The sequence below is a fragment of the Nelumbo lutea genome, chromosome 3 (genome assembly GCF_056320005.1).
Source record: "Nelumbo lutea isolate HS-2025 chromosome 3, American lotus-T2T, whole genome shotgun sequence".
Taxonomy (NCBI): Eukaryota; Viridiplantae; Streptophyta; class Magnoliopsida; order Proteales; family Nelumbonaceae; genus Nelumbo; species Nelumbo lutea.
Genome location: NC_142686.1, coordinates 52,728,177 through 52,793,405, shown reverse-complemented (window position 1 = coordinate 52,793,405; position 65,229 = coordinate 52,728,177). Strand labels below are relative to the sequence as shown.

Below are 65,229 nucleotides of genomic sequence, written 5' to 3'. Positions count from 1 at the left end.
AATAAGAAATTTAACTATAAAAATATTAATTAATAGCTTTAATAATATTATTAGATCATTTATGAGTTGAGACCTTAATAAACGCTAAAAAATAATAATTAAAAATCCAAAAAATTCTGAAAAATCTAAACATAATTAAAATACTAAAAATAAATAAAAAATATTAAAAATTAATAATATTTTATATTAATAAGGGTATTTACTAAAAATCTGAAATTATTGAAAATTAGTTGTATTTTTTATTAATTATGGTATTTATTTAGTTATTTAATTTATTTTTATTGAAAGAAAATGCAAATTATTTTTGTAGTGACTAATACGCAAAAATAAACAATGAAAATACTCATATGCAAAAATTACTAAATAATAATGAAAAAGCACCAAAAATTAATTAAAATTTCAAAAATTCTGAAAAACTTAAAGCTTAATTAAAATACTAAAAATAATTAAAAAAATAAAGTTAATTATATTTTATTACAAAAAATACTGAATAATAATGAAAAAATAATGCATTTTAATTATTAATATTAATATAATTAACAATAATTATTTTTAAATAGTTGAAAATTACATTTAATTACCAAAAAGTTATATTTAATTATCAGAAAATTAAATTTAATTATTTTTATCCAAGAAATTAGCAATATTTCTAAAAATATGAGAATTTCCAGAAATTACTGCATTTTAAATAAATACAATAATTTAATAATTACAATATTTTAATAGATAATAATATTTTAATAATTAATAAAAGGTAACAAATTGTTATCAGGGATATGCACCATGCCCACATATATCAGGGATAATTAAATTCAAAGTCTAATTAGGTATCAAACTTTTGGGGTCCAATGATGGTTTTGGTGGATAAGGCCCAAGCTAAACAACCCCTAATAAGTTCAACTTGGAAGTTATATGCCTATATGGTAAATATTATTATTTAATATTTAAATAACAAAGTTGGAGTTTATAGTTTATTATTTATAAAGCCCGAAGTTGGAGTCCGAGCTCGAAGCCCGATCTGTACACAAAATGTCTTATTTTAGGTTTACTTTTATAAACTAATATTACATTAATTTAGTAATAATTTTAATAAATTAATAAACTAATTTATATTTTCTAGTAGTAAATTGATATTTATTAATAATTTAAGAAGAATATATAATATATATTATTTATTATATATAAGTATTTTTTTTATATATGTAATAGTATCTGGCCAGGCTCAGGCTTAGGCCGGGCTTATTTGAGAAAGCTTGACATTGAGGAGTGGTTGCCTTGCCCTAAACCCGCATGACACTAGGGATGGGGCGGGGATGGGGTATAGTGCTATGGGGCAGGGATAGGGATTGGGTGCTGCGCCTTGAACCCACCCCATTGTCATTCCTATATAATTGTTTAATTATTAGTGAAATTAATAAAAATACTAGTTTTTATAATTATTTTTATTTATTTAAAGTTAATCAACATTTTATTCAAAAATAATAGGGAGAATGATGGTTCAGCCCAATGCACAGTTGGGGTAGATGCCAGCTCGGAATGGATGCCAATTCACGGGCGGCCATTGGTGCATAGGGAGGGGGTAATTGATATTTTGAAATGTTGTAGATCTAAAGTGGAAATCAGAATTCTGCAGTGGGCTTATCCGTACTTTTTCAAAAATAATACAAATAATAACAATTACAAAATTTACTACAAATTATTAATAGAACTAAATTTATTAAAAATATCTATTCATTTAAATTAATAATAATTATTCTGTAAATCAACATTAAATGAAAAATATAATTATTAAAATTTTAGATATTAATAATAATTTTGAATACTTTTAGTTAATTAACAATACATTTCGATTATTAATTTAATATTAATTAAAAATAAATGAAATTTATTAAATCTTTCAAAATTCCATGCATCATACGGGTCCCCGCTAGTATAATTCTTGGTCAATTGCTTCGTATTTGAAACGATATCGCATCACGTCAAAAACTCGCAACCCACATTTCACTGCCAATAAGAGATAACTTGATCGGGCCGGGGTGATCAAAGCCCCAAAATGAAATTAAGCCGGTCGTTCTACAAGTAGTCTACGTCATGAAATCAAATGTTATTGAATTTTGTAAATAGACAATGAGGAATCCTAGCAAAAATAATACATATGGTAACTTTGTGGTGGGCCCTATTAGAATTCAAGATCCAAGATAAAAGTTTGGACGTCTTTTTATGAATCCCACCGTAGGGAACAGGGATGCAATTGGGCCCGAATTTGGATTGGGATTTTTAGGTGCCAACCTCGTTATTGCTCACCACTTCGGATAAGAGTTATTAATGTTGTTAGAAAAAATAATGTATTATATTATATTATACCAATGTATTATAATATAATGTATTATATTATATTATACCGAAAAATAATGTATTATATTATATTATACCAAAGTAAATTGAAATACAGTCCCCATGGTGGCAAAGGTGAGTGATTCAATACAAAAAAAGAAAAAAAAAGTAAGGTGCCAATCAGATGGTTGGTAAGGTTTTTTGCTCGTTGTAGCGAAGACTCGAGATTAAATCCCGCCTTTACCTGGGTTGGGGGGTTATGGGTTGAGAATTGTGTAACCCTTGAAAAGAAATAAAAAAAAAAAAAACCCTTACCCATAACCAATGATCAAAATATCGATATAATATACTACATATCGATACTTGGTGACAATAATATTTGATCCCAAGGCTCTTTACAACAACCAGCAGAAACCTTACCAACTAAGCCAATTGGGTCGAGGTTGGTGTTGAAATGTAGGGGTGCAAATGTTTATATTGCACTTTTTATAATTTTTTATGAAAACACATAAAATACTTGTATTTTTTTGTTTTTTCTTTATACAAACTGTTATATTTTTTAAAATTTGAATAAATTAAATCAGATCGGATCATATTTGGATATCCAACATTATTAATGGATTCGAATTTGAATGTGTTTGTGTGAACGGATAATAGGATCAGATCAGATCTGATGTTTGTACTATCGGATTGGATTTAGATATATCCTGATTCAAATCCAATCCGATCTGTTGCATTTCTATTGAAATGTATGAACCCAACTTAATTTTGGGTTGGGTTACATTTGAGGCCTTTGGCAGTCCAAACCCAACCTAAATTGGTGCTTTTGTGTTTTTATATTTTGATGTTAATATTACATAAATATGCATACATATGTATTTATAAAAGCAAAAAATTCAAGTTTGAAGGTAGAATATTTCTAATTTGATATAAGTATAGAATAATGCTAAAATTATAAAACGTGATTTCACTTAATAATAAATCTAAGAAATAAGAACGTTTAACAAACTGAAGTGAAGAGACTCAGCCAACCCGAGTTGAGAAGGGTTGACCTCAATCATCCTAACTTCACCCAACTTAATATAGAGCATTGAATTAAGGAAATTGCAAAAGTGCTCGTTGATTGATTGTTAACATCAAAGAGTATCAGGAAACCAATTTTAAGACTGATACACTATAATGAAGAAATTAAGATACTTAGGTTAGGGATCTCTCTCTCAAATTGAGGATGCATGGTAACAATTATTTAGTCAAAAAGCTTGTTTTTTTACTATCAAAGTTTTACCCTTTATGCTTTTTGTTTTTCTAATATATATCCTATCGATTGAAATTAAATCGGTCAAATACTGTCAAAGTTTTTTCAATGATAAAAATGAGAGTGCAAGTATTATATTGGTTGTATCTTGATTTTACTTTCCATCTTTACCTTCAACAAATTTATTATATATATTAAATGAAGGTTTTCAAGCTACAACCCCCACAATTCAGGCACACAACCTTTTCAAATTTAAACACATTGCATTTTTTGAGAAGTTGGTGTTAAAGTCCACAACCTATTACCACTATTCAGACAAGTGGCTTTCTCATTTTCAAGAAAACTAGACGCGTGACAATTCCAATAAATTCCTACTAAAGCCCATAGCCCACTACTAGGTTACTGCTCCCCACCATTCAGACACATTGCCTTTTCATTTTTATGGAAAATTAGACACGTGGCATTTTCTGAGAAGTTGCTGCTAAAGTCCACAACCCACTACCACCATTTTCAATCTATTCCTAAAAAATGCAGAAAAAATAAAAGTGATTATCCACAACCACTTCTACCTACATTCTATCATTCTTAGTTAATCATTTACCCTCTGCGTATCATACCAAAAGAAACTATCCATATTCTAATGATTATTGAAAAGTTATTTTTGAAATAAATATTTCTTGAAACTTTAATAATTATTTAAAATATTAATAAATATAAATTTAATTTTATTGATTCCCCGTACTTAGTACAAGGTCATTCACTATTTATCATTGAGAGAAATATACCAAAAATTGTATATGTATATTATCATAAATGGACATGTACATTATCATTGATTTTACATCTTTACGGCTCCAGTGTTTGATCTATCATAAATGGACATGTACGTTATCATGTGCTGACCTTATTGTCACTTATTATTTTCATTAAACTCATTGCAACAATCCATAAATTTCTCAATTACACACATGACACATAAGGGCTGCTACATGGTGGTCGAAAATCCCATAAAACCAATAACTTTTTCATTATTAATGTTTTTGCTGAAATCCTATATCAACTACTTTATAAATTCAACCTGATATTTACAATAAAAATTATAAATTCATGAACTTCATTGACGATTAACACAAAGCATGTGGAATCATCTAAATACCAAAAATTGAAAAGGATACAAAAGACACCTCTTATTGAATTAATATCAAGTTTAATTAGATAATAAGAATCCCAATTGTGGGATTAATATTAATTTAGGGATTGATCAATATTATTTAAATTAAACTCATTGCAACAGTCCATATATTCTCAATTACACACATAAAACATAAGGACTGTTAAATAGTGGTTGGAGATCCCATAACCAATAATTTTATCATTATTTATGCTTTTGCTGAAATCCTATATCAACTACTCTATAAATTCACCCTGATATTAAGAATAAAAACTATAAATTCATGAACTTCACCTAGATTAACGTAATACATGTGGAATCATCTAAATACCAAAACTTGAACAGGACACAAAAAGGCACCACTTATTGAATTAATATTAATTTTAATTAAATAATAAGAATCTTAATTATGGAATTAATATTAATTTAGGGCTTCATTGGATAATTTTTTTTGGGTGAAACATAAAAGTAAAACTTGAGCTATGGTAACAGTTGTTTTGCCAAAAAGCCTGAATTGTAGTTTCCCTTTTTAACCTTTATGTTTTTTGTTTTCCCATATTTATCCTATCAATTAAAATTAAATGGGTCGAACACTATCAAAGTGTTTCCAATGATAAAAATGAGAGTGCCAACTACTAACATGGTTGTATTTTGATTTTACTTTCCATATTTACCCTCAACAATTTTTGTTTTCCAGTGTTTTTTACAGCTCCGGTGTTTGATTTATCATAAATGGCCACGTACATTATACTGTCGTGACCCTATTGCCATTTATTATTTTCATTAAACCCAATGCAATGGTCCATAAATTCTCAATTACATCAAAGTGTTTCCAATGATAAAAATGAGAGTGCCAACTACTAACATGGTTGTATTTTGATTTTTACCCTCAACAATTTTTGTTTTCTAGTGCTTTTTATGGCTCCAGTGTTTGATTTATCATAAATGGCCACGTACATTATCTTATGGTGACCCTAATACCATTTATTATTTTCATTAAACCCATTCCAACGGTCCATAAATTCTCATTTACATACATGACACATAAGGACTGCTAAATGGTGGTTGGAGATCTCATAACCAATAACTTTATCATTGTTTATGTTTTTTGCTGAAATCCTATATCAACTACTCTATAAATTCACCCTAATATTTAGAATAAAAATTATAAATTCATGAACTTCACCTGTGATTAACATAATACATGTGGAATTATCTAAATACCAAAACTTGAAAAGGATACAAATGACACCTTTTATTGAATTAATATTAATTTTAATTAGATAATAAGAATCCCAAATGTAGGATTAATATTAATTTAGGGCTTGACTGGATAAGCTTTTTTTTGGGTAAAACATAGGAGTAAAACTTTAACTATGGATGAAACATAGTAGTAAAGACTCAATAAGAAGGATTCAACTATTATATATAGCCATGTTATGGTTGTGCTATCTTAATCACCTCGATTTGGTCAAATCTAAGAACCATTCTCTTGACAGCCTCTACATGACTACATCAACTATATATGCGATTAGGGCATATATAAGAATTATGAATAAAAACAAAATGTGAACCCAACATTACAAAGGTAGATATGCAAATTGCAAATTAGGGCACGCATAAGAATTACAAACCGGACCAAGCATGTGAGTATAACAGATGAAGATAGGTGCACAAGTGCAAATTGGCTTGGGTTTGTGAATCACACAAAATGCTAAACCACGTTTTTGTCATGTAGGTTGTGTTTATTTGCGATACAAACGCAAATATGTACTCTACATAAATACTTTTTTTCGGTTCATAAATGCAAAATTGTTCACATTTGTTAACCCATTCTGTTCTCTTCATGTTTGTTTCCAATCGATGTAAAAGGCTGTATGGTGGTCTCTCTCTCGCTGGACCAATGGAATAAAGTAAGCCTTTAACATTGAGATCCAAAAAGTACAAGTTTATATCCATCAATGGGCACAGTAATGCACTCTCCTTACGATATAAAAATGTTAGAAAATAGCTTACAAATGCTCACAAATCTGAACAGGGGTACATATATACCCCAATTCAATGTTTGTATCGCAAACAAATGCAACCGTAGTGAAAAGTACAAATTAAAGTCAATACAAAAAAAATCATGAAACATAGTTGAGAATGCAGATACAAACAAATGAGAAAGTAATAGCAAAGAAATAATTACAGATTGTCAAACATCAAGCAAAACCACTTATTGGTAACTTGGCCAGAAAACTTGTGCTAAGCTATCATAACTATTTAATGACTTACCTTAAAAACTTCTATAACAAAAAAAAAAGACAAATAAGGAAAGTTTCTTCTCTAATAAGATTTGAGATCAATATATAAAGCGGGGATTCCATTCTATTCAACTCACTCTTAGGTTTCTACCAAAACACACAAAACAAAAAGGAAAGAAAAGAAAATAAAAAAAAGAAAACTTTATCACTCTTTGGAGAACTTCATTACTTAATCCACTCAATTTGTCTAAGATCTTCAGACTTAGGTTTCAAAGACCACAACCGCTACTTCAATAACCTACACATTGTATCAATTATTAAGGTTATATATACAGTGCCCAAATCAAATGTGAAAATATTATATTCACCAAAAAAGTCAAAACATTTATTGTATAGTTTCTCTAGAAGTGTAAAACAGGCCATGCCGGGCCAGCACGGCATGGCCTACTTATGGCCTGCACTTTCATGGCACAACCAACTTGCGGCCCACGCAAAGTGTGTGTCATGCCATGTCGGCTTGCAGGCCATCATGGGTCATGCTGCCCCCTCCCCAAGGATAATTTGGGGGGTTGGCCTGGCCCGGCCCACGGCCCAAGCCCACGTCGTGCCGTGGGCCTGGGCCATGCCATGCTAAGCCACAGGTTGAGCCTTAGGCGTGGGCTGAATCGAGCCAGATTAGTTTTTTTTTTTTGTTTTTTACATTTTTTTATTTCTTTGCTAAGTAAAACTAAAATATTTAACTTTCCTTTGGGAACTATTTGAAAAAAATAATAAATCTAACAAAGAAATGAGAAAAAAACATACTTAACCAAATAAGAAGTCAAAGAGACAGACTCAAAGTGAATAACAAATTGGAAGAAAAAATAGGAATTTTATTTCATTTAAATTTGAATGATACAAAGCATACAAATTGGAAAATAGAAAAGGGAATAAATTAATAAAATATAATATAGTTACAAATTGGAAATAAAAAATTACATTATTAAAAAAATATCAAATAAATTAAATAAAATTAAAACAAAATTTACAATAATTCGAAAAAATGTTATACAACTATTGAGTATACAAAAAATATTGACTTCAACATTTTCTCCTATTATTCTTGACTTTGATCATTTGCTTCAGATGAAAGTGTGAAACATCAGGTGTAGTGTCATGGTAAAGGATAGGGCTATTTATAGGAATTGAAAATAATCCAATTACCCAAAATACCCTAAAAACTAGTTGTTTTATAGTTGTTGGGAGGAGTATTTTGGTCATTGTAAAGTTATTTATCATTTTACCCAAAATGCCCCCCAAACTAGTTGTTATATAGTTGTTGGGGGGCATTTGTATCATTCTTTCTCCCCCCAAAACCAAAATACATAAATACCCCCTATATAGTTGTTTATAGTTGTTGGAGAGTATTTCTGTAACCCCCTCCCCCCCCCCCCCCCCAAAAAAAAAAAAAAAGTGGCACAACACACACAATCATGTTGTTCCATACTATCCCATGGATCTGGAACCCTGAGCCCAATACAACCTGGACCACATGTTGGGCCTGGCACAACACGACCTAATTTACACCTCTAAGTGTCTCCATCTTGTGACCAACACCATTTTTAAACCATTGATTAAAAGTCCCCATTTCTTTTTCTTTTTCATTTATATTTTTTCTTACATTTTATGGGGCTACACAATGGGTAGCCCATCCCCCATTCCCTTAACCCTCCTAACCCTGGTGGCAGTGGGATTTGATCATAAAGTGAAACAATTGAGAAGGTATAGGATGCCAATGCCGATAGAGCTTGGGTTAGGTTGTGACTACTAAAGACTTAAATCCAATTCCTTCCCAAGTTGGGGTCAAGACCATATTTTCATCTCAAATTATCATACTTGATTTGCACTAATAAATTTAATTATATTTTTAACTATTGATTTTTGCATTTATTTTCATATGTGCATGTCCAGGCTTCTCCAGTAGTACTAGGAAAAATCAAGGATATGTTTTAATAGTTTATGTGAGTTAGGCTATGTTTGGTTGCAATACAAATTTATTTGCACTAATACAAATGCAAGGGAGTGCAAATGTAAAAAATGCAAATTCTTGTTTAATTTTGTTTTCGATTTTGCCATGATTTTCAAAACTAGACCAGAAAAACCGGGAACCAATCAGGTTCCGTTTTACCCTAGGACCGCTATTTCCCCCAAAATATTGATTTGGTCAACAAACTGCTGACCCAGCCACCCAGGTGGTTGAACCGTTCAACGATTTGGCTGGTTTTTATTTTTTTGTCAGAACGGGCCGTCCGTTCAATTCGAATGGTCAAACTGTTCAACCTGAGAACCAAACCCCTAACCGGTTCATTGTCCAGGTCGATTTTAAAAACCTTGGATTTTACTTTATTTTGCTTCATGCCTTAATTTACTTCATTTATACTGCAATCAAACAAAATAAACTAAAATTTGAAACAAAAATACGTCAGAATTTACACTCAAATCATTTGCACTGCCATGGTTTTGCATCAGTGCAAATTTATTTGCATTACAACCAAACATAACCTTATGGATTATTGGGATGTAGTGAGGAAGCATTGGAATATGGCAGAATAATAAAAATTAGAGTTAAATTAAGAAAAATATCAATTTAGATGATTAATTTATTAATTTATTTCTTTTTTATTTTTTAATTGATATTAATATTATTAAGTGTCATAAAAAAAGCAAAGATGAAAGCATCAATACACTCAATATTTAAAAATGGAATATTGAAGGAATTTTTGTATTGATCCACTATGGATTAAGGTGACATACCAAGGATTATCGACGAATGAGTCCATGTTTATAGCTCTGCAATGGAAATCAGAAATCTGCATTGGGTATGTCCATACTTCTCCAAACTTTAGTCTGTTAAATGTCTTCTGATTTCCGTACTCAATTTTTTCAAGGAAATCACAGAGATATGGTGTTTGATTTGAAAGAAAAGATTGTAAAAGGAGGGGAAACTTGTACCGACCTTTCCCTTCCTATCCTTTTCTCAATCAATCATACCTTTGTACTTTTCTTTCAAAAATACAGCCTACAAACTTAACCAATCATAACTTGAATTTGAATGAATACCCATTGATTGGTTATTTCGGACAGGTTGCAAGGGTTAACAAATTGGCAAAGATCTAGTAAGATGAACCCATTTCAAGCAAGGTTCAAAGTATTAAACTATCAATAAACATTTTCATTGGCAAAGATCCAGTACGATGACTGCATCTCAAGCAAGGTTCAAAGTATGGTACTCACTTTAGCACAAGTAAATTGTACCATATTCTATTTTATTATAATTACTCAGGTAAATTGCTGAAAAGTTTCCTGAAGTTTCTAACCATTGCTTAAACCTCCCCTGAAGTTTAATAATTACAATCACCTCGCCTGAACTTTCTCACAGTTGCAAATAGGCTCCTTTATGTCCTCTATATGTCCTCTAGATCCCTAAGTCCCTTTAAATAATGCATAACAAGGTTAACAAAATTGATATATCGTACAATACACACTGCTACATCATGATATTTGAATTCGATCTAAGAGTGGGCATGGAGTATGGTTTGGGGACCATGGAGTGTAAAAATAACAGACCCCTTTCATGAGCACTTAGAACAAAGCTTGCAACTTGCTGCATCCAAGATTCAACCAGAGTCCTACAGAAGTGGCCAGTGATGGTGCCTTACATTTTTTGTACTGTGTACAATTATATCCGTATCAAAGAAATGGAGGGCTAAGGTTATCAAAACAATTTTATCTTTCTACATTGGTATGGGTTAGAAAAAATAAATGCGTTTGTCTCCATTCTCGGAACTCAAATTAAAGCGTCAGGCAGGAGAGAGACAGTCCTCCCACATGGGTGGTTAATTGGTTATCTCAAGCTCAAATCAGGATCATCTTCATCATCGAGGTCATGCTCATTAGATGGCCTGATTCTCTTCCCATCTCTTGGCGCTGTTCTTCCCTTCTTCGGTTTTCCCCTGGTACAAGAATTTGAATTAGGCTTAGTGACTGTTCGATAATGGCTGGACTGGTTGAACTGAATGACTTACTATTGTCTTCTAGTAAATCAGTCATTAAATAGATTGTGAGCTCTTTAATGGATGAATGAAATATTGGGTTGATTATCATTCCCTGAAATAGTTTATTGTAGTTTATCCACTAAAAGACAAAGCAATAAAACAATTAATTCAGCCACTTCAGCCATTATCAAACAGCCTAATAGACATACAATGATACAATACTATGCAAATGTGCAGACATTAAAACATCAGTGGTCCATGCACGCGGACTGCCAGTACCCCAAAACCCCAACCCTAATGTAGATAGGATCTGATATTCTGATCACAGCCACCTTACCAGAAGGCCAGTTAGCACCTTCATTTGCAAAATATCCTTTTACTGATCCTTGTCAGCAAACATTATTTGCTATGGGCCAGTAAAGTTCTACTTGGGTGGATTGATAGGCAGATTGAAGGCAGTAAAAATAAAATCTCTTGTAATATCAGAATCCGTTGTAGTACGGGTACAGGGACTTCATAATTTTCCACATTCCCATTTTCATGAATAAGATCATCAAGAGTCCCAACTATGATTGGAGTAGAAATCTATCTAATTAGATGATTTCTAACCATCTGATTGGGGCATCATTTGTATTTTGTATTACTTTTAACTGTCCATTTAAATGCAGTAATGAAAGGGTTAGAACATCCTATATAAGCTGATCTTCTAAGTATGACCCATGTGATTAGGGATGCAAATTGAACTGGATTTGGTCCAATCCGGTCCAGTCCAATGTGAGTCCATTACAAATAGACCTGGTCCAATCCAGTCCAATGAATATTTTGGACCATTTTGGACCGGTCCAGAGACTGTTCAATCTGTTCAAATTCCTGTTAATTTAGATTGGTCTCAACTCAAACCTGGTCCATTGACACCTAGTTCTAATCTTCTATCAATGGACCAGAAATTGGCTCAATCCAATATGTCATATTGGTCAGTCCAATCCGTCCAATTGGATTTTGATTTGGACGGAGTCCAACCCAAAACCGGTCCATTGACACCCCTACATGTGATGGTGGGTTGCAATGCTCCAAACATGTGATAAGTGGTATGTTATGGAGCCCTAAACCCATAAACAGGGAAGTCAACGGTGTAGGTAACTTGTCCTGCATTGGGACAGGTTTGGTATTACAACGTACAAGTCTAATCAGTTTTGAGGTTCTGGTTCAGGCTTGGGCCTTGAAATGCCAATCCATCATGGGTTCTGGTCAGGTTTGTCATATAATTCCATTGTAGATTGCAATGCTTTAAGCATGTCAAGTCTTTTTACATAACATCAAGTGTTCTTTGATAATTTCTTTCATATTATTTTTTATTTGTTCTATTTTTGTCAATATTTTTCATCAGTTCTCTTGTGAGGCTTTGCTATGCTTCATGCCCTGGCTCACTCTATTCACAGGGTGGAGTGGGTTCCAGGGTGAGGTATGGTCAAGTTAGGTCAGGTTTGAATAAAGCACAACTAATACCAAACCCAACCTATTGACATTAGAGAGTGGGGATTAGCCAGGCCAAACTGGGCTAAGCACAGCACAGAGGATCTCAGTTAGGCTTGACTAGGTCTACCTTTTAAGCCTTTCAGGTTGCAAATACAGGCCTGGCCTGCTTCAGCCTAAACTGGGCAATCGAGTGTAACAGGTTTGGCCAAGAAGTGAAAACCCTAAAAGCTTTTAAAAGTCATGACTCGAACACAAGGCCTAAAACTTAGATTAACTACTCTCAGCTACAAAACTGTACTTAGTTTTTGACCAATTGTTATATTGACAGTATATAATAAATATGTAAATATAGATATATGCTTATAAACAGAAATATGTGTTACGAATAATTACATTCCTTATTTACTATTGTATATATCATGTCTTGCTATAGGTCATAAATGTATTATCAAGAGATATGTGCCTACTATATGTTTAAGTACATTAATATTATGTATTTATGTATGTATTATATGTTCATGTAGCCTTATCTACATACATATCTGGTACAAGGACAGAAAACCGGTTAAGTATACATATATTCTACTCTATAATCTTATTTTTATACATAAGCTTTACAAATATATACCACATGTGTTGTGCATCTAATATACAAAGAACAGGCTTAATCTGGGTCAGGCCAGAATCAGGCACAACCAGGCTAGACCTTAAGCTGAATCCCAGCCCATTCCAGAAACATGGACAGGTATCTAGGCCCAAGTCTGGCCCTAAAGTCCCTGGCCAGGATCAAACCAGGCCGGACTAGAAATTGCCATTCCTTGAGATGCTATATACAGGTTTTGAGTCCCCAGATCCTAGCTTTAGCCTTAAACAAGGAAAAGGTAAAGAGAACTCACTGTCCATTAGCTGATATGCCTCCCTTGGACCGACCATGGCCAAAATCAGATCTTCCATCTATCCAACACAAAAAAGGGCACAAAAATATATTTAAATTCTTTGACCAAAAAACAGCTATTCATATGTCTGCTAATATAGGCTCACCGTCTCTGCCAGATAAATGTTCTTCAACCTGGAAATTGACAAAATATGGTGTTCAGGTACAGCTTGAATAACTTAAAAAAGGAAAAATCTAATGGAACTATGGAAGAGATTAGGGAAGTTAGTTAAACTTTGCACAATCACATATAAAGTAACTTCTAAGCCCCACAGTCCAACAGTCCCAAATGAATTGGAACTGTCAGGGTATTGGCTCTCACCTGACAGTTCAAGCTCTAAGAGAGACCATTCAAAAGGACAAACCCAATGTCATTGTTATAATTGAAACAAGAAATAAGCTATCAGAAGTTTGAAAAAAAGTTCAAGCTTATGAAGGATTGGAGCTGGTGGGGAACAGACCCAATAGGACTGGCTGGGGGCCTGGCTTTAGTTTGGACTTTGGAATCAAACATTCTGCTCTCAATAATGCACCTTCGTATATGGACAAATTGTTTGACTCTACTACTTTCAGATGGCCAAGAAAAAGGGGGAAAGTATTATGGAGATGCACGAGGGCAGCAGTGATATGGACATTATGGGAGGAAAAGAATCGAAGAATCTTTGAGAAGAGGAGAATTAAAGAATCATTGATAGAAGGTATTATGGTGAAGGTGATTCATTGGGTAAAATCATTTGAGTTATCCACAGACTTCACCTTTGACGATATAAGAAGGGAGTGGGGAACAATTGCAGCTACATCATCTTCAAAAAGGAAAGTATCTAGAACCTGGGACCCACCTGAGAATGGCTTCTTGAAACTCAACTTTGATGGCAGTAGCTTTGGAAATCCAGGTCCCTCTGGAATAGGAGTTATAAGGAATGAAGTGGGGCTATCTTAGGTCTGTTTTCAGGGCCTATTGGGGAAGGGGACTCTACAACAGCAGAGTTAATGGCAGTGCTGTATGGGTTGCAAAAAGCTGGGGATCTAGGGGTAAGAAAGTTGATAGTGGAAGGAGATTCAAAAGTGATACTAAGCTGGTTGAACCAGACTGAAAAGACTCCCTGGTACTTCAGAAATGAAGTCAAAAAGCTGAGGAGAAATGCAGGGGATATACAGCTAGTGTTCCATTGGACCCCAAGGTCAGCCAACAGTTTGGCAGATCAACTAGCAAAGCAAGGGATTAACAGAGATCGGTACCTCTGGGCGGCTTTGTAAAGCTGAAAGGAAAATTTTCTTCATGTTTTTTGTTGTTTTCTGTTAAGATGTTTGGGGTAGCCAAGGCTACCTATAATCTGTATTGATTTTCTATTATTAATAAAATTCCCTGTTGCTGATAAAAAAAAACAAAATTGCACCTTCATATATGGGGAACCTGAGGCTGACAGAAGGAAAAGAACTGCTATTTTCAGTAAGTGGAAGCAGCTGACGGCAAAAAAAAAATGCGAATCTGTAAGTGTATAGGGGATTTGAACCTTATTTTTAGTCAAATTGATAAAAAGAGGAAGGAAGATTACTAGGAAAGAAATCATTCAAAACAATGAAGTAATTAATGATCTGGGATACAGACAGTTCACTTTCACTTGGACAAATGATAGATTTGGCTGTGAAAATGTAGAAGAAAGACTGGTTAGAGTTCTTTGCAGCAAGGAGTGGAAAATGGTGTTCCTGAAGCAACTGCTTATCACATAAATAGTCATGGTCAAGGTTTTAAAGGCTAAAGGCATAGTTGAGGCATAATGGCCCAAAAAGGAGAGGCAAATCCTCAAGGCATTGCAAGGCATAAGCCTAAAAAAAAAAAAAAAAGGAAAAAACTAATTAAAGCTTATAAATGATAAAAAGTAACATATAACATACCAAGTTAGAATCATAGAAGGTACAAATATCTGTGAAATAGAAGTTTACAAGCAATAAGTAATAGCTTTTAAGCATTAAATAATATAATAACTGATCAACTAACAATTATAAACATATGCTTTATATTTCAAAATGCAAAGTTCTCAAACTCTTCAAAGACCAATTTAGATGAAAGGAAACATATGAAGATTCATCCATATAATTGATATTAGATTTATGGTCATCTGATAGTTTATACGAAAGGAAACAACTTAATTGATTTTCTCTATGCAAAAAAAAAAATGATAAAAAGACAATAAATCCATTAGGAAAAGAAATGAGAAAAACAACAAATTTGGAGTGTTAGATTTAGAATAATAAGAAAAAAGCCCACTTGATTTATCCAATAAAATTTGATTTTTCCTATTGGTTTTTCATTTTTACTCTTTTTATTTGGTCCGTAATTATTGGAGTGCTTCTTCCATATATTCTGAACTTTAAAAATGCATAAAATACATATATATTTTTTGCAGTAAACCACTAAATAATCATTGATACTTGAGGCTTACCCCTTTTATGCCTCAAACTACACTACACACCTTGAGGCCTTGAGGCTTATGCCTCATTTTGACAAAGGCTTAAGCCTTGAAGCAAAATCTGTACGTCTCACACCTCAAGGCTTAAGCTTTTTAAAACAATGGCCATGGATCACAACATCTCCCCATTCTTATTAATACAAGCCCCAAGCTTAGGAAAGGTGATGTGGACAACATTAATTTTTCAGATACTTGGGGCAGATTGAAGGGAGAAGAAAGCTTAACCCAAATTAGCAAGAAAGCTGAAGCAATTAGGAATGCTATGATCGTTTGGAATAGACAGGTTTTCAGCAACATTTAATTTTCAGATTAGGGAGCTCAAAGAGAAAGATGGGAGCAAACAGCAGTTATGATGATAATAAAATTAAGGATCTTGAATGTAAATTGGACTTGCTTCTCAAGAGAGAAGAAATCAATTGGGCTCAAAAATCTAGAGTTCAATGGCCAAAATGAGGGGACTGGAATACTAGTTTTTCCCATGCTTCCACTGTCCATAGAAGTAGAAATAGAGCCAATAAGATTGAGCAGAGATTGGCAGGCTGGAAGAGGAAGCATCTATCATTAGCAGCAATGTCTTCCGGCACTCTAACCCAAGCCAATTCTGGGAAATTTGATCACCTCACTCCTTAGGTGGCAAAGAAGCCTTTGATTGATATATTATGCCTCAATTTTCATCATCATCCAAGCCTTATCCCATCTAACTACCTATATCTAAAGGAGACCCCTTGAAAGTAACACCAAACAACTTGGTCGCTCCTAACATAAAAGCATTTGCTTATGGTTGTATTTTGAACTCAGCATGTACAACCTTGGGCAAAGATCACGTAATTTTCCTGCTCCACACTATTCTTCTTCCCAAAATCTTACCCTTACTCCATTTCCCACTTTAAAGTTCAAACTTTGTGAACTCAACAAATGACTGTTGAAAGGACATGATTCCTCACATACCCCATATAATGTGGTCACTACAATACCATAGAGCTAATGCATTCATTATCTTGCACCAAACAAAATGGTATCTTCTTTTAGAAAGATATTGAATAACATAGGTAAGAAGAACAAGTTCTATATAAAAGCTTCAATGAATTAACTGAACCATTACCTAAAAGGTCAAGTAATTTTATATTACAAATACATCGAGAGTAAGATGATGCACAAGCATACAAGCTCCACAAGAAACTATAATAACCCAATGTACGTTCATTTATCATCTTACACCAAACAAAATCATGCCATCCTTGACAAAGATATTGAGTAACAATAGGTAAAAATAAGAAAATCTGGAGCAGTTGTTACAACTAAATAAGCCAAAGGCAGGAGGATACATACTGCTGGTGAGGTAACCGAAGACAAAGAGAACAGTCTGTCCTCAGCTTGGAACTTCCTAGATCGCTTTAGGCTGCAGGCACAGGATTTCACCATTGATGATTGATAATTGTAGTAACCAAACTAATTAGTAAGAGCAAGATAACAAAATAATAAAATCCATAACTTCGACCATGTGGTTGAAACCTATAAAAATGGCAACATCTTTTTTATCAATTATAAAAAATGGTAACATTGAATACAAGTATCCTACAAGTGCTTGGATGCATACTTGCTGAAGATGTCAAGTGAGAAGAATTGTGTGACGAAATATTTATAGGAAACCATATTGCAGAATACGGAGCAGATAGGTATCAACGACCTCAACTTCAAATTTCCTTCCAATATTACATAAATATATATTAATCTACAAAATTAGCTTAATTCTTTAAGTCATAAAACAATCTCTTAATTGTACATTTACACATATATAATCAATGCATTCTAATAGTATTATTATATTCAAATCAATTATGCAATAATCTTCCAGAATGTTTGGCTCCACTTGAAATGAAAACACCCCTAAATTTGATTTGTGTGTTAAGAAAGTGGGTGTAGAAAAAGAGATAACAAGTTTAGGACCCAGATTTCATCAACTGCTTTCCGAAAGTGTAGTGTTAGTGTATTACTAGAACTTGGCAATTTATTTCTCTTTTCTTAGAGTCTGCATTCTCACCTATGTCCCCTATCTTCTGCTTGTCATCACCAGACATTTTAAGTCCTTACAAGAGTAGGTAATTCCATTTACAACTTTTTTCCCCAAAGTGGCTACTATTAGCCTAGTATGAAAGTTATATTAAAGTGTATATTGTAAAAAGGGTAGGATAGTCCTTTTATCTTCCTTTATTTGTAGACAGGGGCATATATGTAATTTCCCCCTTTCTCTTCTAAGTAATTCAAAGATGGGTCGACTGGTTGAGAGGTCGATTGACTCACTACCATTTGAACCCTATTTCCTTCCCTATAGTTTCTCTTCTTCTTCCTCTTCTCTATTTCTCTAATTGAAGCATATTCCACCTTCCTTTTTCATTTTTTGTCTATTAATCTAAGAGGTTTGTGAAAACACATGGTATTAGAGCACTAGTAGTCGACAGATTCATCCCTAACATCCTGCTCCATCGTTTTCATCTCAAGCTCATTCCGTACATTGAAGGAAGGGAAGAGGACCCAAGAGGGCTGATTATTTCTTAGGAAAGGAGACTTTAATGCCTCAAGCGGTTTCAGTTTTTGTGTTGTGGGTGGTTTTCTAGATGCCCTCTACTCAGCAATTCAAAGAGAGGTTGAGTTCTTCAGGTGAGGTATTGCAGTTCTTTTTGTTTGTGTGTGTGGTTTGGTTGACATGTGTGGTGTGGTTATAACCTAGTTGGAGGTAAGTGATAGTGGTGATTGCTTCAGCAAGTGATAAGCTACATTTCTTGTGATTCTTTCAACTAGAAATCAGTGTGGAGACAATTAAGTGTGATTATTTGATTAAAACACTTCTTTTACCTAGTTTTCAATTTTCTGTTAGTAACTAAAGGAACCTTTGTCTCATGGCCACCTCTACTAGTAGTTCCTGATCAGCTATGGTGAAACAATCTGATTTGATGAATGTTCAATTAGCCATTGTTAGGTACAATGGTACTATCTATATACCATTGGTTAAATCTGTTGAAGTTTCTCTGATTGGGAGAGGGAAACTAAAGTACATCACTAAAGACAAGCCCAAGGTAGGATCTGAAGGGTATGGTGAATGGGTGCAAGAGAATGCACAGATTATGACCTCCTTATGAAATAGCATGGAAAATCACATTAGTATCAATCTTATGTTCTTGGACATGCAAAGGAAATTTGGGAGCATGCAAGGCAACATAGTTGTCAAGCCTGTCTAGGCATTGCCTAGGGGACTAGATGCTTTTCAAAGAGTGCCTCGCCCAAACGCCAAGAAAATATATGTTAGGCACATGCTTAGGGGACTGAAACAAATATATAATATTTATTAAATAAAAATAGATATAAAATATATAATATTTTATTGATTGGTTTTAGTTTTTATAATAGAACCTGTTGCATGTTATCATGTTTTTGTTGTGAGGAAAGTAAAAACAAAATAATCTTTTAGGGTTTCACTTTGACAAAGAATCAAACCGAGGAAGATGAGAGAACAACAGCCCCCCTCCTCCTCCTTATTGGACTAAAAGTCTAAAACAGGGGTTCTGCCCCCTTCTTTTGTTCTTAAATTTATTGCGTGTTTTCAGCTTTTCTTTCTCTCATTATTGGTGTCTGAAACAGGGCTCTGCCCCTTCTTTTATTCTTCATATTCTTCTTTATTTTAGTATTTTTTCACCAACTTTTCTGGGTCTAGAACAGGAGCTCCGTCCCCTTCTTTTGTTCTTAATTTCTCGCATTTTTTCAGCTTTTTTTGTTCTCAGCATTGGTGTCTGAAACAGGGGCTAAGGCCCTTCTTTTCTTCTTCATATTTCTTCTATTTTTTTAATATCTTTTCACCATCTTTACTGGGTCTAGAGCAGGGGCTCTGCCCCTACTTTCCTTCTTCATTTTCTTCTTTTATTTTAGTACTTTTTCTCATCAAGCAACAAGAAACACAAGCACAAAAGTAAGTGCAGACTACATAAAACCAAAAAAACAAGTTCAGAAGGGGTAGAAATCCATCGGCTTCTTATTTTTAAATTCCATCGCCTAGGCGATGGCTGGGCACCCGCCTAGGCACCTGGGCGCCCCATGGTTGCTCAGCCTCGCCTTGGCACCTTGAAAACTATGCAAGGCAATTGTATTCAGGGAAAGATGATGTAGCTCGAATCTATCAGTTGTATCAAGATTACTTTGCTCTCCAACAAGGTAATAAAAATGTAGAGGGCTATTATGCAGCCGTGAAAAAGTCTAAGAAATGAATTAAATGCATATCAACCACTTGCAACTGATTTGAAGACACAACAGGAATGAAGAGCATTTAGATGTGGTGAGATTTTTATCTGGCTTGAGGTCAGAATTTGAACTAGTTTGAGCCCAGATTTTGGGTAGTAGTGACCTGCCATCCTTATCTGAAGTATTTCTCATGTTAGAGGAGATGGATTTAGAGGTGGTAGAGATGGCAGCAATGTGAGAGGTGGTGGCAGGAATTGTAGTGGTAGTCATATACAAGTTCGATAGTGAACTCATTATGGTGTAGTGGTGGTCATATGCAAGTCTGACAGTGAACTCATTATGGTGTAGTGGTGGTCATATGCAAGTCTGACAGTGAACTCATTATGGTGTAGTGGTGGTCATATGCAAGTCTGACAGTGAACTCATTATGGCTGTGGAGGGCACATAGCCAATTTTTGCTATGACTTATATATGGACCCCATCAACTTGGGCTAATCATGCCATAGTTGGATAGCAGCTTTATGATAGTATTCCCCATGACTATCGATAAAAAAATAGCATTCCCACTGTAGAGAAGATGGAGGGTAGTTATGTAATTTTATCATTCTTTCTTGTATTTTAGTAGGTGCATACATTAGTGTACAGCTTCTTTAATTCTTTCGTAAGGACAAATTTGTCCATTCATATTTCTTTAATATAAATACTCTCTTTTTGGGTTGGTTCGATCAGATTGACAACCCTAACAGATCTAGAGTATTGTTCTTCCTCTTGTCTCTTCACTTTCTCACAAACTAACACCCACAACGAAGATTTCTGGTTCAGGAGGTAGTAAGAATAACAAACTTATTTCCACCACTCGTGAAAAAGGGAAATTTCATTACTCATCTTCATCCAGTGCTACCACCACACTTGTCAAATCAGGTATAGCTTGTCCTGTTTCCACTTCTAAGTCTAGTCCTTGGATAATTGACTCTGGAGCTTTAGATCACATGACTGGGTCTTCGGATTTATTCATGTTTGTCTCCTTCCTCTACATCTTAGACAGTTACCTTAGCTAATGGTACTTCTTCATCCATAGTTGATTCTAGTAATGTGTCTCTTAGTTCTAATATTACTTTAAATTCAGTCTTATGTCCCTAAGTTTCCTTTTAGTCTCTTATTTGTAAGCAAACTTACACAATCTCTGAACTATTCAGTGACATTCTATCCTTCTTATTGTGTCTTTTAGGCATGGTTCAAAGTATCGATAGAGGCATATCAGTACTAGAAACCATGCACGTTTATATATATATATATATATATATATTGTTTTTCTTTCAAATGTTGGTTTTTGGGGATGTTAACACTTGTAAACAGGTGTATCGGGACCCCAAAGATACGATACACCCAATAGTATCATATCGAAATTTTGCTCCTTTCTTTTAGGATATCAAGATAGAGAAGATGATTGGTAGAAGTCATTGTAAAGAGACTGGGCCGAATGGGTCCTAGTATATTCTCTTGTAATATTTTTTTCTATTTTCCTGTTAGCTAATGGGCCTCTCTTAATGGGCCTGTTATTTCTTTTTTGTTTGATCTCTTTATGTTACTGCCTAGCTGGCCGCCGACTTAAGGGCGTACTTGTAATTATTTTAACATTAATTTTTAGTAAAAAGGATTAGAGAAGAAAGGGAAGGATTATTCGAACCTTTCTTCTTCTTCCTCCTTTTTCTCTCTAATTTTTCAAGTTTACACCTATTTTTGAGGACTGGTTTACATCTGTCATGAAATTGGAGGATTGTACAGCTTAGATGACAATGGTCCACAAATTGCAAATTGCTCTTAATTCATCTCTTACTCCTCATCAATGGCATTGTTGTTTGGGACATCCTTCTCTCTGTATTTTGAAGAAGTTAGTTCCTTTCCTTCCTCAGAGTCAATTTCTCAGTTAAAATGTGAATCATGTCAACTCAGAAAACATCAGAGTACCTTTTGTTCCCAGAGAAGATAAAATAGTCATGAATCCTTGTGATCTTGTTCATTTAGATGTATAAGGTCCAAGTCGTGTATCATCCTACAATGGATTTAGATATTTTGTAACCTTCATTAATGATTTCTCAAGAATGACGTGAATTTATTTAATGAAAGATTGTTCAGAGTTATTTTCTATATTTCTCTCATTTCATGCTAAAGTAAGAAATCAAATTTGATCTATGCGTTAGGGTATTTCATTTTGACAATGCTAAAGAGTATTTCTGTTGAGATTCAACAATTTCATATGATTTTCTTGTTTATAATCATTAGTTAGTGTTATTGGGCCCAAGGCCCATTAGTTTATGTTGCTTTTTAGGAATTGTTTTTATGTTATAAACAGTATCCACCCCATTAAGAAAACACCAAGTATAAAAAATCGAAAGCGCCCCCTTCCTAGGTCAAAAATAAAGAGTCCTACTACAAATCTGCAATCAAGACTCCTCCTCCAGTACTTCCTGATTTTGATGATCAACCCAATATCTACACAAAGGGTTCTAGATCCACCAAAAAATCCAAGATTTGGACACTTTTGAAATCTTCAATCAGCTCTCTAACTCACCATGCAATCGGCTGATCTAGGGTTGCATGATGGAAGGCTCCAAAAATCCCAAAAGTTGCTCTGATACCAAGTAGGAAAAGAGAAAACAATAATCTGATTTGATAACAAAAGAAGAAAGAAAGAAAGAGTTAATAGTGAGAAGAGAAGAAGAGATGGGGAAAAGCCAATAATGATCTGGCCACCCCACTCATTATCTTATACTCATAAAAAATATTGATTACAAAGAGTAAATATGCCCTTAATGGGGTGGCTACTATTCATAACATAAAAACAACTCCAAAAAAAACAAAACTAATGGGCCTTGGGCCCAATAACACTAACTAATGATTATAAACAAGAAAATCACAAGGAATTGCTGAATCTCAACAACTTCCACGGTAGTTTTAATCTTACTTTGATACACATAGCGTTATACACTAGTCTTCTTGTCCGCATACCCCCAGCAAAATGGCATGGCTGAAAGAAGAACAAACACATAATTGAGACTGCTTGTTCCCTCTTGATTCAGATGTTAGTTATATTGAAGTGATCTTGTTCTTATTGCTTCTCATAAAGTGCATGCCCGCTTCCATACTTGATGGACAATCTGCTTTCTCTCTTTTATTTCTTCATGTTTCTCCCTTCACTGTTCAGCCTCGGGTGTTAGGGTGTGTTTGTTTTATCCACAAGTTAGGTCCCGGTCATGATAATCTTGATGTCTGGGCTATCAAACGTCTCCTCCTTGGTTACTCCCGCACTTAAAAAGGGTATAAATGCTATGATCCTATTCTTATTAAGGCCTTTGTTGCTCCTAATGTCACTTTTTTTGAAAGTTTATCCTTTTTTCTATGGATAGGAACCCTCGGCTTCTATTCCTCTCCCATCAACCTCTGGAGACATATTTATTCCACTACCAACTCTCAAGGATCCAATTAGGCCATTAATTCATAGAGTGTACTCAAGACGTGAAAAAGAGCCTACTTCAATGCCACCAATAGCTCCTTCTTCGGCTTCCAATCTCCCACTAATGCTTCCACCATCGACAAATCCACCTCAGTCAAATTGTTATCTTCTCATCGTTGTTCATAAAGGTAAGCACAAATGTACTTCTTATCCTGTCTCATGATATGTGTCTTTTGCTCACCTATCTCCTTCCTATCAGCACTTTGTTTCTCTTCTCTTTTTGGTTTCTATTCCTCGTTCTATCTATGTTGAAGTCATTTTTTTATTCAAATAATCTGTAATAAGTGGGCTAGCTAGTCTACTAGAAAAATCATTAAAATTATAAAAAAGTATCCTGTGTGGGAGTTCTCTCTCTTTAAGTGGGGAGTTCCCTCTCTTTAAGTGGGAGGGACAGGTGTCCTTCACCTAGGAGGAGTGGGTAGTTACATAACCACCCCACTCCCTATTTAAGCTCCTTAAGAGGAAGCTAGAACACAGACACATAGAGAGACTCTTCGGAGAAATTTTCACAAGAGATTCTTAAGGAAAGCAAAGATAAGGAGAGAAGAAAAGAGAAGTGCTCAAGGGAAGGCAAGGAAGGAAAAGTCTCACTAATACAAGTAGAGAAAAGGAAAGTCCTCTCTGTGAATACTTCCTATTTATGTCTGCTATGTATCCTTCTTTCTCTCCCTTTTGTTATTACTTTTGAGAAAGGAAAAAGAGGGAAATAAACCATCTACAACCAGGTGCCTCTACTTGGTTGATTATGGTCCCTCTTTCAAGACAAAGTTAGGGAGTAAACTATCGACAGTCTAAATCTCAAAGGCTGATTATGGTTCCCATCAAATGAAAATGAAGAGTGGAGGGATGAAAATCGTCTACAATCAAATATTCAATTTGATTGACTACGGTTCCCTTTTTGTATGCAAAATTCCAAGGAGTAAGGCTGTCTACAATCAGAATTTCATCTGATTGACTACAACTTATTATGAAAAAAGGAGTGAGAAGCAAATTTTCTTCGTATTAAATAAAAGGGAAATGTATTGCTGTATAGTTCTCAATTGTGTTTTCTATTTCTTTCTTCTCATTCTTGTACATCTGATGTAAAAGAAAAGCAAATGAAAAGTTCTTTTTTAAGTATCCTATTATTCTTTTCTTTTGTTCTATGTGTTCATTTCTCCAAGTCAGAATCAAAAGGTGTTCTCTACTTTCTTGTGGGGATGTAATTAAGGGGAACAATATGGGCCTTACCCAAAATAATAAAAACTCAATCACTTGATTGAGTGAATTATGTTGCATGAGAATTTATTAAAATTTTCACACCAACAATCTAAGAAGTCCTTGTTTCTCCTGATTAGAAGAAGTCTATGGCTGAAGAATTTTGTGCTCTTTCAATCAAATCACAATTCACACATGGGACCTTACTTTTCATCCTTCTGGAAAAGTAAGGAAAAAATGTATATGAAACAACCTCCTGGGTATGTTGCTCAGGGGAAGCAGGGAAGGTGTGTAGATTGAGGAAGGCGATATATGGATTGAAGCAATCAATGAAGGCTTACTTTGGCCATTTCAATATTGTGGTGCAGGAATTTGGCCTAAAGAAGTGTAGTATTGGTCATTCTATTTTTCGCGGAGATACTTCTTCTGGAAAGATCATACTAGTAGTATATGTGAATGATATTGTTCTCACTGGTGATGATGTACAAGGAATTAGTGAGCTGAAATAGTTTTTACAACAACATTTTCAGACCAAAGACCTTGGTCCTCTTAAGCATTTTATGGGAATTGAAATAGCCAGAAAAAGTGGGGAATCTCTCTATCTTAGCGCAAATATGTTTTTGGATTTACTAGATGAGATAGGGCTGTTAGGATACAAGCTATTTGAAACTCCTATGAACCCTAATGTGAAGATTACTGATACTCAAGGAGAACCATCAAGTAGGGGTTAGCATTTGGTTTATTCGGTTCCAAATTTTAGAAAAACCGAAATTTTCGGTTCGGTTTTCGGTTATTTCAGTTAAAACTGAATTTTAATAATATATATTATAACATATAATATTATAAATTATAAAACATATATTATGAAATCAAATTTCAGTATATTATATATTAATATATAAATATATAATAATATTATATATTATATGTTACATATTATATATTATATATTACATATTATATATTACATATAATAATAAAAAGTTTGGTTAATTCGGTTAACTGAAATTCTAATTCTAAAAACCGAAACCGAAAACCGGTAATCATGACAGCCGTCGCCAAAGAGGGGCAGACATGTAATTTACCTTTTTTATTACACAAAGCATAAATACTAGTGGGAGTCTTCAGAGACCTCACGACCTGATCTTCTCACTGTTCTACTTGCTGAAATCAATCTCTCATGTGACTGATACACATCAAACATCTAATCTGAAGTATTCTTAAATCAACAACTTGTTATCAGAGCCAACTAGCCAAGTTTAAATCCAGCTTACTTTCTCATGCAATCATAGACCAGCTGATTGCATGACATAATCAGAGGGCTGGTTTGACAACTTTTGGAGATCGACTACATCTGCCCAGGAGTCTGCCTTGGAGAACAGCCCAGAAATTGACGAACAGACTAGAGATTTTGGTAAGGGTTTTCAGGTTTTGGTTGTGTACCTGATAGATTATACTTTTTCCAGTTTTTCTGGATTCATTAGTGATCCTAAAAGAGATCAACAGCAGCAGTTATGACACTTCAATAAACAAATGAGGATTGCCACATTATTGCTTTATTTTCAGGACCAGCAGGGATGGGCGACTCAGTCAATACAGAGCTCCAAGCAGTACTACAAGGGTTACAGATGGCTAGAAGCCTAGAAATTCGAATATTAACAAATTGCTTATTGAAGGGGATTCTAAGATCATAGTGAGGTGGCTGAAAAGCCCAAGTACTGTAAGAGGGACTTTAGGGAGGCTATCAAAAGGTTTAAATGGCTGTCTACCAATATGGAAATCCAGATTCAGTGGAAAAGGAGGTTGACAAATGGGTTAGCAGACTACTTTGATAAACAAGGGGTGAATAGGATTCTCTGAGGCTGCACCATGTGCTTATTCAAAAAAAGGGCCCAACAGATTCAGGCCCATAATAAAGGAACAATAAGCCACCCATAGCAAAGAATAAATAAAGACTCATTCCGATTCCTTCCTTCCTACAAGTTATTTCGCAGCTATGGAAACTAAAGTACTAAAATAAGCTTATAATGAAATTATCAATAACCTTTTGAAGTTGTCCATCAAAACATATTGATTAAAATGCACATATATCAAAATCCACCCTTTAATTGGAAACTTGAGAATAACATAAACTCATGTATGGATATAAAAAGTGTAAAGACATTATTCTTGTCACAAAAAAGAGAAATTCTAAGCCACATACTTGGTTGTGCTCTTTGATGAAGCTAGAAACCCTTCAAAACCTTTCAACACATTCCCACATTGGTTTGAATCATGCAAATAGCTTGTCTCTAACTCGTAGACCTAGAAAAATAGAAAGAGATTAGGCTCTAAAAAAGAAGAAAAAAAAAGAAATAAAATAAAAAGGGGGTTACATCTTTGATTTGGATTAGACCATAGTTGGTAAATACATTTACAGCATACATACAATACAGGAAATGTTCATGTCAAGAATAAAAATGACAGGCAAAAAAAATCGGTCAAATAAACATACTATGGTTAAAGGTCAATCAAATACATATAAGTTTTATTTAAAATTTTCAAAATTAAAAAAGGGCATATTATATAATATGTAATGTCAGTGGAAATGTTGGTCATCCAAATATAGGAAACATGTCAGAAATGTCGGAAACATGGAAGGAGATGGAGATGGAGAAGAGGTTCATGGAAGCTGCACGTTGAAGGTTGAAGCTAAGGAGTTCCTCTTTGAAGAAATAATGATCAGGGGTGTGCTGAACTTGAAGATTAGGGAAGAAAAGAAGGCAGCTGTGTCTCTCTCCTTCATCTTCTCGTTGCCCAGGTATGAATGTCATTTACAATTTTGGTACTGACTTGTGTATTGAGCCTGCTATAGATACCCTAGCGTCCTTGTTTGAGGAGGTGGTGTTAAATATAAGGGCAGAGTTGAAGGAAAAAGTGAGGAGTTAAAAGAAAAGGCTAGATCCGAATTTAGAACAGGTTTGGAATAGGAGGTGGAAAGAATTGGGGGTTGATTTGGATGGACTTTGAGGAGCTTAGTCGGGAGGAATGTTATCTAGAAGAGAATACCAGAGAGGTTAGAGAGGAGATAGATGCTATAGTAGAAAATGAGGGTACAAGCCGGTATTGACTCAAGTATGTGGCAAGAGTGGTAAAAAGGCTACTCACGATGAAAGAGAGGGAGATAAGAAGTTATATCATAGGAAAATTGAGAAAAAGAAAAGAAAGAACTAAGGTGGGAAGATTAATTTCTGACATTGAGGGGGACATAGAATTCAATAGAAGGGGAGATAGGAGGAAGAGCTCTAAATAAGGAGAGGAGATTGGCGAAAGAAGGGTTTTGAGAAGTAATGATGAAAATTATCAGCTGGAATGTACAAGGTTTGGGGAGTGCAAGAAAAAGAAGTGTGTTAAAGGACCTACTTAGGAGAGAAAAACCAGACATTGTGCTACTGAAAGAGACAAAATTGGCAAAGGTAGATGAGAGGTGGATCAGAAGTTTTTGGAGATCCCGTGGGGTAAGGTGGTCCTCGGCTCCATCCTGGGGAGCTTCAGGGGGAATTGTGACAGTTTGCAAGAATAAGGTTTTAGAACCTGTTGAGGAATTCATAGGAAGATTCGCTGTCTCTATCAAATTCAGGAATGTGGAAGATGATTTTACTTGGTTGTTAACTAATGTGTATGGCCCTAATTCCTATAGAGGAATGAAATGTGGGAGTTGTTTGCAATCAAAAGTTTATGGGACAGCCCTTGATGGCTGGGAGAGGACTTTAATGTAATAAGATTCTCAGATGAAACTAATAACTCCCGATAGTCAATTACAACAAGCATGAGAAAGTTTAATGACTTCGTAGATGCTTATGAGTTAAAGAAAATCCCACTTTTTCAAACTATCACTTGCTCTAACCTCCAAGAAATCCGTTGTGCTCAAAGCTGGATAGGTTCCTTTCCAACCTAGCTTGGGAGAATCATTGGGGTAATCCGGTTTCTAGAGCTTTGCCTAGGGCAATTTCTGACCATTATCCAATCAGGATAGGCATGGAATCTTTGTAAGTGATCCTAGACCTTTTAGATTTGAAAACATGTGGTTAACACACCCGAGGTTCAACGATAAAGTGAAGGAGTGGTGGAATGAGTTAAGGGGCATAAAATGGAAGGGGGTGAAATTCCATAAGAAACTACAAAGATTAAGGTCAAAACTGAAGGAATGGAATAGAGACAATTTTGGAAGAATAGAGGAACAAAAGTTGAACCTAATCACTAAGATAGAAGAGTTAGATGAGAAGGAATCCCAAGGATTATTGACTAAACAAGATAAAGAGTAGAGGAGACTAAAAAAGGATCTGGAAGATGTGCTACTAAGAGAGGATATTTATTGGAGGCAGAAATCAAGGCATTAGTGGATTAAGGAAGGTGGTGGGAACACCAGATTCTTCCATGATGTGGCAAGTGGACAACAAAGGAAAATTTTTGTAGCCAAATTAGAACTAGAAGGGTAGATAATTACTAATCAAGAGGAAATGGCTAGTACCTTTGTCAAATCATTTCAAATTCCTTTATGGAAGACCTGTAAATGAGAGACTACCTTTGGAAGGGATGGAGTGGCCAAATTTGGGGGAGGAAAAAGTTTGCTAGTTGAAGAGAAACTTTGAAGAAGAGATTAAAAGGGCAATGTTTTTGATGGATAGATCCAAGGCACTGGTCCATATGGGCTTATATTGGCCTTCTATCAAGATTGTTGGGAGATCCTAAAAGATTATCTTTGTGAGGTGTTTTAGGAATTTGTTGATAATCATATAGTAAGCCTAGGAGTCAATGCTAACTTTTTGGCCCTAATTTCTAAGAGGGTTGATGCTATTCACCCTAAGGACTTTAGACCAATTATCTTGGTGACTAATATCTACAAAATTGTAGCTAAGGTACCATCCTTGAGGATCAAAGAAGTGCTCCCTTCCTTAATCAATAAAGCCCAAGGGGCCTTTGTACAAGGAAGACAAATTATAGGCCAGATCCTAGTAGCCAATGAGTGTCTAAAGGAAATGAGATCTAAAAAGAAAGGTTTTGTCTATAAGCTACACTTGGAAAAGGCCTATGATTTGGTGGACTGGAAACTCCTATCCCAAGTTTTGAGAAATTGTGGATTTGGAGAAAGATTATGTAAATGGAATTATGGTTGTGTAAGCTCTAGTCACTTCTCTATCTTGGTCAATGGAGTGGTTAAGGATTTCTTTCCAGCTCGTAGGGATGTGAGACAGGGGGATTCTCTTTCCCTATTCCTCTTCACTTTATCAGTTGATGTCCTATCGAATGATCTCAAAGGCTGATAGGGAGAGATTAGTAAATGGGAGGGAAATAGGTAGGGATAGAGTATCAATTACCCATCTTCAATTCACAGATGATTTACTAATTCTTTGTGAAGGGGGAGACCATGAGAAGGTGAGAAATCTTAAGATGTTGGTGAAAATATTTGAAAGAAAATCCAATTTAAGAGTAAACCTTGAAAAGAGTACTCAGAGTGTTCTATATCTTTCTGGCCAATGACCTACTTGGGACTTCCTTTAGGGTCAAACCCTAGGGAGAGTAGTTTTTGGTGTCCAGTTGTAGAGAAACTTGAAAAGAGATTGGCAACATGGAAGAAGAAGTACATCTCCTTGGGGGTAAGAATCACATTGATTAAAGCCACCCTTGCTAACTTACCAACCTATTTTTTTTCCTATCTTTAGGATTCCTTCTAGGAAGGCCATTTGTTAAAGTGGGAGGTGGTGTATAAAAGCAAAGAAGAGGGAGGGTTGGATAATAGGAAATGTAATGCAAAAGAATATGGCTTTATTGGGAAAGTGGTTATGGAGATGGCCATTAGAGAGAGAGAGAGAGAGAGACTATGGCATGAGATGGTAAGAAGTATTCTTTATAGATAAAAACTCAATTGATTTCATTAGAAGCAATGATAAATAGTCCATTACAAGCATCCCAATATGAGGTGCGAGGTGCAACCTCACTCATTAATACAAAAACATCATAAAGTTACAAGTGGGCCCAGTACAACTGATCCCTAGTTACTCCTTGTATAGCTAGAGAATCAACAAAAGCATTTGCCTCCCTTCCCACCCATTGTATAGTTACATCCATCTGCTGAGTTATCCATTTGAATTTCTTCATTTCATTTCTGTAAGCCCAAATCACTGAACCTGGGTTTTTTAGCCAACCCACCACCACCTTGAGTCCCCTTCTATCACCAAATTTTCCAATCCTAACTCTCTTGCAATCTGTACGCCTTGTAGGGCTGCGTACGATTCTTTCTTTAAGGAGTCTCCATTCCCCACTGGTCCTGAGAAGAGTGCTCTTAAATTTCCTTCCTTGTCTCTGATGACCCCTCCTATTCCAACTAGGCCTGGGTTGCCTTGACCACTCCCATCAAAGTTTAGTTTCAGAAATCCTTCAATGGGAGGAGTTCAAGCCAACCTTGCCTTAACCTTTTGCATTGAGGTAAAAGCCACTAAAGGCCAATTCCTCCAAATACCATCAAATGTGAAATTTTTGAATAGTTCCAACGTCTGTAGCCAGTGTATAACCCTAGTCATTACACACTCCACAATTTGTCATTTGCTCCTTTCTTTCTCTTGGAAGATTCTAGCATCTCTCTCTCCCCACAAGGTCCACACCACTATTGCTCTAGTGTACCTCCACATTACTCTTCCCCTCTTCTTCGGTAAAGTAAAGGTAGATGGGTCAAGCAGCATTTTTATCTCCGTTGGCATATTCCACCTGCACCAAAACGAAGAGAAAAACCAATCCCATATATCTATAGCAAATGAACAGGAAATTAATAAATGGTAACAAGATTCACCATCAGATTTGCATAGAGTGCACCAATTCGAGGAAATACACAAAAAAAGGCCTCTTCTTTTGCAAATAATCCAGAGTATTAATTTTCCCAAGAGCCACTTCCCAACAGAAGGCATGAAATTTAGGGGGAATCAGCGGGAACCACACTTCTTTCCAAGGAAAGGACAGAGAAGAAGGGGACTGACAAAGAGCTTTAAAAAAGGAGGCACAAGAAAAGGAACCTTTGGAGTTTGGGAACCAAATTCTTCCATCTGGACAAGAAAGCTCTAAGCAAACACTATCAAGACGAAGGACAAGCTCTGACAGACAAGTTGCTTCCTCATCCCTCAAATCCCAATTAAGACTCAAAGGCAATGAAGGAAGAACCAAAAAATTTGAAATGGCCTTATTTTTAAACAATGAAATAGAATACAAAGAAGGAAACACCTCCTTTAAAGGCCAGTCACCAAGCCAAGTGTCTTCCCAGAACCGAATTAAATTCCCTGAGCCAACATCATACCTTATGTACCTGTAAGAAGTATTCATGGTCATTCAAAGAACAGGTGGGATGTTGGAGTATCTCGGTGGGCAACTTTGGCAACACCTTGCAAGGCAATTCATAGTATTCTTCCTCAAATTTGCAACTTTCTTAGGTATAATGTGTGCGATGGTAATTCAATCCTTTTTGGGAAGATAATTGGGTTGGAGAGTCTCCTCTGAAGGACATATTTCCATCCTTAATCACTATCTCTCAGTATAAAAGTGAGCCTGCGTCAAAATGTTGTTACCCTCTTGAATCTCCTTTGGCACCTATCTGGAATTTTGGATTCCGTGGAGGTTTAAGGGATAAGGAGGTTAAGAGTCTAACCAACCTTTTGAGCCTTCTTGAAAAAGTCTATCTAGATCCCTCTGAACCAGACAAAAGGATTTGGACACCTCTGCCTTCGGGTCACTTTTCTTGGGCTTCCTTCTTTAAGACTCTGTTGTTCTTCATCCCAACAGGTTTTCCCTTTTAAGGAGGTTTGTTGTAGGCCAGTTCCCCCTAAGGTGTTGAAATTCAGCTGAGAAGTGTACTATGGGAAGTAAACTCCCTGGATAATCTACAAAAGAGAAGACCTTTCCCTTGCATCTCACCCAACTGGTGTACTCTTTGCAGGTCCCATGGTAAGGATTGTTACCATTTACCAATCTCCTGCTCTTTTACTGCAGAATTGTGGGATTGGCTCTTCTTGATCTTTGGGTGCAGGTGGAATAGGCCAGAAGAGGTAGGCATGCTCTTTGATCCTTCCTTCTTTACTTGGCACCATCGAAGAGGAAGAATTATGTGGAGGTGTGCAAGAGCAGCTTTGTTATGGACAGTGTAGGAAGAAAGGAATGCCAGGATTTTCCAAGAGGAGAGCGCCAACAAGAGTTAACGGAGTGTATTTTGTATAGATCTATCGTGTGGCTGAAAGCCCTAGACTTATTTCATCAATCTTCCTTTAATGATCTCTGGAAGAATTGGGCAGCAGTGGCAAGTTGCTCCTTTGTGAAGAAGAAGGTGTGTTTGAGTTGGGAACCACCTCTTGAAGGCTTCTTGGAACTGAATTTGATGGCAGCGGCCAAGGTAATCCAAGTCCATCAGGAATGGAAGGGGTTCTAAGGAATGAAAGTGGAAATGTGACTCTCTTATACTCTGGCCCTTTAGGTGTGGGGGACTCCACTAGGACAGAACTACTAGCTGCTCTTCAAGGAGTACAACTTGCAGTACAGTCAGGACTCAGGAGTGCAACATCTACCAATAGAAGGAAACTCCAAGGTGGTTGTGGGGTGGCTGCAGAACCCAGAATCTGTGACTTGGTGCTTTAAAAATGAACTTAAGAAGTTTAAGTGGCTGACAAGGAACCTGTATATTAGAATACAATGGGTGGAGAGATAAGCTAACTCCATGGCTGATAGTCTAGCCAAGCAAATAGGAAACACTTGTATTGGGCATATTTGTAATCTGATGTTGATTTGATTGCTTGGAGAGGTAACAGCCCGTGCTTCTCCATGGGATATTTGTATCCGTCATTATCCTTATTTTAATAAAATTCTCATCATTTATCAAAAAAATCTATACATATACGTAAAAACATAAGTATATTTTTTAATATTTTAAATATATACTTAAAATTCCTAAGTTTGGGTCCCATACCTTTCAAAATCCAAATTATTCACATATTATACGTTTCCCCCAAATCATTCATGTCTATTTCTGTATCTTTGAAAAAACACAATTCGGGACATTTTCCTCAGAAAAATCAATACACTTATAGTATATGTTTTTATCAGTGATGTTGAAATATCATTATTAACTTGTAAAAGTAATAAGTGATATTTTTTTTGATAAATAAGTAATAATAAGTGATATTTAGTTATTTAAAATACTGAATGTGCCCCTACACCTCAATATCCTTTTGAGTTACCCCTCATCTAGCCCAAGATGGGTTCTTTTCTTTTATTTAATTACATATATCAGTCTAATTTTCTCTCTGTGTTCCCCAATACAAGTTACCCATACTAGTACCTTGTATTGCAAGTCGATATGTCATTCTATTTGTTGATCTGTGTGTCGAGGTGAATATCAATCTCAGCTCTCTTGCTAGTTGCCTGACCTCTCTCATAGTGTGCCAAAACTGCAATGGTGCTGGAGTGTTGTGCTTGAGCCATCTAATTATTACTTTTGACTCCCCTTCCACTATCATATATCATAGTTAAGTGTCTTTCTTATTCTCAAGCCCTAGAGTACCACATAGAGTTCTGCTTGGATCAAGTTTCCAATGCAAATAGGTTCCAATTAGAGCACCACAATTGCACTTTCATGATCTCTAAACACAAAAACCAATACCCAAAAAAACTTTGGGATTGTCCAAACTACACCCATCAAAGTTCAATTTGATATAGGCTGTAGGTGGTGGGGATCAAAGATGCGTAGTAGTACTTCTAGTTGAAGACAAGGCTGCAATAAACTGTAATCCCCTTAAGATATCATCCACCGAGAATTGTTCAAATAATGCTTTTAACCCAATGAGACAACTTCACTAAATATTTTCAATCAATGCATCTTTAGTTTGAGCCTTGTCCATAAAAATTCTCACATTCCTTTCTACCCAAATTGCTAATCGAATGGCAACCCTTGTGCATCTCCAAAGTATATTCCATATTTTCTTGGATAAGGAAAATTATGGTTCCTCAAACATGCTTTTCATATCCCTAGGAGATTTCCACCTGAACCCAAAAGGCAAGAGAAAAACTCCCAAATGCTAGAGACATAGGAACAGAATATTAGTAGGTCAAGTGTAGTTTCATTACCTGCCATGCCTAAAAGGCAATCACATGGGGACAAACACTAGTTTGGCATTCACTTATGAAAGATCTCTCAAGTATTAGCCCTTTGATTTATAACTTCCCAATAGGAAGCCCTTCTCTTAGGAGGGTATGGTCCTTCCCAAATTGCATTAGCCAGAAAAGCCCTTGACGGAGAAATCAAATGTAAGATGGCTTGGAAGAAAGAAGAATATGTTTGAGACAGAAGCAGTCTCACATCTCACAATCCCTTAAACACATGTCCAATACCAACCTTGAGGCACCCAAAAAGACAAATTGGGAAACAAATTTATTTTTATTCAAGGATAATACATAAATACTAGGAAACCTCTCTTTCAGTGGCAAGTTCCCCACCAATCTAGGATAATACATAAGTTTATTTCCCGAGGTACATCATATCAACTAAAGGCAAGGAAAACATTGAAAAAAACAAAACAAAACAAAACAAAACAAAAAAAAAAAAACTGAAACTGACTTCTAAAGTGATGTTAAAGAGGCCCTAGGATCCATGCTTGCATCCCAACCATTCCAAATCAGGGTAAACCCATCTAGTTTGTCGTGAGGATTATTAAATTGTTATTTTATAGTTGCTGTTAGTAGGTTGTCCTCTTAAGATGATGTCAGTTAGTTATTTTCTTTCCTTCTTATTAGTTTGTTTCTAGGGAGTGCCGCCAAACTTGTAATTTCCATTCTTTTTATATTAAGTTAATATAAATAATGAACTAGCGGCAGCCATAAGTAGGTTTTTCTTTTTCTCTCAATCATATCTTCCTCTTCTTCTCTCTCTCTCTCTCGTCTCTCTCTCTCTCCATGAATGATTACATGGTATCAAAGCTAGATTCTGGGCTATAAAAGAATTTCGGTCTCTCCTATTTGAACCTGCTTCGTCCTCTTTTCCTTCTTTGATTTCTTGGACATGGAAGACAGAGAAACCCTAGCAGACTACTTGCGGCTCTTCCTTTGGGTTCTTCCTTGGTCGTAATATCAAGGAAACCCTGGTCGAAGAAGGGCAATGTAGAAAGAGACACCCCTTCTTTTTTGTTCGATGCTATGAAGTCAGTTTCTGGATGGCACCTTCGCACAGGTGTTGGATAAGGTATGTGTTCTTGCTTTTTTGTTTTTGGCCAATGGTGTGAAGGCCTTATTCCTTGGTTCTATACATTCGTTTGGATGCTAGATTGTTAGACTGTATGGGCTGTAGTCGGACTGATAGTATACTATTCTAACGTCTGCCTTGTCTGGTGTTGGATTGTTTATCGGACTGGTTTAAGACTGAACCATCACAGAGTTGATTTCAGCAAGTTTTTGTTGTCTTTTCCACACCCCAGAAGTAAATTTCTTGAGGGTTGGTATTCTGTTTGTGGTTGTTGTGTAGTTGTGTGGGATTTGGACTGATTTCAGCAGTAATTTATGGCAAACTATGATTCAACCTCATCGAGGGTTACACCGCCCCGCAGCACAGCTGGGATGGGAGGTGAAAACATGATGTTTCCTATGCCTATTACCCCTCTAAATAGTCTAAACTACCTGGAGTGGGCTAAAAGTGTAAAACTTTATGTAACGGCAAGGGGAAAAGCTGGTTACATAAATGGAAGGGTGAAAGAACCCAAGAGTGAGACAACTGAACATGATAGGTGGGATCAAGAAAACAGTATGGTGATGTCTTGGCCCCTTGCAGCCATGGAACCTTATGTGAGCAAACACCGCTAGTGAGATCTGGGAATAGGCCAAAACTACCCATTCTGAGCAAAGGCATTATGCCAAGGTTTACCAATTGCAAGCTGAATCCTCAACCTCTAAACAGGGAAATCATAGTTTGTCCTCCTATTATTCAGCCCTTACTTCCATATGGAAAGAATTGGATCATTATCAGGCTATAGAGTGGAAACACGATGATGATGCTAAGGCCTACAAGAATCTGGTTTCTCAGCAGCGTGTGTTTGCCTTCTTGTTGGGACTGAACCCTATCTATGAACTTTTGAGAGTTCAGATCCTAAGAAGTAAAGAGTTGTCGTCGGTTCACGAGGTATACTCCCTTGTTCAATCGAAAGAAAGTAGGCAGAGTGTGATGGTTACAGTTGAGGGGGAGCAACGAGTTGCTTTGGCTGCGATGAGTAATAACAACATGGGGAAGAAAAGTGACACCAAGAAGGCTGATGATAAAGACAAGTTGTTTTGTAACCACTGTCGGCGCTCATGGCATACACATGACACATGTTGGGACATTCACGGGAAACCCAAGTGGGCAGTGAAGAACCAAGAACAAGGTAAAGGGCAAGGTCAAAAGAAGATGAACACAGCACATAATGCAGCACATGTGGCAACCCAAGATACTCAAGTTTCCGGTACTACCCAAGCCCACCTTACTAATTCTGACCCCAAGGAAGATATAATGTATTCCTTCAGAGACCACTTGGAGTCTTATGGTAGGGCTTTGTGACAGATGGATAGCTCAGTCACTGGTACTCCTACTTCATTTGCATCTACATCAGGTAATACGCCTTCTGCATTCCATGTCACTCCCACTGGTTCCCCTTGGATCACTGACTCAGGGGCCTCTAACCACATGACCGGTAAGCCGAACTTGCTTCAAACTTATAACCTTTTGTTAGGAAGGGATAAAGTGAGGCTTGCAGATGACTCATTCTCCTCCATTGCAGGCCAAGGATCAATATCTCTTCCCCATGGCCTTAACCTGAATTGTATATTGCATGTCCCTCAACTTCCTATAAATTGGCTTTCAATTGGTAGTATCACAAGCTCTTTAAACTACAATGTAACCTTTTTTCTTGACTCATGTGTTTTTCAGGACCTAACTTTTGGGAGGATGATTGGTAGAGGGAGCCTAGTGGATGGTCTCTACATTCTCGACAACAAAGCTGGTCTCTCGGTGTCATCCTCAAATTCACATAGCCAGTCAAATAAGAGTCAAATTTTTTTGTGGCATAGTCGGTTAGGTCATGTTTCTTTTGAAATAGTAAAGTCTTTGTTACCGGTTTTATTTAAGTCATGTTCAGTGTCAGAGTTCCAGTGTCAAACGTGTCAGTTGAGCAAACAATGTAGAACAACTTTTCACTCAAATAATAAAAGATCAAGTGATCCTTTTCATGTTGTGTATTATGATGTATGGGGGCCTACTACTGTAATCTCTGAGGGCGGATATAAGTACTTTATCACATTGATCGATGACTACTCTCACTATACATGGGTATTCCCTATGTGTAGTAGAGATAAAGTTCCAAAGATTGTGAAAGACTTCCAGAGGATGGTATTTACGCAGTTCCATGTTGAAATACAGATCTTCCAATTCGACAATGCAAAAGAATACTTCCATGGTGAGCTCAATGAGTTCATTGCCTCCCACAGATCTATTCATAGGAGCTCATGCGCCAGAACACCACAATAAAATGGTGTTGCAGAAAGAAAAAACAGACACCTCCTTGAGGTAGCTCGCGGGATGATGTTACACATGAATGTTCCAAAAAGGTTTTGGATGGATGCTATACTTGTAGTTGCTTATGTCATCAATCGCATGCCCTCCAAAGTGATGAACTACATGGCCCCCCATCAATTGGTGTTTCCTCAGTCCCCTTTATTTTCTATTCCCATGAGAGTTTTTGGTTGTCGTGCCTTTGTCCGTGATTTGTCTCCGTCTCGAGTTAAGTTAGACCCTCGGTCCATTCCTTGTATCTTTCTGGGGTATCCCTCCTCTCAAGAAGGGTATCGGTGCTTTGATCCCGTTAGTCATAAGTTCTTTGTGTCTATGGATGTGTCCTTCTTTGAGTCTGAGCCATTCTTCCCTACTTCTCCTCAAGGGAGAGTAGTAGTGTGGAAGAGGAGAAGTAGGTTCAGGTCCGCCAAGTCTCTCTTCCTTCTATTCCGGACCCTACTCCTTTTCGTGTCTTCCAACGTACACGTCGTAGAGATCAGCAATGTGATAGAGATGTGGAGCAGCCAAACATTGAGCAACCGATGCCGTTAGACTCCTAGGAGGTAAGTCCAATCCCTGTTGCACCTATTGATACCCCTACTTCTACTGTGGATGACCTTGACATTCCTATTGCTCAAAGAAAGGGAGTCAGGTCATGCACTACCAAACACCCCATTGCCCAGTTTGTCTCTTATGATCACATTTCCCCCTCATACCGAGCCTTTCTATCTGCAGTTGATTGCATCCCTATTCCCATAAATGTTGCAGAAGCCTTAAAATGCCCCGAATGGACAAATGCCATGAAGGAGGAGATCAATGCTCTTCATAAAAATCAAACCTGGGAATTGGTGGATCTTCCAAAGGGGAAAGACCCCGTGGGGTGTAAGTGGGTCTTTACAGTTAAACACAAGGCAGACGGAACAATTGAAAGGTACAAAGCAAGATTAGTAGCGAAAGGGTACACTCAAGTGTACGTGGTTGACTATGATGAGACTTTTTCTCCAGTAGCTAAGATGAACTCAATTAGGGTTCTCCTGTCATTAGCTGCTAATTTTGACTAGGAACTGCATCAACTATACATAAAGAATGCTTTTTCGAATGGTGACTTAGAGGAGGAAATATACATGGTTCAACCCCTGGATTCTGTGCCAAGGGAAGTGAAAATAAGGTGTGCAAACTGAGAAAGTCTCTTTATGGTTTAAAACAATCTCCCAAAGCTTGGTTCAGTAAGTTTCACATGACAGTTCAGCAGATGGGCTTCAAACAATGTCAATCTGATCATACACTCTTTGTGAAGAGATGTCAGGAATAGGTTGTTGTATTGATAGTGTATGTGGATGATATCATCATTACAAGAAGTTAGAGTTCAAAAATACAAAAACTGAAACAATTCCTTGCATCTAAATTTGAAGTGAAAGATTTAGGTCCCCTGAAGTATTTCCTTGGAATTGAAGTCGCCCGCTCTGAAAAGGGTATCTTCATTTCTCAAAGGAAATATACCTTTGATCTATTACAGGACACAGGCAAATTAGGTGCAAGGCCAGCAGATACTCCCATGGATGTTGACCACAAGTTGGGTGACTGTGATGGTGAACCACTGAAAGATGTGAAACAGTTTCAAAGGTTAGTGGGAAAGCTGATTTATTTGTCCATGACCCGTCCAGACATTGCCTATTCAGTTGGGGTTCTAAGACAATTCATGCACTCTCCTAAGAAACCACACATGGAGGCAGTAGAGAGAGTTCTTAGATACTTGAAAAAGTATCCCGAAACAGGTCTACTATTCAGTAAACATAATCACCTAAAGGCGGAAGTCTTTACAGATGCTGATTGGGCAGGTGTTGTGGATGACAGAAAGTCCACGAGTGGGTATTGCACATTTGTGGGAGGAAACCTAGTGACCTGGAAAAGCAAGAAACAAAGTGTGGTAGCAAGGTCAAGTGCTGAAGCTGAATATAGAGCTATGGCACATGGGGTGGCTGAAGTCCTTTGGCTAAAGAATCTTCTAGGGGAGCTTGGAGTTGTTGTTCATAATCCTATGTCTCTTTACTGTGACAACAAGGCAGCCATAAACATCGCCAACAACCCTGTCCTACATGAGAGAACCAAGCACATTGAGGTGGACAAACACTTCATAAGGGAGAAATTGGGAAAAAGGGAAATCTGCATCCCTTATGTCAACTCCAAGGAACAACTCGCTGATGTCCTCACAAAAGGACTTCCATACTCGCGGCACAATGAGTTATGTGACAAGCTGGGCATGATAGACATATTCAGCCCAACTTGAGGGGGAGTGTTGTGAGGATTATTTAATTGTTATTTTATAGTTGTTGTTAGTGGGTTGTCCTCTTAAGATGTTGTCAGTTAGTTATTTTCTTTCTTTCTTATTAGTTTGTTTCTAGGGAGTGCCGCCAGGGGCATACTTGTAATTTCCATTCTATTTATATTAAGTTAATAAAAATAATGAACTGGCAGTAGCCAAAAGTAGGTTTTTCTTTTTCTCTCAATTGTATCTTCCTCTTCTTCTCTTTCTCTCTCTCGTCTCTCTCTCTCCATGAATGATTACATAGTTCATAGGCCCTTTCTTATTTCATCAACATCAGAAGGCTTCTCCATATCTCACACAAGACTACTCTCTAAGATTACCCAACCCAAGCCCTCAATATGAATTCAATGGGATAGAGTTCCATACAACTTTTTGAAAAAGGTAACAATCTCTTTTGTAATTCTTTCTATGTGTTTAATCTTTTTATTCCTCCCATTAGCTAGTGAATGAAACAAAAAATAGAGTTTCCATGCCCTTCTTTGATCCACTTGCACCAGGAATTTGTCTCCAATCTATCTTTCCAACTCAAAATTACACCTAGCACTTTTTTTCATTGATGTCTACTATCTTTGTCTCTCTTAGACATTTCTCTCCTTTCCTCTAACTTATCCAATTCTCAATTTGGTTCAAGATTGATTTCTTTCTCTCTAACTGCCTAAAGACTTCTTTATTTCATGATTGTAATTTTCCCTTTAACATTTGTAGTATCTTTCAAAATTTGAAACCCTTTCATCTTGCAACCACCTTTCCCTCCCGCCAAGGCCTAACATCTGTTTTGAAAGATGGATGGGTTAGCCAAATGTTTTTAATGCAAACAAGGGGTTGGACCACCACTAAGAAAGAAATGATGGATTAGAATGAGATAGTGATCAAATATTGGCATGGCAGGGGCAGAAGACATGGCAGGAATCCTTGGCTGCAAGGTGGGCAAGCTCCCAACAACTTATCTACCTTTGGGGGCTAAATGCACCTCAAAATCTTTATGGAATCTTGTTGTGGAGCATTTGGACAAGAGACTAGCTCGATGGAATTCCAAACATCTATATCTATGGGAGCCAAAACCACACTTCTGAAAAGTACATTATCCCAACTCCGAACCTATTCCATGTCCTAGTTTAGATTGCCATCAAAAATAGCGGAGAAGCTGGAAAGAGAGCAAAGGGATTTCCTATGGAATATGGAGAGGCTAGAAAAAGAAGAAGAAAATACACTTGGTAAATTGGGATCAAGTGTGCCAACTCATGGAATCTGGGGGGCATAGGAACTAAAAGTCACAAATTGGTAAATGCAGCATTAATTGGAAAATAGTTCTGGAGGTTTAGCACCCAACATCAAGGGCTCTGGAGACAGATCACGGCTGAGAAATTCAGAACAAGAAATTTTAGCTACCAGGTATTAGTGATGAGCCTTATGGCTGTTCCATTTCGAGGGGTCTTGGTAAGTTTCACTGAAATTTCCTTCAAGGAGTCGTGTAGAAAATAAGTTCAGGTGTCAGAGCAAGTTTCTGGAGGGATGTTTGGTGTGGTTAAAGGGTTCCCTTTTCTATTGTTTGTGCTAGCAATCAACAGAGATACCAAGGTGTCAGATTATTGGAAGTCACAAAAAGTAGCCTGTTGCCTAATCTTTAGAAATTAGAAGGCATTTAAAAATTTGGAAATAGAAAATCTGGATGCTTTGATGGAGACCCTCAATGGCATAAACCTACAGCCTACTTAAAATGATAAAAGAGTTCAAAGGTGGGAAAGGTCAGGAGAATTTTCTGTTAAATCTCTTTTCAACCAGCTGAAAAGTAACCCAGAGTCAGATTTTACACAAAAAGAGACTTTGCTTCCCCATGTTCCCTCCAAAGCAGCCTTCTTATTATGGTTGGCAGTATTAGGGAAGTGTCTTACCAAGGACAGCCAGACAGTTTCCAGAGGAGGGGTTTATCATTACAAGCACTCAGCTGTGTGCTCTCACTGTGGGGCAGAGAGGGAGACTGCAGATCACTTATTTGTACTACATTGTAAAGCTTCTTGGGAAGTGTATGACCATTTATGCAGGCTCATAAATATAAGCTAGTGCTAGCCACACTCTCTTAGAGAACACCTGAAGGGTTGAAGCCTTGGAGGCTGGGGGTCTAGGCAAAAAAGGAAGGTAGGTTTGGAGAACTATTCCAGCAGCTGCAACCTTGTGGTAAGAGAGAGATCTGAGAATTTTTTTAGCAGCTCAGGTGAAGAGCTAGTTAGAAAGGTGATGGGTTAAGTGGTAAATCCACTTTGACCCAACATTATCAGCTAGTTAATCTCAGTAGGGTTTCATTTTGCATTCAGATTGAGGCTAACCAACACCAAACCCAACCCATTGACATTGTGGTATTAAATGATTGTAAACATAGCATTTGCTAACAATAGAAGTACTAATCGTTGGATGGGTCAAGTCATGTTCAACAGTTCTATCTAACTAGTAAAGTAGGGTTGGAGTAACAATGGATCAAGTTCAAGTTGAGCCAAACTTAATCCATTAGAATCCCTAGTTAAACCATGTAAAATTAGCTTGAAGCATGAGAAAATCTCTTAAAGCACATATGTAGATAAGAGTTTTCCTATACTTATGGTGATTGTTTGCATCAGCCTTTTGTAAAATAGATCATGTTGAAATCCCCTCAACACCATGGTCCATCCTAGAGTCTCCTTATCAACAAATTGTCTGTAGAGTGCAGGCTGTTGATGTTTTAGACAAATTGTGTAGTATATAGTGGTAGTTTTTTATTATTTACCATTTAGATTGGAAGTGGGGACCACAGCACTCTTGTTGGGTCCTTTTTGAGCAGTTATTTTAATTGTTTTATGTTGTTTTATGTGTTAACCGCCCTATAAGGGCATATTGGTCTTTGTACTCTTTATTATTTTAGACTATAAATAATAGTGAAGAGGGCGGCCAGCATTATTGCTCTCTTTTCTCTCTCAAATCTCCTCTTCCTTTTCTCCTTTCTTCTCTTCTTCTACAAGAAGTATACTTGTCTTTTTTATAAATGAGAGTAATTTTATTGAAATAAATATCAGAAATACAAGCAGCCTAGGAAGAGGCACAAGATGTTACCTCCCCCAAGGACTGAATCATAAACACTAAACATGCCCAAACCTGAGATACAAATTACAAAGTAGCCCAAAACAGATCACCCCTTCACACCCCTTGCTTGGCCGGAGAATCGGCCATTACATTTGCTGATCTGCTAACCCACTGGAACCTAACAGTCATATTTCTTGTCATCCATTTAACTTTCTTTAACAGATCCCTGTAGCCCCAACAAACTGTGTCTGGGCTATTCAGCCAGCCCACTACTACCTTGGAATCTCCTTCTACTAACAAATTGTTCACTCCTAATTGACTAGCCATCTGTATACCTTGTACCGCTGCTAGTAGCTCTGCCCTTACAGAATCACCTTCACCCACTGGTCCTGAGAAAAGAGACAACATATTGCTGTCTTTATCTCTCAGAATCCCTCCAATTCTGGATGGCCCTGGGTTACCTTGGAAGCTGCCATCAAAGTTCAATTTTACCACTCCATCCGGTGGGAGTTTCCATTCAACTTGTAATTTGTTCTTAGTGGAGACTGTAGAAGCCACTGCTTCCCAATTTCTCCTTAAGTCATCAAAGGAGAAATCTGCCAACAGTTGTGAAGATTTCAGCCATGAAATTGTCTTTGTCAATATACATTCCTTGACTTCAGCAAGACTTCTTTCCTTTTCTTGAAATATTCTAGAATTTCTCTCCTCCCATAAAATCCACAAGGTGGCAGCTCTGATACATTTCCACATTATCTTCCCCCCTTTTGTCAATCTCCCAAGAGCATTTGGAGTGAACAGCAGCTTTACTTCAGAGGACAAGTTCCACCTTCACCCAAATAAAGAAACAACCCAATTCCAAATATTGGCAGCAAAGGAGCATAATATCAGCAAACGGTTACAGTCCTCACCCTTCACTTTACACATAAAGCACCAATTTGGGGACAAACACAAAAAAGGTTTCTTCTTTTGCAAGTTTTCCACAGTACTGATCTTACCATAATAGGCTTCCCAACAGAACACTTCTACTTTGGGGGGTATTGGCCTTGACCAAACCTCTTTAACAGGGAAGATCTGAGATGAAGGGTTAGAGCAAAGGGCTTTAAAGAAAGATGTTCAAGTGAAAGAACAAACCGGGTTTACAGCCCAGATAATTTTGTCCAGGTTAGTGGGGTCGAGGCACACCGAATCTAGAAGCAACAACAGCTCTGAGACACAATGAAATTCTTCATCCCTTAACCCTCTCCGAAACCAAAAATCCCAATTTAAAGCCAAAGGACAAACCGGGGGGGGAGGAACCAAGAAATGGGTTTCTTTTTAAAGAGGGAGATGGAATAGAGAGAAGGGAAACGGTCTTTTAGGGGTTGAGTGCTCACCCAAATATCTTCCCAAAAAAGAATAGAGTTTCCAGAACAAGCATCGTACCTTACAAACCTGAGGAATTTAGGGAGAATGCCAGAGATAGCGTTCCAAGGTGTTGTGAGCAAAGCCCTTCGAGATACCCCCACATCCCAACCTGATTCAGAACAGCCATGGATACTTTTCACTACTTTATGCCACAACCTCTCCCTCTCCATGGGTCACCTCCAAAGCCACTTACCTAAAAGAGCCTCATTCTTACTCACCACATTCCCTAAGCCTACTCCTTTTTTTCTCCGACTCACCACCTCCCACCTAATCAAGTGATCTTTTCCCTCTTCACTAGGTTTCCATAGGAAGTCCCTCATCAGTTTTTCCAGCCTCTTTGCCTCCCTTTTAGGAATTCTAAAGACTGACAGGAAATATAAAGGCAAGTTGGCTAAAGTTGCTTTAATCAAAGTAACTCTACTGCCCACGGAGATGTAGTTCCTCTTCCAAGCTGCCAATCTTTTTTCAAAATTTTCAACCACCGGATTCCAAAACCTACTTTCCTTTGGATTTGCACCTAGAGGAAGTGATTTTTTATTTCAGCACTTTTCTACTTGGTTGGTAACAGAACTCGGCTAGGGTTTCTTGGAGTTTTTTCCATGCAGTCCTAGATCAACCGATTGCATGAGGAGATAAAGGGCTAATCGATCTACTTCAGATTGCCCAGTTCTTGGATTCTTTGGTGTGATCTAGTCATCAGGAGGGCGATCTATGTTTTAGCATCAAAATCAAGAAGAACTGAAGTGCAGGAAAGAGTCCTAGTCAAGTTGGACTCTTTGGTGCTCAAGTATTATTGGACTTCTCTAACTATTCTATAGGGGGAGGTTAGGTTTCTGGAATTTTCTAGGCCTTCTGGAGTGGCCGATTCACTTTTCTCTCTGATGGAAGACAATAGGAGAGAAATTTCCCTCCAGATAGGGTTTTTTTCTTCCGAAAAGGTTTGTTACCTTTTTGTGTGAGATCGATTTGATCTTTGAGGCTCTCTGCCTAATTATCTTCTGCTTTTGAAGTGTTTGAAGTAAAATGGAGAGTTGGAGTACCGAGCAAAAGTCCACCGGTAACATGGGTCTGGGTGTTGGAGGTAGTAGTGATATTTCTAGGTTTGGAATTATTACTGCAATGAAGTTTGATGGCACAAATTATCTAGAATGGGCAGAATCAGCCAAGATGGCCTTTGGTGCTTGTGGGAAACTGGGGTACATCACTGGGGAGGAGAAGAAACCTGATACAGATCCCTCCCGGTGAGTACAAGAGAATTACATGGTGATGACCTAGTTGTGTAACTCTATGTTACCTCACATTGGTAAAATTTTTTTGTGGGCTAATACTGCAAAGGAGATTTGGGATGGAGTGACTGAAACCTATTCCCATAAACAAAATGTAGCTAGAGCCTATCAGTTAAGGAATAAGGTGATTAGTACAAAATAGGGAGATAGATCTCTTGCCAACTATTTCTCCATGCTGAAAACTCTTTAGCAGGAGATCGACCACTTAGAAACTATGGTTTGGGAGAGTATGAAGGATGCAGCAACATATCAGGATTGGTAGAAAAGAATAGGGTTTTTGAGTTCTTGATTGGGCTGAACCTTGAATTCGACATTGCCAGGCAACATCTCCTTTCTAGAGAAAGTATGACTCTTTCTCAAGCTTATGTCGTTGTCTCTGGGAAGGAGAGCAAGAGGAATGCCATGTTGAGACAACCTGGGATTAATCAGTCATCTATGGTTAGTACAGTTAAATCTAAGCCAAATAGAGACTGGGGGAGTAGTGAGACTAGAAAGGAGGACAAGAAGGACTTGGTGTGTGACTATTGCAAGATCAGTGCAAGAGCCAATCATACTACTTCCTTTGCTCATACAAGTGGTTCATATGCAATTGCAAATCATGTACCCACCTCAAGTAAGGAGGGGCCTCTCTGGATTATAGACTCAGGAGCATCTAAGCACATGACCAATATATCTACCCCCTTTAGTTCTTACCAGTTGTGCTCTGTAGAGATAGAGTCTCTACAGCAGATGGTTCCCATATTTCCATTGCTGGGAAAGGGACAGTTAGAGTGACTAATAACATTACTTTATCCTCTGTCTTACATGTCCCTAAACTCCACACTAATCTTCTTTCAATAAGCTCTCTGATAAAAAATTTGAACTGTTCAGTGACCTTTCTTCCTGTTAATTGTGTTTTGCAGGATCTGGAATCAAAAAGGATGATTGGGAGTGGTTGTGAGGTGAATGGAGTCTACCTTCTAGATGAGATTCCGAGGCATCAGAGTCGTCATGTTAAATAGCAACAATAGTAGTGAATCAGAGTCAGTGAGTCAGATTACACTCTAGCATAATCATTTGGGTCATCTTTCTTTCATTTCATTGAGGTTTTTGTTTCCAAAGTTGTTTAAGTTTGTTCAGTTGTCTAGTTCAAAATGTGAGTTGGGAAAGCATTGTAAACATTCTTTTAAACCAAGTAATAAAAGAAGTTCCTTTGCTTTTGATATTGTTCATACTAATGTATGGGGTCCTTACCACACTTCTTCCATGGGTGGTTACCGTTATTTTCTCTTGTTTGTGGATGATCATACATGGTATTCTTGGATATATCTGATGAGATCACGTGATGATGAAATACCCATTTTGGTGCAACAATTCTAATAGATAGTTCTCACACAATTTGGAGTGATGACTAAAGTCTTTAGATCAAATAATGCTAGAGAATACTTTGACAAGGACTTGTCCTCAATAATTTTGGAGCATGGTGTGATTCATCAAAGTAGTTGTGCATACACACTGCAATAGAATGGGGTAGAAGAGAGGAAGAATAAACATATTGTGGAGGTGGCAAAGAGCCTTATGGTGTGTGCCTCAATTCCTATTTGTTTTTGGGGGGATGCAATTCTCACAACCGTGTATTTGATTAACCATGTTCCTTCACGTACTTTGGGGTTTTTAAGGCACCTTTCATCTTGCTTTTTCCAGATGGGGAGATCATAGTTGTCAATGCGACACCTAGGCGACAAGGCGCCCTTGAAGGCTCGCCTCACCTAATCACCAAGTAGTTTTCTATAGTGTGTCATAAAAAACTTTTATATTCTTAATTTTTTGAGGTTATAATTATAAAATAGACATTTTTAAACTAAAGCTTTCATTTTATGTGCTTATATACCAATTTTTTTTTATAATTTTCTTATTTGTTAGGGTTTAATCAACACAAACATTGCTAAATGCTGTATTGAACCCTCAAATACTTCAAAACCTGAACCAATAAGTAAGGAAGAACATAAAATGTTGTCCAATCAACACAGTTTCTTCTTTTTCTTTACTAATTTTGTGTGTTTATATACTAATTTCTTCTTTTCCTATAACAGAAATAGGGGTTCAGCCCCTATATTTTTTTAATTTTCTTTTCTTTCTTCTTTTTCTTCTCATGAATACGTTGGAATATGTTGATTTTCTATACTTTAACATGAAATTTAAACTTTTCTTATGAAAATTATGGATATTTGTTAAGGAAATATGATTATGGAACCTAGGGAACTACCCTAGGATACATGTTTTTACTTAAAAAATCCATTGCCTAGGCAGGTGCCTAGGCGACAAGGCACAACCCCCTGTTACCTAGAAATGTGTGTCTTTGGGTGTGTCTCCTTTGTTCACATTCTTGGTCCTCATCGCAAGAAATTTGATCATAAGGCCAAGAAATGTGTTTTCCTTGGGTATGCTCAAAACCAAAGGGGTATTGTTGTTATGATCTAGTGTTAGGGAGCATGTTTGTCACTATGGATGTTACCTTTTTTGAGTCTACTTTCTTTTTCTTGGGTGGTTCTCCTCAGGGGGAGTGTTTTGGGGAGGAGAAATCACAACCTATCCCTCTTCCAGTGTCATTTATTCATTCATCTAATCCACCTATTCCACCATTAACAGCTACAATCCCACTGTCTAATTTACTACGGCCAGCCTCACAGGTCTATTAGCGCCACCAAAAGAGGGTTGACTCCACACATGCTCAGATAGAAGAACTTGCACCACTCTCCGTCAGTCCATTTGAGATCCTAGGTTGAGATGATACAATTCCAAGTACTTCCCTTGAGCCTGAGCCTATTATTTCCCCTTATAGTAATGTTTTCGTACCTAACACTGTTGTAGCAGTTGATCCCACTGATCTTGATCTTCCCATTGCACTCCACAAATGAAAGAGAAAGTGTATGGCCAATTGCATTTCACACCATCTCTCCTACAGTGCCTTATCACCCTCCTACTGTGCTTTCCTTTCTTCCTTGGATTCTATTCTATAGCCAGGAATGTCAATGAAGCTCTCTCCAAACCTGAGTGAAAACTAACTATGCAAGAAGAAATGGAAACTTTGGTTAAGAATCAAACATGGGAAAAAGTTTATCTTCCTACAAAACAAAGAGACAATTGGATGCAGATAGGTGTTCACAAACCTATAGTATTGATTACCTGGAGATTTTTGCACCAGTTGCTAAGATGAGCACAGTTCGGATTCTCTTGTCCCTAGCAGCTATGTGTTCATGGCCTCTATTCTAGCTTGATGTTAAAAATGCTTCCCTTAATGGTGATCTGCAAGATGAGGTATATATGGGCATTCCAATTGGTTTTTATAAGAATGTTGGTAAGGGAAAAGTTTGCAGGTTGAAAAAATCAGTATATGGTTTGAAACAATCACCTAGGGCATGGTTTGACAAGTCCAGAGGAGCACTTATCCATTTTGGGTACACGTAGACTCAATCCAACCATACTCTCTTTGTAAAAAGGAGAGAGGCACTCTTGTCAGTATTGATTGTATATGTAGATGATATAGTTGTTACAGGAAATTATCTGAAAGAAATTGATGCACTCAAGAAGTCACTACAGCAAGAGTTTGAGATCAAGGATCTAGGTGAACTGAAACACTTTCTAGGGATTGAAGTTGCAAGATCCAAGTATGGGATTTTCATCTCTCAGAGGAAGTATGTGTTGGACTTGCTACAAGAGACTGGGAAGCTAGGAACTAAACCAGTTGATACTCCTACTGACCCAAATCATAGAATTAATAATTTGGATGGTGAGTTGGTTAAGGATGTGGGAAGATATCATAGGATGGTAGGTCGGCTACTATATTTATGTATGACATGTCCAGACATCTCCTATGTTGTTAGTGTTGTGAGTCAATATATGCATGCTCCTCGTGCTCAACACTGGGAAGCCATTCAGAGGATACTTGCATACCTGAAGAAGCATCCTAGCAGAGGGATTCTTTTCTCAGACCATGAAAATTTAAATCTGGAGTCCTACATAGATGCAAATTGGGTAGGTTGTTTAGATGATAGGAGATCTACATCAAGGGTATGCACCTTTGTGGGAGAAAACTTGGTCTCATGGAAGAGTAAAAAACAATCAATTGTGGCTAGATCAAGTGTAGAGGTTGAATATAGATCTATGGCTCATGGTGTTTCAAAACTACTCTGGGTAAAATCTCTACTAAGTGAGATTGGAATCAAAGCTGAGGAGCCCATGATGTTATATTGTGACAACCAAGTTGCAATCAATATTGCCCACAATCCAACTCAGCATGACAGGATTAAACACATTGAGGTTGATAGGCACTTCATAAGAGAAAGGGTGACAACTAGAGAAGTCCGCTTGCCTTATGTCTCCTCTAAACTACAATTGTTTGATGTCTTCACCAAAGGGGTTGCAAAGAACAAGCTTGAATACAACCTACACAAATTGGGAATGTGTGACATTTACTCCCAACTTGAAGGGGAGTGTTGAGGTTTTAGACAAATTGTGTAATCTATAGTGGTAGTTTTTTATTATTTGCAATTTAGATTGGAAATGGGGACCATAGCAGTCTTGTCGGGTCCTTTTTGAGCAGTTATTTTAATTGTTTTATGCTGTTTTATGTGTTAGCCGCCCTATAAGGGCATATTGGTCTTTGTACTCTTTATTATTTTAGACTATAAATAATAGTGAAGAGGGTGCCCAGCATTATTGCTCTCTTTTCTCTCTCAAATCTCTTCTCTTCTTCTACAAGAAATAATCTTTTCCATGTTAACACTAGATAATCCACTTTCCTTTTGGCTCTCCCTTTCTTCTACAAAGAGAATATTGGTGTTGTAGGTATCTTCGCCATGGGCTTCAGCACCCACTATGACTGGATCAATGTTCACAATGCTTGTAGCATCATTTTTTTTATGATAAAAAAAAGAAATTTCATTAAATAAAGAGAAAAAAATACATCCTAATAGGTGATAAGTAGACTTGTTCATGGGTCGGATGGCCCGACAAGCCGGCCTGGCCCGGCTTGACCCCAGGACGGGCTTGAACATGCTTATAGGCCCACGGGCTTAAATTGGGGCCAAAAAGCCCAGCCCGCAATAAATTCAAGCCGGGCTCGGGTTTTGTCAAAATAGCCTGGCCCGGCCCGACCTAATATTAAATTTAAAATTAGTTATGCGATTATGTCCATTTGAATAATTTTTTTTATTTAAGAATGTAAAATTGTGTTTTAAAATATAAAAGAAAGGGAAAAATACCATCTTGTAGGCCCATTGTTCATTTAAATAGAAAAAAAATACTATCTGAATTTTTTATTCTAATTTGAATAGGGAAATTTTTTTTTTCAATTAGGTCGGGCTCGGGTCGGGCTCGGGTTTCGGGCTTTTTACCAGGGTCGGGCTTGGGCCCAAGTTATAGGCCCGTTGGTCGGGTCGGGCTCGGGCTCGGGCCTAGTATATTTTCATTAGTGACAAGTGAAAGCCCGGCCCGAGCCCGGCCCGGCCCGGCCCATGAACAGGTCTAGTGATAAGGCATCCCCCTCATACAACCAGAACAAAAGCTAAACACATCAGCATACTAAAAACCACCCAAGTTACAAATTTGATATTCCAAAATCTCCCCTAATCCGTCACTCAAATCTTCTTTAGAAACTTGACTAAAAGATGGAGAGACCAGAATCCAATCTGCAACCGAGTTACTGATAGCTGCCACAATCTTTTTCATGTTCCAGAGTTTGTCTTCAAAGACTCTTATGTTTCTCTCTTTCCAGATGTTCCAGCAAATAGCAAAAAGGTAAGCAGCTCCAAAGAATCCTTGCTTTTTTACTTCCTCTTAACTTTGGCCATGTAGAAAATTTTCTACAGCATTTCCTGGCTGAAAATTTGGAAATCAAAACATTGATGTGAAGAAGCTCCACAAGAATCCAGCAACCTTACAATGAATAAAAAGACGTGTAACAGTTTCCTCCTGTTCTTTGTAGAGAAAGCACATATTGGCCATGCAAAAGCCTCTGGACTTCATCCGAATAACCCAACCCTCATTGATCCCTTCTTCAGATCTGTCTTTTAGTCTTTTCAAGCACTTTGGGTTAGATTTGTCCATCAAGGTAAAAGACCATGGGTCTCCACAATAAAGGCAGCCTTTGGGTTGGCTTTATCTGCCATTGTAGGGGGAACAATTAGCAAGCAAGAGGAAAGCAATGATAGACCACCTTTAGCATCTGTACTCAACCTCATATTCACGGTCATCACATGATCACTTAAAGAGTCATGAGTGGTGGCATGGGTGGGGTGGATCAGGATGAGCTGGTCTAGCCTATTTGTTTTATGAACTAACTCTCTTGAATCTTGATTCGGTTTACATATCGTAGGCCCATGAATCTGTAAATTCCTCCTCTACTAATGCTAATCTGATAGTGATGATTAGCAACTAGGGACTTCGGGTCCATTTCATTTGCAGGAATCTGTCTGGAATCGGAATCGGAATCGGAATAGCCCATTCCGATTCCAACCGGAATCGGAATAGCCCATTCCGATTCCAACCGTTTGGTTGAGCGAAATCAGAATCCAATTCCCATTCCTGGTGGAATGGCATTCCCCCCATTTGAGGGAATGGCCATTACCTCCCCCTCCCTTGGGAATGAGAATCCCATTCCAGCCGATTTCAATTCCCATCTGAACCAAACAGGCAAGGGGAATAGACCATTCCGATTCCGAGGGGTTTCAATTCTGACTGCAAACCAAACGGACCCTTAACACCTTGGTACTCTCTTTAAGGACCACCTGGTAACAGATCCAATTGTAGTACCTGTTTTCCACCTACTACATCTCTAAAGCTTTTGAACTTGGCTTTTTGATTGAACATCAATGGATCTAAATCTAGGGCTGCAACGCTGCAACTTGGGGGCTCAGGTTGAGCATTTGTTAAAATTTGAATAGGATCAGCCCAAGTGCAATGCTGTGTAAATTCTTCTAGTCAGGCACCTGATTTGTACCCCTATCTAAATTTGGCTTTTCAACCCGCCTAATCTGGTTCTCCTTTTGGCTGCTTTCTCAAAACTTTCCTTGTTCATAAAACTTGGCCTCCTCTCCTGCTCAACAGGATTTTTCCATGTGTCCTGTGGACTGCCAACACACCTTCCTCAACCTTTTTTCATCCTTATTTTATCTGGTTCTCTCTGGATGTTGACATTAACAGTCATGTGACAACCTCAAACCTTCACAATGCAGGTTCAATTCTATTGGAACCATTTTTGCTTTGTTACCCATGACAGTTATCCTTGCTTCTCAGAGGTCTATCAGATTAAGTCTCCTTGTCCACTGCGACAAGGCCACCATAAAATTCCCCAATATGATGTAGTACATCCTCCTGCTCAACAGGATTTTCCATGTGTCCTGTGGGCTGCCGACACATCTTCCTCAACCTTTTTTCATCCTTATTTTATCTGGTTCTCTATGGATGTTGACATTAACAGTCATATGATAACCTCAAACCTTCACAATGCAGGTTCAATTCTGTTGGAACCATTTCTGCTTTGCTACCCATGACAGTTATCCTTGCTTCTCAGAGGTCTATCAGATTAAGTTTCCTTGTCCACTGCAACAAGGTCACCGTAAAATTCCCCAACATGCTGTAATACATCCTCTTTCCAGAGATCAAATGGGAGACCAATAATGCTCCTCAATGTGTTGTAACACGACCTCCTTCCAGAGATTGAATGGGAGACCGATAATGCTCACCTCAATTTTCTTGGGTAGATTTCCCTGCGGTGCTATGTTTGTTGCTGGGCAACACCTGGAAATCATCATTAAACCAACTCCATCTGCAACATTTCTGCATTGTTTACTATTTCCTTTCCAAGGCTGAGAAGAAATAAACCAATTATCTTCAAATGATCTCAGGTCAAGCTTCAATTCTATATGAAACCTTTTCCTTAAAGTTTCTTCTATTTCTTTCCAGTCAGAGGCTTTGTTCTTCAGTGAGGCCAGCAGCCTGTTCTCTCATCCACTCCTTATTTCTATACCATAATCATCAGTTCTGATGGCAAAGCTGTCATAATCATAGATCTTTGGTGTCCTACATTCAGCTGCTTCTTTTGTTCCTTGACCAGAAATCTTGTGTATCACTACTGCCATAGTTGATAGTTTCCGGCTTCTATGAAGCTCTACAGTATATCAGAAAAAAAACTTTTGATCTGCCTGAAAGTTTGCCTTAAGTAAGGTAATTGGCCAGTTTTTGTTTCGTATAAAGCATTCTATTATCCAGACGAAACCTTCCTGTTTTGGTCTTCCCCATTTATAAAATATCACCCCTTCCCACTTATCTGATTACTTCACTGGGTTCTATATGTTGCATGGATAAATCCATCAATGAAGCCTTTAAACCAAGAGATTCCTTCTTTATCCAGAAAGACAGTCCCCCTACCTCCTTTGATCTTCAGGGCTACTTCTTCACATCCTTTAACCTCTTCTAACAGAAAGGATTTGGCTTCGTAGCTGAAAACTATTCTCCACTTCATTGCTGGCATGAACTCCTCCCGTACAAAACACATATTATATGTGAATTTGCCAACCATGGTCTAGACACAACTAGTCAAAATGAAATATTACATCTGTGATCCACATCATAAAAAACATATTCTAAAACTTAAACTGAATGCCCAAAATGCTCAAAAGTTGGGATGCAAACCCTCCTCAAATTTTGTTTAGCAAAACAATCCCTCCTCAAGATGACTAGATTTCCAAGTTAAAATCATTCGTGGAAAAAATTCAATGTACCCACGGTGTTTTTTTTCCTGTCAGTTGAGCTAGTTGGTAAACATTTTTCCTACTACAATATTAGCATAACAAGTGCATTGGCACTGTCTCTATGCATCCAACAAACTTTTTGATGGTAAGCTGGGTAAGAATACATGCACTCTTGATACAATTATAGCATGTCAATCAATTCAGTACCAAAAATTCTAGAATCTTTTGGACAAACAAATTCCAGAGTTTGTTCGACAGTTTCTGGAGAACTCAAAAAGCTTTGGAATCTGTTTGTTCAACTAGTTCTTAAGCAACAATATAGAACGGAAATCGGAAAACTTAGCAACAAACAATATTAAAAACATTTTCGTGCAGTAGATGGAAAATCAAACTCCAAAACCAGAAAGAAACAATCATAAAATATAAAATAGCCACTTTCTAAACATTAGAGCAATTTCGTAATCCCCAACATAAGGAAGAAAAAAGGAGAAAAGAAAGTCGGTACAAACCGGAATTCCTCTTCCAAAAATAATAAAAACGAACAGTATGGAAGAAGGTATAAAGTAAGAAGGAAAATCACCTGCTTTTCAATGTTCCGAAGCTCTTCCTGAAGCTTCTCTCTCTTGCTCATTAGAGATGCGAGCATGGCGGAGGGATTCGACGAGGTTCGTTGCCCTGCCAAAAAAAAAGGGCAATGTAGAGATAACAACAGAAATTCAAATTCGATAAACAAACCGTTCAAATGCTGGGATGGCAGGGAAAGAGATGGAACAGGTTGGTAACAAATACCTTCAGTTTCCATTTTCGCGCGAAGATTCAAATCCTCCAACAAAACTAAAAACTAAAAAGCCCCTCTTCCAATTGAAGTCGCCCTTTATTGCGCTCTTTTTCCTCGCTCGAACTCGCTATAAAACGAGTAGGACGAACGCTAGGGCACGAGCCCCGCTATTTTGAGCCACCTTCGGTCCAGAGTCCAGACTCGGTTGAATTATTGAATCTCCGTTCAAACGTCAAAAGTTAAAATGTTTCTCGCCCGTGAATGGCGCGGAACGGGATCTGCTCCTCCTAACGCATGGGCGCCCACAGGCATATGCACCGTGCATTGGGCACATCTCCCGTGAATAATAATTTATAATTACGGGAAATGATCCAATGCATGGTAGGATGTGCGTATGAAGTCGGTGTGAGGCGTGGAGCAGATCCGGTCCCGTTATGAAGCACGGATGGATCAAATTACACGTGTATCAAGGATTGCAAACGAATCGTATCGGATTTATTTGTAAACGAATCCAATCGAATCGAATCAATTCAAATGCAATCGTTAGCTTTTTGGATTTTGAGGGGGGAATTGGTTAATAGAATTTTTGGTTTCGTATTCATGTTCTCTTTTCAAATTTATGTGGGGTTCATGAAATTTTATTTTTCTTGGATATTACTTACTTGGGGTAAGTGATACCCATCCCACATGGGGAAGTTGCCAACACTTGGATGGGACAAATTTCCCTTTTAATAATGTTTCTATGACTAAAACAATTATTGTTTTATTTACCTAAAAAATAAAAGTGCGGATTTCTTAAACCACCTCAAAGCCTTAGGAAATTGACTAACTATACCCCTACGATTCCAGCATTATCTTAAAGTACCCCTACTTTCTGTCACATTCGATCACATATGCCATCATGCGACCAATTTGTTTTCAAAAATACCCTTAGGAATATTTATCTTTTTGATTCTCCCCAAGTCTATCTCTCTCCCTCTCTCTCTCTCTCTCTCTTTTCCTCTTCTTTTTTCTGCTATGTCATCGCTTCTCTGGAAGAGCGGGGTTGCTGCAATAGAAGGAGCCAGCATCTCCTTGTCATCTGCATTGGTTTCTTACGGATTGGTTCAGATAAATCCAAGACTCTTCTCCAAGATTTGGGCATACTAAGAGCTCCTGTGGACATAGGAGATATGAGTCGAGGTTGTTTATTTTCTTTGGGCAATCTGAGTGATGGGCAAAATCATCTTTTTAACCTTTTTGTTAATGAACACTGACGATAAGAATGATTTAGTTAATTGTCAAAAACAATAGGGATACTTTAAGACAATACTGAAACAGTTGGCGTAGAGTTAGTTAATTTTCTAAACCTTAGGGGTAATTTAAAAAATTTGCCCAAAATAAAAAAGAACATGGGTAAATGCACTTACCCAGCAAGTGTTTCCTAAGAAATATTTACTTGGGTAAATAGCTTCTCAAAAAGCAAATGGGGCCCAAGAATTAGGAAGACACCCCTTACTACACATAATAATCCTTATTTAGTGGAGATGCATCCTATTTTAATCAGTGTTTTAAAATTTGAACCAAAGTTTGACCCGGTTTCTTATCTGCAGTACAGGAAAAATGCCATATACCAACAAAAGTTTGGTGTATACCGATGGTTTATGTTTGTCAATATATGTTAAATTTCTTATGGTGTGGGTGACGGGTCATCAGTTCAATGCCCAGGTTGAACAAATCAACCCGTTACAACAAATAATAGGCTATATAGCCCTGAGAATTTTTTTTTTCTTTTTTGGAAGCCCATAGAAACATTTCATTCAACATTTAACAAGATTACATCTGTGAGGTGAGTATCTACTTTACAAAGGATGGAGGTGATACCCAAGTTCTAGATAAAATATTGTTGATTAGAAAATTTAGCAAGATGGTAAGCTAATTTGTTACAACTTTGAAATGTATGTAGCACTACAGACTGAGAAAATGATGATAGTAGACCTCTGAATTCCTAAATAATGTAGTGAAGCCTCAAAGGAGGATCTGTATGAGAGTTTAGAGAAGATCCAAGCTATGCCATTGGCATTGCTCTCTATCTGTAGAGCTTGCAATATGCCAAACTTTTGGCCTTCTGTAAATCTTCAAAAAATTGCAAGAGCCTATGTTTCTTCCATAGAAGAGGATGGTACCAAACAGGCTCAACCAATTAGAAAAGTGATTTTTGAATCACGAACAACAACTCCAATCACCGTTAGACAAGGGATGCCATGCTCCATGAATACTAATCTTGACAGAACCAATAGAAGGTTTTCTACAACCAAGTGTAGAAGTAGAAATATGCCTAACCAAATTTTGTTGTTGATTACTTGTTCTCTATAGATGATGTAAAAGTTTTGAAACAATGGGCTTGAATACAATAAACTAGATAAGACAAGGGAGATTTGGGCATTATAAAAAAATTACTCTATTTATAAGCTTCCAAATAAACCACATGGTAGCAACGATCATCATGAAGCAATGCACAAGACCTGTCATGGAAGCATTATCAAATTGAATCCAAGTCTCAACCAGAATCTCCACCCTTACGAGTTATTATATAGTGAGGTCGAAATCTAATTGGTAATGCAAACCATATAGGGTGCACCATTGAATAGACAAAAAAGATGGTGTATAGTCTCAATCTCCTCATTACAAAGTCTACTAGTTGGATTGACATCAAGTGCGCATTTAGCCATTTCACTTCTCACTAGTAGATCACTTGTGAATACAACAATGCCATATGAAAAATTTTATGTGAAGGATAAGCAGAGGGAGTCTCTATCTATAAGGTCTTCTAAATAAGACCATAACACACCCTGGTAGCATTGGATGATCCTAAAATATGTTGGGTTAATTAAGAGCTTGTAACCCGAATTGAATGTAAAATGACCATGAGAAGTCAATAGCCATACAAGTTTATCGTCTTAAATTGGTGCATCCCTAGGAAGTGGGACAGAATGGATCTCTTGAGATTCATTTATATTGAAGCGGTATGCAAACATGGAGGAATTCCAAGGTGATGTTGATCTATCAATAAGCAAAGCAACTCTTTCACATGTGGGCTATGAGGGTGGTTTCTAAATAAGGCTTGATGTCAACCACGGATCATAAAAACACTCACGCTCCAACCAAAAGAAATCAACCACCTAGACCCTTTTACTATATCCATTCTACAATCTAGTAAAGTTGCCCAAATAGGAGATCTTGCACTCTTTTGTTTTCCTCAGAAGATTTGTCCCTTAAGTATTTGCATTTAAGGACCTACACCCAATAATAGAAACTTGTTCATTATATTTAGATCCCTAAACCCCAAACATCATCTTTTTCACTGGACATAAAAACAAATTCCATGCTTTTAAATAAGGGAAATTATAATGTGAACCAGCTGAACATTTAAAATATGTTGTAGATTGGTTAAAAAACCAACAAAACTCTAACAATCGTCTCTACACTTTAAATTATAAAAACCCCTCCATGTCATCGGAGGCTTATGTGATTGTTGCCAACATGGGACTCTTAACCCATGTTGGACACATTAAAAAGCCTATATTGAAATTGCCCTTAATGTTGGATTATTTAAAAAAAAGGGTTTTTAGTTTCTCTCCTACTCCCTTTGTCTTTCGATTTCCCTCCCACTCTCTCACTCAATGACTATATGATTTGAAAATAAACAAAAATGGTTTTCAATTTCTATATTTATGTCCTCTTTGTCAATTTGGGTGTGTGTGTGTGCATCAATCTATCATTCTTCCTCAATATCTCTTATTCTTTTTTTTTTTTTTTTGTCAACCTCTCATCCCTCATTTTCTCTCTCTACCGATCTCTCCTTCTCCCTCAATCTCTATAATTCTCTCTTAAATCTTTCTTCCTCTCCCTACCTTGTTATTTTTTTACTTTTTTTACACACATACAATATTAATCAGACCGTATAAGGCATAACAAAACATAAGGCCAACAACTTGTACAGTCAAGCTATAATTTCTATCAAGTTGGTGTAAATTTCGTAGCCAATAGTTTCTTTAATACAGTTTGATTAATACCATATAAATGTGTAAGAAAAAAAAAGAACGAGAGAGGGAGCAGGTGAGAAACTGAGAGAGAATGATAGAGATTGAAGGAGAATGAGAGATTGACAGAGAGAGAGAGAGAGGGAGGGAGAGAGGGAGAATGAGAGATTAACCGAGAAACATAATGAAAGAGATTGAGGGAGAACGGTAGATTGATAGAGAGGGAAAGAACAAGAAAGATTAATAGAGAGAATGTAAAATCCTTTTTTTTTCAAATCATACAATCATTGAGTAGAGAGACGATTGTGGGAGTAAGAGAGTGGGAGGGAGAGAGAAACTGAAAACCCTTTTTTTATTTTCAAATAACCCAACATTAAGGGCAATTTCAATATAAGTTTTTTTGTTGTGTTTGAGATGGATTAAGAGTCACATGTTGGCAATAACCACATAAGCCTCCAATGACATGGAGGGGGTTTTATAATTTGAAATGTACAGTCAGTTGTTAGAGTTCTATTAGTTTCTAAACCAACTTGTAGCATCATTTTAAATGTTGAGCTGACTCAGACTATAATTTTTCCTTTAAATAAATTGGTTGTTTCTCTTCTTTAACACTTCACTAGAAATCCCTACAAATTGCATTTAATGTCTTGCCAATTGAAAGTTGAAGGGAATATGATGACATATGATAAAGTGGTAATGAAGTGTGGATTTAACAAGAATTGTCTTGCTTGCATGGGAAGGGATATTGGACTTCTACCCTTTGAGTTTCGAGTGAGCTCTATCAATAATAAACTACCAAGATGATGCATGTTGTGAGGCTTCTAGAAGCGGCCCACCTAAATAAGTATCCATACAACTCATTCCAACCACAACCAACAAGTTCATAATAGAACTCCTCACATTTGGTGGAGTATTTCTACTAAAATGAATATAAGATTTCTCATAGTTCACCACCTGTCCTAACCACCTACAGAAAGTGTCCAATATAAATTTCATGGTGCATACTTCAACAATTGTAGCTTCACCCAAAGGATATAATCACTAATAAACATTAAATGATTTAGATGCAAATGTGAATGTACAAAGAAGCCTTGCATATTTCCATTATGTATTGAATGTATTAACATTTAAGATAGAGCTCAAGGCAATAATAAATATAGGGATAATGGGCATCCCTCAAAAAGGTATAAAGCTCTTCATAGTGGCACCATTGATTAATGTTTTCATGGAACTAGCATATACGCATTGCTTTATCAAGGCACATTAGTCAAATGAGAAACCCAGTGAAGGCATACAATGTAGTAGAAAACTCTATTCCACCTAATCATATGCTTTAGAGATGTCCATTTTGAGCATAAAGTAAAATGTATAATCACTAAAATAATGCATAGAATGTACAAGGTCTTGCAATGATAAAATTATCAATTATTTGATCATATATTAATATATGAGTAGTCATTGGACAAGAATATGAAGTCTAAGCATCTCTTGTCTTTTATATTAGGTATAAGTGTCATTTTTGTAGAATGAGAAATGAAGTACAAAGAAAGAATAAACCACCTTCACTAACAAAACACATTTGCCATTAATAATCTCTCTCTCTCGTAGTTGTTTTCTCTTTCTTTCCATTGCTGTTATTTATTGGTAATAGATTTGTTTTTGTTTTATTCACCAAGATCTTCACCTTTTTCTATTTGTCCCTCCCTTTCTCTATCTCTCTCAAACTTCCTCACCAATCCCTCAACTTTGTCACTATCTTAAAATTTCTACTGCAATCAATTTCTTCCATTGTTCAACTTGTTTATTGTTAATAAGTATGTTTTGCAACCACCAATAGGCAACAAATTTTCCCTTCCTGCTTGTTTTTCTTCTTTATGTTTGTTATGTTTTGTTAATGAAATGAAACCTCTCTTTGTTCGAAGCCTTGTGGGTTTCATCTTATTTCCTTTTTGTTAATTTTTTAATTTTCAAACAAAATGCTAAAATTGATTGAATTATTGAATCATTGCCCTGATTAACGAGTTGAATGATTCCATGATTCATTTACCCAATGCCAACGAGTTATTGACTAAGGCAACATGTTTTAAGGATTTTGCAAGTTTATAGTTAAATCCACCTAACTTTTACCTCTGGGTGACAGGTTGAGTAGTTCAACCGTCCAAGTCAACAATAGTTTAAAAATGTGATTTTTAATGAGTGAGACTTATGCTAATTGGGTGTAAAGTGTTTTGACTTTAATTTTTATAATACTTTCAGGGATAAAATTATAAATTGCCACCTTGTACTTTGGGGTAGTGATAGGTGGCATTTGATAACACTTTTTAGAAATTTAATGTCTAAAAACCCATTCGTATTTAAATTTGAACATTATAAGTTAAAATAGGTCTAAAATGGTAAAACATGGCCTAATTGTTTAATGCGGTCAAATGTTTCAAAACTTGGACAAAGTACTAAATGGCCCTAAAACTTTTTGAAATGACCTATGTTACACCTTCTTTTGAATCCAATTTGAGCCTTAACTTAAGTTTTTTCCTCTTGAACGATATAAGGGAACATTGTCTTCTGCCATTATTATATGTGTCACATTTATCCAACAAATGTAAGCATCGACAATGATAATGGCGTTTTGTGATTTTTGGAGGCTGAAGAGGAATAGCAACTCTAATGTATTTCATCAATTGAGAAGCAGGATGAGGAAGAATGATGGGAATGGAAAGAGAAGAACAAGGAGAGAGAGAGAGAGAGAGAATGGGGGGAGAGGAGGAACTTACAATTGTTGGTTCAATGTCAATGGATACAATGAAGGAGGGGAGAGGAGGAGAAGAAAAAAAAAAAGGAAGAAAGGATGAATATGTGAGTGGTTGTCAGATTTGGGGCTCTCCATTTGTTGCCAAAGAATGAAGTTGTTAAGTATTATTGGGTGATCTCTCAACCATTGCAACAAATTCACATATAACAAGGATAGGCTTTGCATGTAGAAAAAATGTCCATGTTGACACAAATCTCGTGTACAAATCTAAATGCAAGAAAAATGAAAACAAATTCAAATAAATTGATTTTTTATATTTGTGAATTAAATAGGATACAAACCTTTTCTTTTGAAACTCTTACAAAAACGAAAGAACCTCTGATTCTCTCTTGATATTTCTTGCAACTTGAGGATTTGGATTTGAGTTGAAGCTAAGGGTTGGACGATGTACTCTCGTACTTCAAATAACAGTGGAGATTATTTCATTCAATTGGGCATGGAAAGAAAAGAGATAAAACTTCTGATTCTCTCTTGATGGTACCTTTTGCAACTTAAAGGTTTGGATTTGAATTGAAGCCAAGGGTCAAATGACATTCAACTAATAAAAGTAAGAAGGCTCTTGAGAAGAATAAAGCACATACCCTATCTTCTAAAGAGCAAAGCCACAACACCTTCCGAGTCTAGCACAATCCTTCTTTTGATCAAGCTTCCAAAAGGAATCTTAATCATAGAGGCATTCAGGATAAGCTTGAATAAAGCAGTTCCTCTCTACCTTTCTCCAAAATCCTCGACAGTCTATAAAAGGAACGCTTCCTCCAGTTCTCGGTGTGCAATGCTTTCTGGTGCAAAAATCTCAAGCAAAAGAAGAGTCCAGTAGTCTTATTTTCCTTCTGAGTGTTTGCAGTAAGGATTGTTGTAAGAATTTTCTGAGTGTTGTTGTACTTGTGAGCAAGAGTGTCATTTTCAAAGTATTTTCGATCCCTTTCTGTAAGTACTATCAGTAATATATTTTCGTTACGATACTTTCCTACTATTTCTAGTTTTCTCTACATATTTTTGTCATTATGGTTTTTCCCAGCGTATTGATACTTTGCATATAGCATACATATATATATTCACGTTACTTCACTCTTCACTGTTACTATTCACTATTACTGTTCACACCACAATTGGTATCAAAGCCATTGATCCCTATCTAACCTTCATTCTCCTGTACCTACCTTATTAGGATTTTCTCTTAACTAGATACCTCTTAGAACCTTTGGCTAGAACCCACAGACTATAGTTTCTTCGAAGATATCACTTGGCTATAACTCAAGCTAGACAACCTAGACATCTGCCAATTTCACCAAGGCTATAATCCTTGAACCAAGGTCGAAGTTGCATTTAGGCCGTAAAGAATTGAAGGCCATTGTAGTTGATTGACAATTAATTGGTGAAGTGAAATGATACGATGAAGAAACTATTCAAGACAGACTCTAGTGTAAAAGAAAACTCTAACGAGAGTGGTACAAGTTCATCCTTGACAAAGTCGATGTCAATAAAAAATACAAAAGAAATAAACTATAGTAATATAGAAAAATCCTTACAAAATGACCATACCCAAGGTTGCACCCTCAAAAATCTATAAGAGATGAATGTTTAGCTTAAAAACAGATCTTAATGTAAGAACTGTAGCTATAGGAAACTAATCAGAGACCTTTCCCCTTATAGATAGATGAGTAATAGAAAATTATAAAAAGAAGCTTGATTTCATTTTATACACTTTGGCTTAATCTAGGTAGCCATAAAACCATTAACAAGATTAGGTCTCCAAACAGTTGCTTTAGCCTATTTGACAAACTCAAGACATAAATAATAAGTTCAGCGATTCCTTATTAGGAGTCATAGAAGGAAGTCTTCATCAAGGTCCTATCTATTTCAATGCTTTCCCTAATTTTTCGGTATCACTAACGGACCCAGGGATACATGAAGCCTTAACCCTTAGGTTACAGACCCAAGGTTTTGACATGAAATTAGGACTGAAAATAGCGTTAGTCTATAGGGTCTACTTTAAGACCATGGATACTATTTGCCCTAATACAAGGATTACAAAAACAAGGGGAATGACTACCATGTTTCAGACGAACGCTAGGAATAATGTTACCATTCCTAGGAAAATCACATGGAAAGACGTAAAATTACCAGATAGTTGGTCAATAGCTAGAATTGGACCCCCTAGACCCATGGAGTCCACTGAACCAGCTTCAATATTCAGTGAACAAGATGGATCTGTAGAACTAAGGTTTAGAAGAGCCTCGATTAGTAGATACCCCACCTTCAGATTATCATACAACTCCAATAGGGACCCAGTTAGTGAAATCTTATGAGCCTATAGAGGCAAATTTCGAAATTAATATATTGAAGCTAGATGAAGAATTCCAAATAGACAAAAACC

At 37.0% G+C, this 65,229-nt stretch overlaps 1 protein-coding gene across 3 annotated transcripts; it reads right to left on the bottom strand.

Annotated features, from left to right (window-relative positions):
- Positions 1-10,596: 10,596 nt before the first annotated feature.
- LOC148864978 (histone acetyltransferase subunit NuA4-domain protein) lies at positions 10,597-56,347 on the bottom strand. 3 transcript variants are annotated; one of them, XM_088979615.1, is made up of 8 exons: positions 56,033-56,233; positions 55,824-55,918; positions 27,066-27,166; positions 17,251-17,320; positions 15,347-15,375; positions 13,558-13,585; positions 13,413-13,470; positions 10,597-10,998 (listed from the first exon to the last, which is right to left on the bottom strand). In XM_088979615.1, exons 1-8 carry the CDS (start codon positions 56,043-56,045, stop codon positions 10,901-10,903), a joined length of 492 nt encoding a protein of 163 aa, XP_088835741.1. In that variant the 5' UTR covers positions 56,046-56,233; the 3' UTR covers positions 10,597-10,900. The 3 variants fall into 3 exon arrangements, with proteins under 3 accessions (XP_088835741.1, XP_088835742.1, XP_088835740.1); XM_088979616.1 differs by lacking the exon at positions 15,347-15,375 and having other exon boundaries at positions 56,033-56,347; XM_088979614.1 differs by lacking the exons at positions 10,597-10,998; positions 13,413-13,470; positions 13,558-13,585 and adding an exon at positions 14,692-14,914.
- Between the last annotated feature and the right edge of the window lie 8,882 nt (positions 56,348-65,229).

Bases quoted from the DNA above. Each gene is read 5' to 3' on its own strand.
- LOC148864978 (XM_088979614.1), bottom strand. The intron at 27,167-55,823 runs GTGATTTTCCTT...CTATTTTTCTAG, and splicing joins TTCGGAACATTGAAAAGCAG to GTCTACGAGTTAGAGACAAG. The intron at 14,915-15,346 runs GTATGTTATATG...TTTTGCCGTCAG, and splicing joins CCTTCTATGATTCTAACTTG to CTGCTTCCACTTACTGAAAA.